This window comes from Paroedura picta, chromosome 4 (genome assembly GCF_049243985.1).
Source record: "Paroedura picta isolate Pp20150507F chromosome 4, Ppicta_v3.0, whole genome shotgun sequence".
Classification (NCBI taxonomy): domain Eukaryota; kingdom Metazoa; phylum Chordata; class Lepidosauria; order Squamata; family Gekkonidae; genus Paroedura; species Paroedura picta.
The window spans coordinates 123678376-123750464 of NC_135372.1; the positions used below are offsets into that span (position 1 = coordinate 123678376).

The following is a 72089-nucleotide window of genomic DNA, read 5'->3' on the forward strand; positions in this document are numbered from 1 at the left end:
ATTTTAATAGATTGCTGCCATTTTATTTTATGTTTTCGCATTTAGCTCTTCAGTTTTCCCGTAGACTGAGTTCTCATGACTTCTTTGGTATAGTGCCTGCAGCCCCTCTATGATATATCTCACAGACTTACTCACTGGGACTGCAGGCCAAAGAACAAGCTACTTTACTGCTGGGAAGAGATTTATGTATCCTGCCCATCTGTGGACAAAGAGGTGGGGGAACAAGGCAGAGCAACTTTTTAAAAAATGATTGCACAGATAATGGGAGACAAATCCTCCCTCCTACCTCATTGTGCCCTGTTATACTGCCTTCTCTATCCTAATTTCATCCCTATTTAGGAAAGAGCCATCGCTCAGTTGGTAGACCAGCAATTCTGCATGCGTGAGATCTCAGGTTCAGTCCTACTAAAAGGACCAGGATGTGGCTGATGTGTGCAGAGATCTGTCTGTGATCCTGAAGAGCCACTGCCTTTCAGAAACAGACAAAACAGGCCTCAGCGCAAGTGTGTGTTCACCTTGCCAATCTGAGATCCTTGCAGGATGTGATTTTTAATGAATCTTGGCCTGCAACATGGAGTCAACACAGGGGGACATACTAGGAGAGATGGTCTTGTAGCCAAGTGGACCCCAGGTAACTGATGAATTGAACCTGGAAACTAATAGCCGATGGCAAGTTTTGAGCTCAGGCATCCTGTGAGAATTATGCATTGCCTCAACAAGCAACATGCTGCTGCGTTTTGGATTTTTTTCAAGAGTAGTCCCATGGCATAGGATGTTCCCGGCCCTAGGGAAGCACGCCTAGCCTTGACCAGGGTCAGGGCCTTTTCGGTCCTGGCCCCCACCTGGTGGAATGAGCTCCCGGGAGAGCTGCGGGCCCTGCGGGACCTTTCAACGTTCCGCAGGGCCTGCAAGACGGAGCTCTTCCGCCAGGTCTATGGTTGAGGCTGGGGCTGCTGGGGTACATCGACTGCTCTCCCCCAGGGCTTCTTGAACACCGTTGACATCCTTCTCCTCCACCCACCCCCTTTTTTTAGGAAGGGGGGTAGGAAGGGGATTTTATTATTGTGCCGCCATGCTGTGATGTTTTTAAGTCTTTTAATGGGAGTTTAATGGGGTTTTAAGACACTGTAACCCGCCACGAGTCATTTGGGAGTGGCGGGAAATAAATTGAAATAATAATAATAATGTTAGGATGTCACCTTCCACATAAGGCAGTTAAACAGGATATACCGTAATGGGAATTTTCTGTTCTGCACAGGAAAATCCCACTGCAAAAGCACATTGAAAATGCATTATCCAACATGTGTGGAATGGACCCTGCAGAAGAACATGGCCGCTTTGGAAGACGGCTTCTATGGCATCATACCTGTCATGTCCCCATAGCCCTGGTACATGTCTACAGTCGAGGGGGCTTGCTTTCCCCAAGAGGGCTCTTCCAACCTCCCTTCCCCACTCTCTCGGTCCTTCTGCCATTAGAGGTTGTGCCTGTTATCTTGGTTGTGCCTGTTATGAGTGACCCTGTTTAGTGTCGAAAGGAATGCAAATGACCTTGCTTGGCTCTTCATATCTGGGGGCTTTGTCTGGGAGTCTCCACTTATTGTTGGCTTTTCACAGTATTCTGTTTATTTTTGAATAAAGTAATCTGTTTCTGAAGGGCACTGAAAGCAAATTACCCAACATGACGAACAGATCTGATCACTATTGCCTGGAGCCCAGATGTAATTTCAGGAGACCTCCAGCCTCCACCTGGAGGTTGGAAACCCTAGTGGAGTGACACTTTTCACACTTCTCACCCATGTGTCTTCCTGAATCTTAAATTTAATGTCAAGCCCCAATGTGACTTGCAAACTAGGTCATCAGTGAAGCAATGTAGCTGCCTCTGTAGTTTGGCCTTCAGCAGAAACTCAGGGGTAGTCAAACTGCGGCCCTCCAGATGTCCATGGACTACAATTCCCATGAGCCCCTGACAGCGAATGCTGGCAGGGGCTCATGGGAATTGTAGTCCATGGACATCTGGAGGGCCGCAGTTTGACTACCCCTGAACTAAATCTCAGAAAAGGCAAAGGATGGATGCACCCTCCAGCTCAGCAATTCATTTCCTAGCTGACACCAGCCAGTGAGAATGACGGAGGCTCCTTTCTCTGCACAACCTCATTCTGAGTTCAGCCCCCTTGGTTATGTTACAGAATGATGAAAGACTGAGGAACAGCTTTGCCATAGAACGGAAACAGTGAAAGGAAACATATTTTTTGTTTCCAAATGCTCACAAATAATGCCGAAAACTGACTTTACTTGGGACTTATTGCCTCGCCTGTTCAAATGTCAAGTCACAATTTCCCAGTTTTCTCCCTGCAGATCTAAAGAGAGGCCATTAGAGGGCATTTAAACTTAATTCTTGAGCCCTGCTAACTTTCAGAGGCCTGAAGAAAGCCTCTGACTCTCCCATTTTTCATCCTGCCCTGCCCTTCCTTCATCGAGCTCACACCTCTTCTTTTCCCTTTTTGTCCTAAGACAACCCTAACCCTGTCTTGGGAAATAAATGCAGACTTTGAGGAGCTCTCCTGGGAAGGCAGAATATGGAGGACGGGGTTCAGCAGGGCCTGCTTTGAGCAGCTGTGTAAAAAAGTGGATTCTGGTATTAGCCCATCTCTACAACTATTTTTCTGGTTCTCTCGTTTTGTGATCAAGCCATTAAAGGTTTAGGACTAGATATTAGGACACCTGATAATTAGGAAGATTACCAGCTGCATGTATCCATTTGTATTCCTAAGAATCACACAGAATGTCAGTAAAGAATGTAAAGATGCAGACAGGGGAAATGTTAATATTTCTATTGGGTAATTTGGGACTCAGAAAGGGATGCTTTTTCAAAGCCAGAAATGTTAAAGGCACTGGTGGGGGGAGGAACATCAACTTGTTTTTTTGAGGCAGTTTGAACACACGTTCTGTTTATTTTTGGTATCAGCTGGATATAGCAGATAATTGTTGTCTTATCCTCAGGGGCTGACACGAAAATAACTGTCTGTTCCATAGAAACAAAGACAATGAGGCCTGGAGTATGAGATCCCTTCCCCTGAGCATAAGAGCAAACTTGATCCTTTTAGTTTTTCAGAATTGATTTGCAATCTATAGCAGCAAGCCAGGATTGAGGAGCTAGTTGAAGAGATATCAAGAGATATCAAGAGACAGTGTTTGCGTTTGGACCCTGAGGTTCATTTGAGTCGTTTTAGGTTCTAGGGACATTTCTGGCTCGATTTGATCTAGAACACATGTTATTTGTCTCTTTGGTGGACCATGGTTTCCATAAAACTCTCTTCCAGCATCAAATTCTTCAACATTTCTAGATAAAGCTATGAGTCAAAAACTGGCCACCGGTTTCAGGATACTCACGGAAGCTGCGGTGCCAAAATGAATTGAATTAGAGCATCCTGGCCCAGATTATCTCCAGAACATCTCTGTGCAATTTGCAAAGGATGCAACAGTTGTCTGTTTCCATCAGAAAATAAAGGTAGGAGTTCTCAAACTGGCCACCAGCTTAAGGATGATCATGGTAATTAAATTAAAAGAATCAAGACATTGCGGTCTGGATTTTCTGCAGAACATCCCCCCTCCTGTACTATTTGCAAGAGAAGCAACAGTTTACTTGTAGAAGCTGGGAAGGTTAGAGCAACACAGACAGGAGAATAGATATTTCCTTTCCTGTAAAAGATGGTTTACTTATCAACTTCTGTAACGTATGCATCGAAAATGCATTCCTTTCTTTGTGACACTAGCCCTGTTCACAAGTTACCATAAATGTATGTACAATCCGTGTTTAGTGTTTAATTGATTTTTGTATGCATTCTCATGTTACTGTCAACATACATACAGTTGAATGCGCTAAACCTGTGGATATATCCAGGTCCTGGATCCTGGTTTTGTTGTATGAACTGAGAGACAAAACCCAGAAAATCCCCTGAACTACTAGAAAGATAACTTTGCTGGCTTATGGGCAATTTAGTTATAAAGAGATGCCTTGACCACTTTCTCTTTCCCCTTATTCTTTTTATATCATAGATAATAATGCCTTGGAACCTATCACGCTGTTCTGTCAGGGCAACAACTCCTCTAATAGAACGCACGTGTCAGTCAGTGGAAAAGAGGATGGATATTTTGATGATTGTTGTGGGGTTGGGGCAAAGAAGGCTACAGTGAGGGAGAAAGGCAGGGGAGTTATCTCCTTCTAGCCCAGGCTTTCTCAACCAGGGTTTTGTGAAACTCTGGGGTAGATTGACAGCTCTGGAAATGTTTTCCTAAGGGGTGGGAGTTATTTTTTTTATATTTGTTAAACATTTATTGGGTTATATGACAATATATGGTCAGGTTGACCCACCCTCCCTTGAGGTTTCTCAAATCCTGAAGAATGTTCCAGGGGTTTCTCAACTATTGAGAAAGGTTGCTCTAGCCCAGTGGTTCTCAACCTGGGGGTCGGTACCCCTTGTGGGGGTTGCTTGACACTTTCGTGGAGGTCACTGAGACCCCTACACCATCGACAACCTCCTTGCAAAGCCCATTTTTAATCATTATGCTTTAATTATGTTCAATTTGTAACGATGAAAATACATCCTGCATATCACATGATGATTCATAACAGTGGCGAAATTAGTTATGAAGTAGCAATGAAAATAATTTTATGGTTGGGGGTCCCCACAACATGAAGAACTGTATTAAGTGGTCGCGGCTTTAGGAAGGTTGAGAGTCACTATTCTAGCCCAAGGGTAGTCAACCTGTGGTCCTCCAGATGTTCATGGACTACAATTCCCATGAGCCCCTGCCAGCAAACGCTGGTAGGGTCTCATAGGAATTGTAGTCCATGAACATCTGGAGGACCACAGGTTGACTACCCCTGCTCTAGCCTGTCTATGTTCACACTGCTTAGGATCCAAGCCACTGTCTACTTCATTGGTCTGTAATTAATTTGCCAATTAATATTGCTATTCAGGTTAGTTCCCTTGGACAAAACTCTGGTCAACCAATCTTGAGGCAGTTTGTGATTGCATTTGTTTATTTATTTCTAAGAAAAAAACCAATGGTGGAAAAAACGGCAGCTCTTTTATCTTCTGGGTCACCAGAATTCTTCAGTGAAGAGATAACACAGAGAGACTAACAGGACATGTTTTCTTGAATTATGGCAGCTGCAAAGCATCATGTCTTGCTCTCCACCTTCCCAGTGGGTTGATTTATAATAATGTGGCCACAAGCTGGTAATAAACACATCAGCACTGTACAGTACAAAACCTATACCCTGGCTTTTCTCACTGAGCAACAACACTGTCTAGTGTAATGGGAGTGGAATCAAGGGGAGGAAGACACGTCAGCCATGATGAGAGGTTGATCTTTCATCTTCTTGCTCCTTTCCAGCTAAGACCAGTCATTTGTGCTTCTCTGTTCCTCAGCAATCATCCCATCACCACAGAGCAAGATCAACTTGGGCCTGCGCCGATTCGGCTGCTGGGATAAAGCCAGTATTTCAGCTTCTGAATGGAGTGGATTGGTCTACAACTGGTTTCCTCTTCCTCTCTACAGAGAAAGAGAGAGTGAGAGAAAGAGCATAAAGTTCAATGTAGTAGTTACAGAATCACAGTAAGAGTTGGGAGATCCACATTCAAGACCCCACTCTGCCATGAAGTTTGTTGAGTAGCTTTGAGCCAGTCACTTTTACTCATCCTAACCTGCCTCAGTATTTTTGTGAAAACAGGGGAAGCCACCCTGATCTCCTTGGAGAACGGGTGGCATAAACATGTATTGGGCAGCTGAATTATAGCCTTTCCCACATTTTCTGAGAACACACAATGAAATGAGAGATTTGGGACCACACTAGACATTAGACACATTTGGGACCACACTAGACATTAGACACATTTGTCAACAGTCTCCCAACCTCGTTTTAAATAATTGAAACACAGCCTTGGGGTGGAACAAAGGAAGAAAGTTAGAGGCTTTCTTTCTTTCATTTGTTCACTCACAATTGACCCTACCAAGTTTCTTTTCTCCAGAAAGAAAAAACAGACAGTATCTGGGCCCCATATATCTATGGCAAGAAAAGGTGTTTGGGGACAAATGGCAGGAAAATAAAGGATTACGTAAGTGGTTGATATTTGCCCACTAGTTCTACGGAAATATGAAACTGGACAGTAATTGATTTTCATTCCCCTTCTTGACCTTAATTCCCCCTCTCAATCACATATCAATCAATCAATCAATCAATACAAATTTAGTCTACAATTTATTATGGAGAATGTTGACAGTGCAATTTGGAAAGTGGAGGATAGCCACCTTTAAACAGACAATTCATTTGGTCAGTGTTGGTTTCCCTTTCATTTGGCAGGGCACAGGAAATGTCAAAGCCAATCTGTAAGCAGGAATTCTGAAAACTATCCATGGTCCAGGTTGATGTAGCGGTTAGGAGTGCGGACTTCCCCACGTGCAACCAGCTGGATGACCTTGGGCTCGCCACAGCACTGAGAAAACTGCTCTAACTGAGCAGGAATATCAGGGCTCTCTCAGCCTCACCCACCTCACAGGTTATCTGCATCTGTTGTGGGGACAGGAAAGGGAAGGAGATTGTAAGCCGCTTTGAGACTCCTTCGGGTAGAGAAAAGCGGCATATAAGAACCAACTCTTCTTCTTCTCTTCTTCTTGCTTCCTTTTACATCGCCACGGGGGTCCACTCAGCGTGTGTCTCTGCATTTCTTTTGCTTTAGGCTTCCTGTCATTTCCTTTCTATCCCAGTCAAGCAGTCTATTCAACCTGTTCATTTCCTGGATTCATTCGGTGGATAGAATTGTCATATGTTACTGTATTTGACATATTCTTGCCCCATTCACAGTAGTTACAGTTTTGACACTCCTGAAGCCTCACATAACGAGACTGCTCAGTGCCGGCAATCCTTCCAATATGTTCAGTTGCCATTTTGTTGAGAATGTCTTCATCTGGGAAGCTCTACAGGCAGAACTAAAATCTCCTCAGTCAGGCAGCAAAGAATCTGTCCTCAAAGCAGACACATTTAAATCCAGTCATTTTGTTCTAGCGGTGCTGATACGTCAAGCTATTGTATTTTTGGGTCATGGGTGGTCCAGTGCTATTCTGGGATTCAGCCACTTATAGATCTTGGCAGTTAAATTGCAAGTATTGATTTTGCTGGGACAATTTCTACCTGCCTTAAGGAAAATGTCTCTCTCCATTGCTGGCCTTCAGCACACAAATACAGTGGCACATAAAGAATGTAGGGAGAAAGGAAGCTGAAAATTGTCTCAAGGCTGGCATTTGGTGGGGGTGGGGAAATATTCCTCCTTCTTTTCTCTGGTCCTGGAAATCCTGAGGGCAGAATAACATTACAGAACCCATGGATACCTCTGAAAATGGCAGTAGGGTGTCAGATTTCTCCCTCTCCCTCTGTAATATCTACTTCAACTTGCCACTGGCTCAGGATCATCACAACATTCATTCCCTCAATCCTGCATATTCTCCATGCTCTGTATCAGGGGCAGCCTTTGAAAACCAGGACCAAACAGGTCAACAAGAATACTGCTGGGTGTGATAACGGAGAACGTATCTCACCAGTCTCAAAAGATCTACACTGACACCAGTTTGTGTCTGGGACCAATTCAGAACTCTGATTATTTCCTGTAAAGCCCTAAACCACTAGGCACCAGGGTGCCTGAAGGGCAGCCTGCCCTTGTATTAATCTGTATGTCAGGTAAGAGTCAAATCAGGAAGTCTGGCTCATAGTCCCTATCCTGACAGCTGTCTGCGTGAGCACCAGAAATGAGGGCTTGGATCTAACAACGCATTTCTGTAGAGAGAGCTGTCACTGTATGAAGAATGTAGCTTCCTCACCTTCTCCTCCCACAGTAGCTTGAAAGGACCCACAAAATGCTGTGGGGGGGGGTCCCCCAGTTAGGATTGCCAGCCTCGAGGTGGGGCCTAGGGATCTCACTGGCTTACAATTGATATTTAGGCAACAGAGGTCAGCTCCTCTAGAGAAAATGGCTGCACTGGAGGGTAGACTCTAAGGCAGTGGTCCCCAACCCCCGGTCCGGGGACCGGTTCCGGTCCGTAGATCAGTTGGTACCAGGCCGTGGCTCCTCCTCATCCTCCTTCCCAGCTGCTGCCTCGGGGGCTGCCCTGCCACTCTGCCACCAGCTCACCTTTGGTGCTCTCCAGCAGCTGCCATGGCTGCAGCTCCCCCTCGGCATGGCACTGCGCAGCTGCTGTTGGCAGTACCCCCCAGCGGGCAGCGGGAAGTCAGGGGTTCCCGGTGGGAAAGCAAGTGGAGCAGGGGCTCAGGCAGCGGGGGGCTATGTCCCTTGGCAAAACACCCCCCTCCTGGGCCTCAGTAAAATTGTCAAGCGTTGACCGGTCCCTGGTGATAAAAAGGTTGGGGACCACTGTTCTAAGGCATTCTATCCAGCTGTGGCCTCTCTCCTCCCTAAATCCCGCCTTCCCTGGGCCCCATCCTCAAATCTCAAGAAATTTTCCAACTTGGAACTGGCAACCCTGTCTCTGGGGGCCACATTGGGGGGCATTTTGAACTCTGTTTGTGAAAGTCTCATTGGATCCAAATCAGGGCCTTTTCTACTAGGATGCGTCAGCTGTGAGATGCTTCCCTCACAGTAACCCACCTGGAGTTGAACTTTCTGAGGCACCAAGCAGGAAACCATTTTGTGTTTCTAGACTTTGAATCAACCATTTTGTGATTTTGGTCTCTTTTCTTCGGAACGTTATGCCACTATCTACTTTTTTGTGAAAAGAAAAAGTTCTATTTTTTCACTGTTTTTTTTAATCACTGTTCTCATCTGGACTATGATTGTATTCTCCCCACCCCATGTGTTGATGTGATTTTTTTTTCATAATCTTTGACAGTTTTATGTTTTAAAAATATTTCAAAGCTGTCTAATGTGCTACGCTGGTGAGTGTGATATATAGATATTGCAAGTAAGTAAATAAAACTCCTCCAGGGACATCGGGTAATTCAAAATGGGAAAATGCAAATCATAGCTACACAGAATGAGCTGAAAGAAGATAGCACTGAGGAAGAGGGTGGGGATTGGGGCTACCATGCCAACCCACACACATACATATTTCTCACAGCTACCCCAAAAGACAGCCAGCTGGGACTGATGGCACCTATAAAGAGCCAGCTTAGTGTAGTGGTTAGGAGTGCGGACTTCTAATCTGGCGAGCCGGGTTTGATTCCCCACTCCCCCACATACAGCCAGCTGGGTGACCTTGGGCTCACCACAGCATTGAAAGAGCTGTTCTGACTGAGCAGTAATATCAGGGCTCCCTCAGCCCCACCTACCTCACAGGGTGTCTGTTGTGGGGAGAAGAAAGGGAAGGCGATTGTAAGCCGCTTTGAGACTCCTTCGGGTAGAGAAAAGTGGCATATAAGAACCAGCTCTTTTTCTACATGCAGACACCTCCATATAAGCTTTCAGTGGGCTTTGGTCTTCCAAGTATTCTGTCTATTCAATACCCATTCTTTATTTCAACTTGATTTCTCACCCCTGCCATGATCAACTGTTGCTCCTGCTCTAGAATAACCTGCCTGTTGCCTGGTGGGCTTTTACTGCCTTCGTCTTCACCACTACATGTGAAGAGTCTTGTCTCTGTTGATCTTGGGTTGTTGGGTAGCCAGCCTCCAGGTGGTGACTGGAGCTCTCCCACTATTACAATTTATCTCAGTTCACTAGGATAAAACAGCTGCTTTGGAGGGTGGTCATTATATCCTCCTAAGGCTCATCCCCTCCCCAAACTCTGCCCTCCTCAGGCTCCCCCCCCCCCAAAAAAAATAGCCAGGTATCTCCCATCTCACAGGTGGAAATAGTATTGGGCTACCGAGTGAGAAGCCGTGGCTCAGTGGAAGAGCATCTGACTGGGATGCAGAAGGTCCCAGGTTCAATCCCTGGCATCTCCAGTTGAAAAACCAAGGTAGGAGGTGATGTGAATGACCTCAGCCTGAGACCTTGGAGAGCTGCTGCCAGCCTGAGTAGACAATACTAAATGCTGATGGACCATGGGTTTGGTTCAGTATAGGGCAGCTTCAGGTGTGTGTTCAAGTGGCGAGCCAGCCGGCCTTCCCCTCGTCTGCCAATATCAACGGTTAGCTTTAAACCAAATCCCATCACTTACCAAGCTTGCAGTTCTCGCAAGACCTAAGCAAGGCCTGAGGAAGCACAAGCGTCTCTGAGTCTCAAGCCTGCAGTACACATTCTTGTTAGACACTCTTGTGGAAATCCCCACGTTGCACGTCGTAGAGCAGGCCGACCATGCTGTACTCCACTCTTCACATGGAAAGGGGAAAGCTCTCGAGGCCGTCCCAGGCAGCCTTTGTGCTGAGTAAGGAGAGAGGAAAGTGGCTAACTGGGGTGTTATTTACCGGGTGAGGAGATGTTATTTACCATGAAAAATGTCAACTGCTCATTTCCATATATAAAGGCTCTGTTTACAGGACAGGACAGATTCCTCCAAGCCAAATGGAAAGAGAAGAGCCCTTCACCCACATTTAGGCCTTGATTAAAACAGTTCAATTTCCTATTCCGCCTCATCCTATTCTGCACACATACCCAAACATAGCAGATTTGACGCTTCTGATGGAATAACCTGGGAGGTTTTTCTGGATTTTGGGAATGCTTGTAAAAAGTATTTATTTTGTTAAATAGAACAATTGTGAAAGTCTTTCTGAGTTCAAAAGGAAAATGCAACACTGGAACTTGCATTCTGGATTTCTGCCATATCCATGTGACATTTTGCCCAAGTCGTTAACTGTGGCTCACTGCAAAACTGACTGCAAAGCTGAGTTTTACCTGCCATGGCGTCCTGAAAGACCTGTCTGTCTTGCCTCTCACAAATCCACTCTGGACAACACTTCCCTGGGACTTCCACACGCCTTGGATGGGGGCAGTCTGAAGTGGGGAGTCGAACATCCTCGCTGCAAAGGGGGACACACGTCACACCTCCCTCTGAACAATAGCACTGATGCTTGCAGGTCGGCTGGAATGCTTCACCATCCCGATAGACTTTTCCGTTCACTTCGCAGCTGTCGTCAGCCTCCTCATCTGCAGTCAAGAACATTCAGACAAAGCAGAGATCATGGAACAACTCGGAGCGGGCATCAGATCTGTGGCAGAGCTGTCATTTCATATTAGTGGGGGAATCTGACACTTCCACCTTTGAACACTGCAATTTGTTCTGCCTATTGAGGGAAAGAACATTTTTTCCAGTGAATTCTTCCTTAGCAAAACAAACTGCCGGGATTGAAGTAAGGGCTGAAACTGAAAACAACAACAAAATGATAGATTCAAAAGGGTAGCCGTGTTGGTCTGAAGTAGCACAATAAAATCAGAGTCCAGTAGCACCTTTAGGACCAACAAAGATTTATTCAGGGCATGAGCTTTCAAGTGCAAGCACCCTTTGTCAAACTATGATCTCCTTAGAAAGCTCACGCCCTGAATAAATCTTTTTTTGTCTTAAAGGTGCTACTGGATTCTGATTTTATTGGACAACAAAATGAGAAACTCATAATACACCGGGGGTGGGGGGGGTACGAGTAACTCGTCCATCTTTTTTTGCAAAGGTCAAATGGTGTGTCTGCACAAGGGTGTGCAAAACATGCACCCCCACCCCAGGGGCAGAGACCAGTGGTGTGGGAGGAGGCAGTAATATCATCCTCACATGCTGCCTTTCAATCAAGCAATCAATCAATCAAACATTTTTATTTTTATATTCTGCCCTTCCCTAGGTAGCTCAGGGTACGTAACAACAGGTTTTTAAAACAGTGAATACAGATTTATATCAAAACAGTCAATACAAATTACATATAGAACATTCATTGAATGTAACTTAGGTTTTAAAAATGTTTTAAAAGCCATCTTCAATTAAAATTGTTTCTGATGGGAGTGTCGGATGGATTTTTTGTTTTGCTTGGGTGGATGGAGTGGGGGATGAGGGAGTGGGGTTGCCTGGTCCTGGAGATTTGGGGAGGGCAGGGGCCCCCGAGGGGTCTGAGGATAGCCAAAAGCAGGACTGTCCCACCAAAAGCGGAACATCTGGTCACCTTATATTAATGACATGACATAATCTCTGGGACAAACCTGGAAGCAATGCCATGCCGCTCTAAGGTTCATCAGAAAAATTATAGAGTTTCTGCTGAATCCTAGAGCAGCATAACATGGCTTCAGGGTTTTCCCGGGAAATAATGTTATACTACTGATGCAACAGCAATCACCTGCCCCCTCTTATCTCCCCCCTTCTGGTCTTCTGGGCAGTGGCAGGTGCTGAGGGGCTGCCAGTGGAACATCTTCTGCTACAGAAGGAATTCTAGCAACCCTACCTGAACAAATACATGTGGATCTCCTTCCCATCACAGTTCGGTCTTTACTTTCCTGAAATCTTGAAGGGTACTATTTTGAAAATTGTATGAGTATTCCTTTTTTCTGTATAGCAAAATAGCCTTCCTTGCTATTTTATTGGTTCACTGGATGGGCTAGTCCTTTACCCAGTTTAAGATTCCTGAGGTGGCAGTATTGTTAAGAAGGAAATATTCCCAGGATCTGATGACAGCTCTTTTGGACTTTCCTGAAAGCCTTCTGAGGAAAAAGTGGTTTAATCCTTATTTCAATCTTGTTATGTTGCATGGGGCTAATGTTTGCTTAGCTCACGTCCCTGTCAGCTGGCCTGAGCTTTCCAAGGAGGGCAGGCAATCATGTTTGCAGAGTTTTGTTTACATTCCTGCCATCTATCGTGAGAGCTCTAGAGAAGGGAATGGAGAAGACAGCGTAGTGACGTAAAAGGAAGCCCGTCGTATGTACCCAATTCCTGAACAGTCATTACCAAGTTAGATTGATGTGACTGCAAGAGCCTTATCCATTCCCAGTGAAGATGCCCACCAGATGGTGGGTATGTGTGAAATGTGCAGTCTGGCCCAACTTTCGAGTTGACGATCAGAATTTCCAAATTTGCAAAACCAGAAGGCCAAAGAAGAGGGCGGGTTTACTTACCGCTCTTTTGTGCAAAACAAAACAAAGACTGGCTTTATCTCATTTTAAGGACAACTTCCCCTTATGCTCTAGGAAAGAATGGCAGTTGACTCACAATTGCAGGTGCCTCCTCCTCCTCCTCCTCTCCCCGCAGGAGCTGTGCTGTAATCACAGACAAGACCCTGGCTCTGATCACACACGTGTAGGTAGCTGCAGGGCTCTCCCAGCCTGCGAGCACATATTGTGCAGCACCCGCATCCATCCAGAACCAAGGGGGAGCCTGGCGGGCAACGGGGAGGAAGCCAAGGGCAATAGCAGGGACTCTGGCAGAGCTGAGCACACAGCTGCATGAGAGGAAGAGAGACAAAGAAATACCTGGGATAAGGAAAAGTTCCGGCTGCATTCATGTCTTCTTAAATGCCCATTTAGGGCACACTCCGACATAGCATTCTGCAACACAAGCCCCGTGGAAACAGATAGCACAACTGCAACAATTAAGACTCAAATCCCCAACTTACTGTGGAAGCTCACTGAGTGGCCCATTGGGGAGAAAAGCACAGCATAATTATCTTAATACATTTTCAGAGGACTAAAATGTATTTGTAGTAACTATCCTTGAGGGACTGGCCCTTCTGCTTATTCTGCTGCTCTCATGAAGCGGCTTACAATAAAGTTCATATCAATAATGCAGTAGAATAAAAATTAAAAAAAACATTATTAAAACAATCAACAGGGAACAAAATGCAAGACATTGAGGGATGAAATACTATCCTAAAAGCTCAGCAAGGAGCATTTTTAAAAACGTACTCATCGATAAGCCAAGAACATTGCATTTGACACATCAGAACTGAAGCCTTGCTTTCCATGGGAACAACGAATTCGATTGGGATGCAGACCACAAGTTGCGGACAATGGGCATGTTTTATAAATGTCTGGCCGTTATGAAGTTTTGGAGGGACATAGAGAAATTAAATGAATGTTAGGAATAACTCTAGCAAAAGTCATAAATGTTGATTAATGGAATTTTGCCTAGACAGGAATTAGTAAATGCTTGGTGTCGTGGTTAGGAATGCAGAGGAGTTGGGACACATCACCTATCTAATTCGCTGGCGGTCCAATGAACAACCAATCAGGTAGGCTGTGCTGACACCGAGAGGTAAGCCAGCCCTCAAGCAAGCTGGGAGGGAGAGGTGGGGGGGCCTGGAACCATGGTGGGGGCAGCCAGTAGCTGGGAGGGAGGGGGAGAGGGCCTGGGACTGCAGGCCCAATGGGGTGAGGGGGAGGGAGGCCCCACCAACACTCCCCCTGCCCCAAGAAGCCCCGCTGCGACCTTGCTATGTCTCGGTAGGGCTGCCCGGGTCAGAGGGAGGGAGAGAGCCCCCCACCAGTGCTACCCTCTGCCCCAAGCAGCCCTGCTGCAAACTTATCAGGCCTCGGTAGGGCTGCCCAGGTCAGGGGGGGGGAGGCTAGTTCCTTTTGTAGCTTTCCTACAACAGGCTTTTCATCTAGTATTAGAAATTAAAAAATGGAAGCATGGTGAGAACTAATAGATATGGAATCTCATCCTCCCCCCAGAGGTGTCCCTGTCCACACTATTGCTATCTCAGTCTCCACTCCCCCTCACAGCCCTTACAGCTTCTCCCCTTTCCTTATGCCCTTCCTTCCCTCTCAGCTTTTCAGTTCTTATTTGTCACTTCCCCTCTAGTCCTTCCTTCTTTCCCTCCATCTCCCATTCCCCACCTCATTGGTCTTTCTTTCTCCATTCTTCCTTTGCTTCTTCCCTCCCATTTTCCCTGTTGATTTTCCTACCAGCCCATTCCTCTTTGCCTGTCCAACTCACCTCTACAGCATCTAAAGTGTATTACCAAGGCAACTGCAATTTCCACTGTTGCCTGGGCAACCAAAATGCCTTCTGAGATCTTGGGAGCTAATCTTGTGAAACCTCAACATTTAAAAACTTACTTTATTTTATCCCTTGGTTTCTTTTAAATTGAGCTTTCTCTGAAAGCCTGGGATTTCCCCAAGATTTATAGAAACATCTCCCTCTTCCATACCTAACCTCATTGTACAGATTTATAAAATCTGTATTCTGGGGCCAAGTTCAGAGTTAGATATTACAGACAAATTTCCCAATATCTTCCATGGAGGGGAAGGTTACATCAGTCTCCATATGGTCTCCCATCAAGACTGACCAAAGAAGATATTTTTATGTCTTAGCTCCAGCAAAGTAGCTCAATCATGTACCCATAGACTACACACTCCCTATGTTCCACAGCAGCTGTGGTGTATTAAAGAGGCAGTGTAGGCAGTCATAGTAGACTCATAGTAGGAGAGGGTCTGGCTCAATGGAAGAGCCTCTGCTTTACATCCACAAAGTCCAAGTTTCAATCCCTGGCATCTTCAGTTAAAGGGACCAAGTTGTAGGTCATCTGAAAGATCTCCTCCTGTGACACCCTGAAGAGCGACTGCCAGTCTGAGTAGACAAATACTGATCTTGGTGGTCTAATTCAATTTAAGGCAGCTTCATGTGTGTTCATGTATTAGTATTCATGTGCATGTACTTCTGTTCGTCTCTTGCCTTTAAAATCCTACATGGTCTCCAACCGTCATCTGCAACTTGACGGCACTTTATACACACACATGTAGAGTGAATGATGAGATGATGTCATAAAAGACATTGAAAGGAGAGCTGGTATGGTACTTAGACTGTCAGACGAGGGTTCAGGAGAGTCAGGTTTGCTCCCTCTGTCAGCTATGGAACCTTGATGATGATATTGGGCTATTCATGCTCTCTCAAGGTCAAACTATATGTCACATTTGCCACTTGGATGCCACAGGAACTTGCACACAGGCTGCAATTTGCTCATAAGAGGTCTATTTAGAAGCATTGTTGGGGCCCGTTTCTGGTGGAAACGGGCCCCAGCAACATTGGATCTGGAAAATGGTGCAGGAAGGAAGGTAGGGGTCCCTCCTTCCCACCCACACAACCATTCCAAGCAAAATGCTGCCCCTGCTTCTAAAAAGAGATCCCATGAACTGATGGATGGCTGCAAGAGCCCACGGTGACCATATGAAAAATGTAACATACAGTCTGTCACTTCACCTTACCTACTTCAGAATAGCATTCACTATTGCGAGGATAAGCTAGAGGAAGGGAGTCAGCTGTGCTAAACAGCTGAAGTTGAATATAAACATCTAAATATCCTCCTCATATGGCTGTTGTGAGAATAAAATGAGGAATGGAACACTAGGAATGGACACAAACTAGGAAAATATGGTTCATTTCATGGTTTGTTGCCTGCCTCATGAACCATCACAAACCTTTTGAAGCCAAACAAACTGGTTTGTGAGTTTCATGGTATAGCAGAATGCTCCATCCAGTGTGCTGGAGATCCCAAACTCACAGGGGATCTCTGGCTGACTCTTCTCTGGATGACTTTTCTCTACCTGCCCTCCAAGTTTGGTGAGGATTGGATTAATGGGGTCCATGTTATGCACCCCAGAAGGTACCCCCATCCTCTTTTGTTTCCGGTGGAAGGGAATCTAGCAAAAAAAGCAAATAAGTTCAGCAGAACAGATGTCCCAGAGAATGTACCCGGCAAAACTAGTGACACTAAGACAGTGCATTAATTTATTTATCATACGGCATGTGGGTATTGTAACCAAGAGATCCTAGGACTGTCTGGCAGCCTGGCAAGAAATGTTCAGAGATTGTTTGCCATTGTCTGCCTCCACGTTATGGCTCTAGTGTTCCTTGGAGGTCTCCCATCCAAATAATAGCCAAGGCCAAGCCTGCTTAGCTTTCAAGATCTGACATGATTGACAGTGCAAAGGCTAAACAAGAGAATCTCTGCAGTAGAAACTGAATGGAAGGCATTTTTGCAAGCCCAGCAGAACCAGTGCAATGTACTAGTGCCCAGTAGAACCCAGTGCCAATGTGGCAGTTCCAGATCAACAGGACTGATGTCAAGCAAGAGGAGGTTGCAAGCCCAGCAGTACCAGTGTCCAGCAGAATCTAGTGCCAATGAGGCAATGCCAGCTCAACCACAAACTAAGCAAGGCATCTTCACAAGTCTTTGCAAATCTAGAACATCTAGAGATGGCCGTAGCCAAAGGATAGTGTCTGGGTGGCAGGTTAACATGGATAGAGAGGTTGTCGAGAGGCATTTAGCTGCACTGGATGAGTTCAAATCCCCTGGTCCGGATGAAATGCACCCGAGAGTACTCAAAGAACTTTCCAGAGAACTTGCACAGCCCTTGTCCATCATCTTCGGAACCTCTTTAAGGACTGGAGATGTCCCGGAGGACTGGAAAAGAGCAAACGTTATTCCGATCTTCAAAAAAGGGAGGAAGGATGACCCGGGAAACTACAGACCAGTGAGTCTGACCTCTGTTGTGGGGAAGATAATGGAGCAGATATTAAAGGGAGCGATCTGCAAACATCTGGAGGACAATTTGGTGATCCAAGGAAGTCAGTATGGATTTGTCTCCAACAGGTCCTGCCAGACCAACCTAGTTTCCTTTTTTGACCAAGTAACAGGTTTGCTGGAACGGGGAAATTCGGTTGATGTCATTTACTTGGATTTTAGTAATGCTTTTGACAAGGTTCCCCATGATGTTCTGATGGATAAGTTGAAGGACTGCAATCTGGATTTTCAGATAGTTAGGTGGATAGGGAATTGGTTAGAGAGCCGCACTCAAAGAGTTGTTGTCAATGGTGTTTCATCAGACTGGAGAGAGGTGAGTAGCGGGGTACCTCAGAGCTCGGTGCTTGGCCCGGTAATTTTTAACATATTTATTAATGATCTAGATGAGGGGGTGGAGGGACTTGTCATCAAGTTTGCAGATGACACCAAATTGGGAGGACTGGCAAATACTCCGGAAGATAGAGACAGAGTTCAACGAGATCTGAACACAATAGAAAAATGGGCAAATGAGAACAAGATGCAATTTAATAAAGATAAGTGTAAAGTTCTGCATCTGGGTCAGAAAAATGAAAAGCATGCCTACTGGATGGGGGATATGCTTCTAGGTAGCACTGTGTGTGAACGAGACATGATAGCCCTCTTTAAGTATTTGAAAGGTTGTCACTTGGAGGAGGGCAGGATGCTGTTTCTGCTGGCTGCAGAGGAGAGGACACGCAGTAATGGGTTTAAACTTCAAGTACAACGATATAGGCTAGATATCAGGAAAAAGTTTTTCACAGTCAGAGTAGTTCAGCAGTGGAATAGACTGCCTAAGGAGGTGGTGAGCTCCCCCTCACTGGCAGTCTTCAAGCAAAGGTTGGATACACACTTTTCTTGGATGCTTTAGGATGCTTAGGGCTGATCCTGCGTTGAGCAGGGGGTTGGACTAGATGGCCTGTATGGCCCCTTCCAACTCTATGATTCTATGATTCTAGAAGATATTGTACAGAGTGCCCAGCAGTACTAGTGCAATCACAGAGTACCCAGGAGAACCCAGTGCCACTGGCATTGCAAATTTTAAAAGATTGGTGTTAAATCACAGAATCACAAATCCAAACAAAGAGGGTGGAATTTCACAAACTGTGTGCAAGAAAATGGGAAGTGAAAACAAAGAGACACGGTCAAAAGCAGGGGGGGGGTCTCTTGAACCTGACACGACTACTTTGAAATTGACAACACTGTTCCCAAGGCTAGAGAATTTCAGCACCCCTCTGTTGTTTTGAAGTTTGGTAAGCACTTTGTCTGAATGTAGATTGCCTGAAAATGTATTCATTCATAAATGGCACAGGCTGCTTGAAAATTCATTGAAAGCCAGCTGATGTACCACGAACTTCAGTATGTGAACCACAAACTGGCCAAAATTCATCATGAACAAGTTCATGAGCTGGTTCATGGCCATCCCTCTGGAACACCATGTATGCTGTTCATTGGGGAAGAAAGGATTAAAATGTCCTAGATGAAAAAGAAGACATTGCAAAATATTACAATAGGAAAAGACATTGTGGTCATATTCCAGCAGCTTTCTCATCCGGCCTATTTTCCAGTCTATTGCATTGTGCAAAACACAGTATCTTTAGAACTATTAGTATAAATATTTATAAATATTATTTATAGCAACGCTAGCAGTGGCAGCTGGGGCTGGTTGAATAATGCATTGTGAAGAATCTCAGGTGTGCTCTTGGGGGAGGGGGGTTGCAGCCACTTCTATTTTTGTCAAGATGAAATGATTTAAGTCATTGTCATAAGATCAAACACAACATTTCAGACTGCTGAGGGAGATGTTAATGGTAGCAATTGCCAAACTATGTTTACAAATACTTTCACAAGGGACACTGGCCATTCTTTTATTAGGTTTGTTTCTACTAGTTCTCCTGCTCACTCATTGCTATGATAGAGAGAGTGCCCAACATATTGTCAATTACCCTTTGTTAAAAAGTACTTTGATTATCATTTTTGGTTGGTAAAGATGGTGCTAGTATAGGCGGATCATGAAAAATTGTACTTTCCTGACCACACGGATTTCCCATCCCACAATGGTGTTCAGGATAATAACTGCTTCTCAATAGCATCCATTATGGGGCATACAAGCTGTGTCCTTCTACTTCTAAGCCTTATTCAAGCCCTTATTCAAGCCCTGTGTTCAAGCTCGTGGAAGCAGCTCCCACACTTCATCTGGGGATGGACAACTGCATATTGGTGACTTGATACAATCCAGATCCTATTAGCCTCATGTGGCTCCCATCTGTAGATAGCTAAATCCACAGATTGGGGCCACACAAGACTAAACAGATTTTTCAGCAAACTTAGGGGACTCTCTAAGTTTGCAGGAAAACATTGACAATTTTTTTAAAAAATACACGTTTGAGTATGCGTTAAGTCCCCTGAAAAGTAAAACAGCGTTCTGTCCAGCCAGCACTAGTGTTTTATTTCTTCTCTTTTGACTTCAGAGCCAACAGCAGCCTCTCAGAGAATGAGAGAAATATCTGCTGAGAGAAGTGTGGGCTTCTGGAGCGCAGTCACTTTAAAACAGGGAGGGAAGCCTTGCAACCAGGAACCAGAAAGTCTTTGAACTGATGCCCTGGCCAATCAGGGAATACTGTTTTGGCATACAAAGTTAATTTGCAAAAAGTAGAAATCAACACACTTACTGATGGTGGTTTTTTAAATATCACATCTTATATCCACTCCTGGATATCTCAGAGGAAAGGTAGAGTCATTGTGGATCAATTATGCATGTTGCAGAGGGAAAATTTAAAGCACCCAAAATCAAAATGAAAATCGAATTTGGCGTAGACGGGAGGGATTTATTTGGGCTGGGAGTGCATTAAAAAAACCATGCAGACTCAACCCAGGTCTAAGTCTAGTTATCAGAATAGAATTATCATAAAAGATTAGATTTATTTTACTACATTCTCTTCTTACAATCATATACAAATATGCTGAAGACTGGTATGATTTGAATGGCATTGCCAACCACCAGGTGGTGCCTGGCAATCTTCCGCTATTATATTTGATTTCCGGACAACCCAGCTCGGTATCCCTGGAGGAAATCACAGCATTGAAGGAGGGACTCTATGACATTATGCACTGCTGAGATCCCTCCCACCCCACATACTGCTGTCCCTGGGCTCCAAAATCTCCAGCTATTTCCCAAACTCAAGCTGGCAACCTTAGTTGCGATTCATTTTGTCTTCCTCTCATTGATTCCAGATTGCTGTATCCTGAGGTAACACTGCCTCTCTGGTCTCATTCATGCAAGCATGCAATAACAATGATCTCAGCAATTCCCGTGCGTACAAAATTTGGAATTTCAGAAGCAGTCCAAAAACTGTAGGAAAATTCAAGCGTTCAAATTGTTTGTGGGATGTGTGTGTGTGTGTGTGTGCGCGCGTGCAAGTGTGTGTCTGTTTTAAATGACCAGCGTTGTTCGTCCAGCAGAGGCCTGCAGGAGGCATCCGCTGTCCATGTGCTTCTCAGGACTTCTGGAGGGAAAGTTGGACAACGCTTGAGCAATCTCAAAAAAATAATGCCAGCTGCTTGGCCGCCTGCCTTTGGAGGTTGTAACCCAGAGAACTAAGTGTGCAGAAGAAACTATTTAATTGATTGTTATGCAGGATCCTCGGCGAACAAAAGCACATGCAGGAGAACCAGATAAAAGAGGTTGCCAAAATCGTGGACCACTGGTGCTACAGGACAGTGTATTTTGGGGCAATGGCTTTTAAAAGCCGTCCTTTTGCACATTTGCTCTCAAACCACCCATTCTCCATGACATGTGATACTAGGCTAAGCAGCCATGCACGACAGAACGCTAGCGTTCAAGAGACCCTTAAAATATCATCCTTGCCCAACTGGCCTTGCTTGATTCTAAATTGCTTTGCAAGTGGAAGAAGGGAGGGGGAGAGCCTGCCAGTCAAAGCAAACGCTTCCCAGCTTCCTTACCTTGGAAAGGAGACAGAGGAAGGAGATCAAGAGAAGCTGGAGTTTCATTCTGACACTTCAGCACATCCCTCCCCAGGCAGTTTGGAGACAGCAGCGTGTCTGCAGTTTTTAAAGTCTGCGAGTAAAGTCCTGCAAGTGTTTATACTCTTCCCTGCTCTGATGTCACTCCCAGGCTCCAGTATAAACACGAGTAGGTTTGGACAAGCATCAAGTTGTTTCTCTTTTCCTTTCCCCCCCTCTCCCCCCCCCCCCACATTCCAGTTAACATTTCCATTCATCTCAAGGTGAGAACGTACAACCCAATTGACAGAGCACAGAAGGGAGGCTTTGCTTTGTGCAATGCACAGAAGCAGAACCCAGAAGAAGCTAGTAAAGACATCAGACTGATCAGGTGCATCTTTTCAAGATCACAGAGGCATCATTGTCTGCCTTCAAAAGACACTGGGCTCTGAGGCAGGGAGAGGTTTTAGGGCAGTGGTTCTCAGGACTCCTTTGGGGGGTCACGGCAGGGCAAGCAGCTTGGCTGGGAGGGGCTCCATCTACACAGCAGCCTTGTGGGGTAGATCATAGAATCACAGAATCATAGAATCATAGAGTTGGAAGGGGCCACACAGGCCATCTAGTCCAACCCCCTGCTCTATCCAGGATCAGCCCAAAGCATCCTAAAGCATCCAAGAAAAGTGTGTATCCAACCTTTGCTTGAAGACTGCCAGTGAGGGGGAGCTCACCACCTCCTTAGGCAGCCTATTCCACTGCTGAACTACTCTGACTGTGAATTTTTTTCCCCTGATACCTTGCCTATATTGTTGTACTTGTGGTTTAAACTTGTAGTTTATCGTTGTACTCGTCTGTCTGGAGCAGCGGAAAAGAGCGAGATCGGCATGGTGGGACAAGAGGCAGAACTGAACTGAGAAATCCCAGGAAAAAACCAATTTATATACAATCATGAACAATGGATCTTCACGCCATTGGTCAGTTTGGGTTTGATTTCTGTGAAAGAACACTTGCATAATTGTATGGTTGGGGGTCACCACAACATGAGGAACTGTATTAAAGGGTCACGGGATTAGGAAGGTTGAGAACCACTGTTTTAGGGGTACCATGACGCTCGGAGCTGATGCATACCCAGTGCTGCTTATGGAGTGGGGGAATGGAAGGAAGCCGGGGGAGGAGGGGTTCACCACACCTGGTGGAAGACCGTCACTTGCCAGCATAAGAGATGGAGGCTACTGAAGCTGCACAGGTGCACAGTTGTCAAACGGCCGGCCGTGCTCAGCAAGGACAGGAGCCACAAAACAGCATCAGCTGGCGCTAGCTGCTGATAACCATGTGTCAGGCACACACTTGTCCCCGCTGCTAAAATTGCACAGTCTCCCTCCTGCTGTCACTTGCTGCATGGCAACAGCTGCTCACAGCTGCCTGCCCTGGCTTACACAGGTTTACACAGCGCTGCTTGGTACTCAGAACAATGGTTCTCTGCAAAGACCCTGCGCTGAGGTTGCTGGAAAGCATGGAACCCGCTCCAAGATTTGGGATGGCCCCTTCACACGTGCAAGCCACCACTTGCTGCTGCAGGCATCCTGTGACAATGTGTCTTCCCTGGCGGTCTTCCAGTTTCAGCTGGATGAAAAACTGCCAGGGATGCTTGAGGCTGGTCCTGCGTTGAGCAGGGGGTTGGACTAGATGGCTTGCATAGCTCCTTCCAGCTCTATGAATCTATGATCCAGCTGGTCTGTGACCTAACTTGCTTCATACCTATTAGTTCCAAACTTAGAGTTTGTATGAGGTCCCATAGATTTCAATGCAACTGTATATAACCCATTTCACCAGGATGTTCTCTCCAAGTCTCAGGCCACCCCATGAGAAAGTTGGGAGAGAACCGAGGGGTTGTTTAATTTTTTTCATTGCAGAACAGATGCCACCAAAACGGAGAGTTCTCACAAGAGAAACAGATGATTGTTTGGAAATTGGCTTGGCTGGTTGTCTCCAGTAAATATCACAAGATCTTGCAAAGACTGGATTATGTGTGTGTGTGTTTGTGATCTGGCACAGACGTTGGAAGGAAAAAAAGGAAAACAATCCCTGCTGCATCCTAAAATGTGCCACAGCCATTCGGCTTCCTGATTATTTGCATAAAGATTCATTTATTTTGTTAAGGTGAAGGCTGACAATATTTTAAGAAAGGTAACAGGATGCTCTTCACACAGCGTTTGATCCTGGTTCATGAACAAACAGAACTCTTGATATAACCATCAGTCTCTCTAACTCTCAGATCTCACATAAACCAGTGGTTGCCAAACTTTTTTGGACTGTCACCTCCTTGGCTACCAGGCCATATCCCTGGTGCCCATTCCCCCATATAAATACACCTCTTTCCTAGGCCTACTACGAATTCAAAACACACTGTATTGCCTACACTTCTTTCTTGGCTGCTGTGCAGCAGCCATATTTTAGCCTGGAAAAAAATGTATAAGTTATTTCTAAAAATCATTTGTAAAAGCCACTTCGGGGTCTCATGGGTGGTGGGAGAGTCAATCAATGGAAGATCCCGTGGCCAGGAGCAAGCAAGAGAAGGCTTTTCCAGCCTCCCCAAAGATGAAAACTTTGTGGGAAGGGTTGCCAACCCTGGGTGAAGAAATTCCTGGAGATCTGGGGTGGAGCCTGGAAAGGAAAGAGTCTGAGGAGCGGAAGGAGCTCAGCACCCCTTCCTCCTTCCACTTCTCTCTGAGGCTTGGAGGCTGCAGATTCCTGCTGTGTGAGAGCTGCCCCTGTTCTTTAGAAGGCCACATCCTGAAGATGAAACTCAAATGCTTTGGCCACCTCATGAGAAGGAAGGACTCCCTGGAGAAGAGTCTGATGCTGGGAGCGATCGAGGGCAAAAGAAGAAGGGGACGACAGAGAATGAGGTGGCTGGATGGAGTCACTGAAGCAGTCGGTGTGAACTTAAATGGACTGTGGGGAATGGTAGAGGACAGGAAGGCCTGGAGGATCATTGTCCATGGGGTCGCGATGGGTCAGACATGACTTCGCACCTAACAACAACAACAAGCCATGTCTCTTCCTTGTAGCCTGAGGCTATGTTTGCTCCTATATTTTCAAAGGTCAGTCTTTCCAATAACACCCTAAACAGAGATATACCTTTGTAGGCCCACAAAAGGGTGTAACTCTGCCTAAGATTGCATAGTCAATCCTGTATCACACTCACATTTCAGAAGCCAGCTGCTATTGTCTTTGCTTTCACACTGGAAGAAACGGAGAGATAGCCCCCTATTCCTGTCCGATAAATAAGTGAGAGATTTCCTTGGAAAATAACACTGTGCCCAATTAATTTTGCCTAAGAGGACAGAAGATGTTAAAGGCAGCTCTAGAATGTTGGTACCGTTTCGTTGCTCTTTCCTGAATCTACTATGGATGTTGCAGCCATGATTTAATAATGGGTTGTGCACCACTGCTTAAATGTAATGATGCTGCCAATGTTCCTAATTACCTTGTTCAGAAGATGAATTTCTCCCGCTCATAATCTTCTGATGTATTATGAATCAAGCGTCATTTTCTTAAGAGGTCCCTTATGCTTGATAAAACTCTCGCTGAATCGCTTGATTGCCATGAATCTGTCTGAATTATAAAACATGGTAGGCTCATGTGCAGAAATGATGCAAATTTAACCTCTATCTCTCAATTAAACTCTCACTGACCACTGGGGAATTACAAAAACAGCTCATTTCACCGAGCAGTTCTTTGCTCCCTGTCTCCTCTGTCTGAATCAGTCCTCATGTTTCTCCTCTGCCAGAATCTAACTTCTGCTTTTGGTCCCCAGAGCGTTGGTGTTGATGGTGAGTGGGTGGCTTGAATTTCCAAGTCGCTCTCCTCTGTGGATGGTGTTAGGAACTACGGTTCCCAGGGGGCAAAAACACAGGCACATGAATTCCATACAGGCACCCAATATTATGAGCCATCTCTTGGGCAACAGACAAACTTATTCCCAACTTATTCCAAGAAAGCTCAGTAAACCAATTCCACATCAAGCTATGGGCAGGTCACCTTCCCTAGACAAAATATGGACTGTGGTAAAGAACACCCATTGGCCCTTCTGGCACCAGTGCTCCATAATTCCTAGTATTGCTGTGGCAAGTACAAAGAAGTCACATTGTCCAAAGATGTCCAGGGATCTTTGCTGTGTATCACGTGACTCTGTACTACTGCCCAACTGTCATAAAGGTAAAGGTAAAGGTATCCCCTGTGCAAGCACCGAGTCATGTCTGACCCTTGGGGGTGACTCCCTCTAGCGTTTTCATGGCAGACTCAATACGGGGTGGTTTGCCAGTGCCTTCCCCAGTCATTACCGTTTACCCCCCAGCAAGCTGGGTACTCATTTTACCGACCTCGGAAGGATGGAAGGCTGAGTCAACCTTGAGCCGGCTGCTGGGATTGAACTCCCAGCCTCATGGGCAAAGCTTTCAGACGGCTGCCTTACCACTCTGCGCCACAAGAGGCTCTACCCAACTGTCATAGGGTTGGCTATTTTGTTAGCAAGAAACAAAGGATCCATCTCTCCCTGAATCAACCCATATGCCTACTACATTCCTCTAATATGCTGTTGGTTACTGATTCTCTCCCCCACCCCTTGAGTATATGGTTCTCCACTGCCTGACCCCAGGCCTGTTATGGAATAGTCTGCCAAACGACCTAAGGATGGTGCCTTCATTCAGAAACTGTTTCTCCTAGTAGCACATGTAGGGCCCCTGCAGTGCTATTAGAGGGTCTTCATACTTATGCGGCAAGAACAAAAAAAGGGTGACATGCATGCTGTATTAATACCTGAGCATGCTCATTGAGCATACCACAAGCTGCACAAGTGTAAAAGTCCGCTTCAGATATTGGAGCATTGTGCTTGTGCATCCCACTAAGATTTGAGAAATGTTTTCAGCTAAGTGAAGATGTCAATTGCTTTCAAAGTTCCAACTATTCCTGAGAGGAGGGGAGGCAGCCCATTAATGCTAATTTACTGCTAAGGCAGCCCACAGTCACTGCTCTGCTAAGGCCCCTCAGATTGTTAAACTGGCTCTGGTGCTATGAGCCCCATGAATCCTTAAACCTGGCCTGCCTTCACTGCCAACCCTGTCAAAGAAATGCAAACTGTTACTGATAGGGCTTTTCAGAGAGATTGGAAACGGTACCTGGAGAACTGGAGTCTGTGATGTAGCATAGATGGTTCAAATGGAATTTTTCTGGAGTGCATTAAATGGAACATTACTCTTATCAGGAAGGCACAATGGAATCTAAGGGTTTTGAAAGTACAGGGTTTAATGTTTTTTAATCTGTTTTATTCTATAGCTTGTTGATGGGAGGATGCTTTCGCTTTCCCCCCTTTTGAGGGAGACCCCTCCCCCCATGGTAGACGTGGAGCAAGGTTGACATAGCTTTCAGTAAATACCAAAAAGCCAAGTCTGAAATCAGTATAAATTCCACAGCAGTTAGTGCCACTGAGCTCCCTGCCGAGCTCAGGAAGTGAAAGGAAACTGCTGCAATTTTGTGAAAAATAGCGAGAGAGGAGGGAAGCCAAAACCACAACCGAGAGAACAGCCAATGGCCCATACCTAAGATTTTATCAGGCCTGTTCACTCACTAAAGTGTCCCCTCGAGGGATTGGCTCCAGCCTCCTTAGATTTCATTGTAGCTCCAGGGAAAGTGGCCTGGGAACCAGGCAGTGTCTCTGCTGAAGATTCCTCTCTCTGGGCAGGACCAGAGCTGCTGGATTAGCACATTTTGCTGGAGCCAAATATGAGGACTAGCCAAATTGATTCCATGGATGAACTGCAGATCAATAAACTGGGGTCAGCATAACACATTCCCATGATCAACATCCATGAAGACCCATAACAGCCGGGTCTGAGGTGGCATCTGTCCTCATCTCCCTTCATTTTAAAATTATCTTTCAATTTTATTTTTATTTGCACATGCACAAAAAATGCTAACAACATAACCAAACAATATCAATGCCTTATTTTCACCATGAAATACAGGGAGAGCAAAAACTACGTCAACACCACCTGTCTGGTAGGGATGAGCACGAATCAGCTTATGAACAAAGTTCATGATGAATTTTGGGCTGTCAGTGGTTCGCATGAAGAATGATTCACAAACTTTCACAAATTTTAAGGCAGTTCATGGTGATTCATGTCAGTTAAACCTCTGCTCTTCACACACACACACACACAAAACAGCTGAGTGTAGAGGAGCAGAAATCAAACCCCTGCTTTCTGTTCCTCATGAAAAGTGGTGAGGAGCAGAAATCTGAGGTGTAAATGGCTCTGAGCCATTTAATCCCCTGCTCCCTGAAAAAAGTGGCAAGGAACAGAAAGCAGGAGTCATGAACCCATACAACCCAGGTTTTGTTTGCAAACAGCCCTCTGGTTCATATCAGTTCATGATTCAGCCCATCTCTACTGTCTGGCCCACGTCTTCGAGAAAACATCTATCAAACATGACTATGCCAAACTTGTCAGGAGCTGCTGGAACTGGGTCTAAGTCCAAAGCCATCTTACTCCCTAGGGTTGCTTTTAGTTGGACAAGTGCCCCAGAATAGAATGAATGGAGGGGGTTTCTTTTCACCCAGTTTCCCCACAGTGCTCTACCAGGTACTTATCCCTACCTGCTAGGTAATGACTGTACCTCCTCCTCCTGGGCTCACCTTTTAAATGCTTCCCCAAAGCGGGCCAAACCTGGGCTGAGCCAATTATCTCTCCCCAACCTGGATTGTGACAGGCCCTGGCCTGGGCCAATAAATAGATACTTGCTTGGAATTGGTGATCTCACTGGCCCTTCCCCCTGAACTTCATTAAAGAGCCGACTGCTCCTCCCAACTTCCTATAAAAAGGTCAGTAGTGTTTGCTGTCCCTGGCCCCCTGACCGAGCTGTCCTGGGTTTTAGTGCCTGGGTCCACTGCGGTGGATACTTGGCCAGACGGGTTTCTATTGCTGAGCATACTGAGGAGAGCCCTGCTGCAACCTGGAAGACTAATTCTCCAGTGCTGATGCAGCATGCCTTTGGTGGGCTTTCAGTTCTCTAGGGGTAAGTGTGGGGTCAGATGTGCCAACTCCAAACAAAAACTCTTGGCAGAACTCAGCCATCATTAAACAAAGGTGCAGCTACATAGGTGTCACCTCCTTCCTCATTTGTTTATTGATTAACTAGAACAATTATATATATACAAGTTTGCAGCCCTACAACCGTTTCCAACAGTACCCAAGCAAGAAACAAAATCAAGACCTTAAAACCAAAAACAGAGCAAATTTTATGACATCTGTACTGACAACTGCCTTCTCCAAGAATGTCTATCAAAATCAGATTCAGGGCCTTCTGGGGCAGAGTTGCCAATTGTGATTTGGGGAATTTCTGGGGATTTTCAAGGATAATCTAAGAGTTTGGGAGTGGGAAGGAGCTCATCAGAAACGTGACAGCATGCAGTCTGGTATCTAAAGATGCCATTTCTTCCATAAGAACTGATCTCTGTCATCTGGAGATCAGATCCCTACAGGCAGCTATTAGGGACTAGGGGGATGGGCTTACCAAGAGAAAGAGAGGTTCAGGCCTTGTCAGTAGCACCGCACAAGAAAGGTCACCACATCAGTGATGTCCAGGTGATGCTCTGGTATTTGGGCAAAAACTCCATGGTAAAACAGGCTTCTACCTTAGAGTTTTTCCCAAATAGTAGAGTGTTTCCTGGATATCACTGGCCTGATGATGTCACTTCCTGTGCAGCACTGGCAACAGGGCCTGGGCCTTTCTCTTTCTTCAGACAAGTTCCCTGCCACCCAGATGATCGATGGCTGGAGAGCAGGACCTGTTTGCAGGGGACCCCTGTCTCCACCAGGGGTTCTGGTAACCCTACCTCACCTGGTTCACCTTCTCAGCAGCTGAGGCCCATAGACACTGTTGCTATTTAAAATGCCACAAGAACCTGATTGTATCCACCATGCAGAGACTCTCTTGCCCCCTCCCCCCACCACTGAGTGTTGAAACAGCAGCAAGGAAGGGAGCCATGGCCCTTTTGGACCTTTGGGTGCCATCCCATCTAGTTTGACCCTGATGGACAGAGACTAGCGGCCTAGAGAAGCTCACCCTGTCCCTACAGCCAATCCCTGCTGTTTTTCCTTATATAGAGGGAAGGGGAGGAGTGAAGACAGCCCTAAACTTGACTGGAAATGGAATACTTTAAATATAGGGGGGAAAGACAAGAATTGTATGTCATTTGGCTCTGGCCTGAAGCAGGAATGCATGACCTGGAACTACCCCTAAAGAGCTACATGGTACTGTGAGTGCTCAGGCCTTAAAGCCTTTTTCCATAACAAACAGGTTGTGAAACGTCAGGCCCAGCAACTGGCAGGCACACGAATTGGCCAGGCCTTATATACATGTGAGAAGTCTAGCCTTGTGCGTTTGCAGGTCAAGACAGCAGTACCTTCTGCTTTCTGTCCTTCCCCTTCCAGGTTCTCAAGCTCAACCAAATGGCCCCGAGGTGAAGATCACACCTTTCGTGTCTGGATTAAAGTACGGCTTGGCTTGGCCCCAACACTGTCCATATCCACTGTCCAAAGTCTCTGTAGTGCTAAACCTAGGTGTTAAGAACAATAGCTTTCTTGTTTTGGTTATGGTGTCTGAGCCAACAACCTTGATAGGGTAACATCATATTTTTGAAAGTCTAACAGAATAATATTTGTCTTGTCTGTGGGGAATAGATGTTCTGAAGTCAGGTTTCCCAATTATTTGGAAGGACATGGCAGTTACACAGTTGTTTCTTGTACTGTTTCCATAATGTGAAGCAACTCTGCTCTCTTAATATAAAGCAATTGTATTGATTTTCAGTGTGGGGAAAAATTGGTATATTGTCTATCATAGCTGAGATGTAATTAGCGTCACGCCCAGAGGCAGGGTCTTGACAGACTGGCTACAAAATCCAATTAAGTTGTCTTGATTTCTCAATTTCTATAGAAACGCAGACCAACCTGCCAATTCCAAATGCAAAGGAATTTCATTCCAGTCTATGTGTCAATTATTCTCTTACACAACTGGCCACAGGAAGAAAGTCCAACAGTTGAATACCATGGAAAATGCAACATCAGGATTTAATTAAGGGGGGGGATTGGAATTGTACACAAGATATAGAACACATTTGAGGCATATTCTTTAAGGAAAGGGAAACCATACAAGCTTCTGAAATAAAACACTATTGTATAAGGCCCTGGATCTTCAGAGAGGACAATGGGTAAAAAAAGAAATCCTACCACTTTTCTTGCTCTGACTTTCAGAGATTGTGAGATTTGTTTCTCCTTATTTCCCTTAATGTACTCCCTGCAGAAGAAGAAATGACTACCTATCTAGTATATTTTTATTCCACCCTTCATCCAAGGAGCTGAGGGCAGCATATATGGCCTCCCTTCCCCATTTTATTTTTACAATAACTGTGAAGTGGTGATACTGGGTGAGCTTCACTACAGAATAGAAACTTGAACTCAGGACTTCAAGAAGATGATGATGGTTAGGAACTGTCACAGTCAGATTAGGAATGTTTGTAGGAGGGGCCTCATGAGTCTGGGGGGTCGGAGGGAGAAGGAGTAAAGGCTGCCCACCAGCCCCATGGGACTGAGTGTGGCCTCTGCTCTCCTTCCCTCCCACCTATCTTCTCCAGAAGAACTGGTGCCTGGAGATCAGTTGTTATTCCTGAAGATCTCCAAGTCCCCACCTAGAGGTTGGCAACCCGGCTGACTGCACATGGAAGAGGAGTGGAGGATCAATCTGGGCTCCTGTGATTAGAGTCTCCTACTATTTAATCACTTCCAACACACTGGATCTCAAGATACAACAGGGAATGGGGGGATGGGGAGGGTCAGCACCCAGGAAAGCAACAGGGCAGGCATGTGTGTGCCCGGTGTATTCCTGGGTACAAGGGGCTTTGCCCCTAGTCTGTAACCGCTCTGCAGTATAAATAAAGCCCTAAGGGTAAGTTGGGAGGAGAAATGGGCAGGCGCCGTCCGTGATAAAAACTCGGAGGGGCAAATCAGGAGCCGCAAAGCGGCTCCTGATTCCCCCCTCTGAGTGTCACTCAGGGGCCAAGTCGCCAATGGGAACTTGGCCCACCCTCCCCATTGGCTACTCAGACGAGCGCTCCGGTGAGGCACATGTCCTCGCCTCTGCGCTCCCGCCCCATCGAAGCCTTCGCCGGCAGGAAAGGAGCTTCTTTCCTCCTGCCCAGCCGCCTGACTTGCCCGAAGTGCGGGGGAGGCTTCCCGAGCCTCCCACGACGTAAGCCTGGCCCTCACCACTGTTACCACGCCTGGCCGCCCCAGGTAAGCGCCTGCCCACCAAGAGCCCCCCAAACCCACCCCCCCACCCACACCACTCTTCCGACCCCCTGACCCTTACCACACGGACCCCCCCACACGCCGCCACTCCGCCACTCTTTCCCCCCACCCTACCCTCCAACCGCCCGCAAAGCCTACCACCCACTGCACACTTCTACCCACCCACCCCCAACTGTCGCCAAGCCCCCACCCCCTCCGCGGCCCCACCGTTCCAGTCCCCACCGTCATCCGGCCCCCACCCCCCACAGAACTTCGCTGCGTGCTGCCGCTGCCCCGGGAATATGCCTACCTTGGCCGCCCAGCCCTGGGTGGCCGCCTTGCAAAACACCGCCTCCCGCCTCCCGCGTCCGGTGCTCCGTCAGGGCCCATAGCCAGAAGTGCCACAATCATGCAGAATATGGTTGGGAAGCATAGCTGTGGACATGGCCAATGGGGCTCCTCCCCTTTCCCCCCCCCTCCAGGCCCATCATTGGCCATTTGCAGGAGGGGGGTCATATATGGCCATATCACCCAATAAATGTTTAACAAATTTAATATATTTATATATAATTAATTTCCACCCATTAGGGAAAACCTTCCAGAGCTGTCAGATGCCAGGGTTTTGACATAATCTTGGCTGATAAAGCCTGCCTTAAGGAAAGACTTATTGTGTACTTCCTGCCATATGATCTATATGCTAATCTCATGGCATGTAAATGCAGTCAGGTGGAATGGAGCCATAGTATCCCGACTCTGCCCCGGAGCTAACTGGTTGACTTGGGCTGGTTTAACGCTCTCAACCATACCTACCTTACAAACATCAGGATGACAGAGCCTTGTTCCCAACTCCAAAAAGGAAAGACACGATTTAAAAAAGACAAACAAACACGCATGACAGATAGAATACATTTGCTATAATAATGCACTGGTTTCTTTGTTTATGGACAGCCAGAAAGGAATGAGGGGTTTAAAAAGAGAGAGAAGAATAAATTCCATGTTGCTAGCAAGGAAGCCAACAATAAATAATAAGCCAGCCAAAGGCAGGAAAGAATTCATAATCCAAGCCCAGAGGAATGATTATTGTGGTATCAGTATATCCATCTGCTCATCATTCATCGTGAAGCGTGCTTTTTAACAGCTTGCTCAGATCCTGGGTAGCAATTGGCCTATCAGATTTTGCTACACTACATAGTCATCCAAAGCCCAGAATATAATGATCCTTGGCATCCGATAAACATCATTCTAGCACAACTAGGGGGCAGGAGGGGGGGCTGTTCTGCAAAACATTAAATGCATGCTGCCCCTCGGGTATAAACGTTTTGTCTTTTTCTCATAATTCCAGAGACCAAACAATACGGATTGTTGTGATCCCACAGGGTTTTGAGGAACTGCAGAATTGTGGAGTGTGCGCTAATCATAGCGTGGTTCTGTCTGCCCGGAAAAGCTTGTTTTCGGAACAATGATTCAATCTGGTTCCTCTTGCAAATTATTTATGGCAAGGCTGTATCATGAATGCTGGCTGTAGTTAAAACTCCTGTGCTCATCACAGCCAAGGAAACGTTTTTCAAGTGCTCGGTTTATGAAGAAGTTTTGGACGAACTGGATCATCAAAGAATTTGGGTCTATAGTGGAAGTTAAGAAAAGCCCCTACTGTTCCCTTGGGTCCAGAAACCCCCACACCACCTCCAATAGTGGCCATCCAAATGCCTTGGAAAACACAGAGTCTCTACCTACTGTGGCCCAGAGACCGCTTCTTCCTATATATCTCCCAAAGGGCATTGAGTTCATAGAATCATAGAGCTGGAAGGGACCTCATGGGTCATCTAGTCCAACCCCCTGTACAATGCTGGACACTCACAACCCTATCGCTCATCCACTGAAACCTGCCACCCCCTTGAACCTTCACAGATTCAGCCTCTCCGTCAGATGCCTATCCAGCCTCTGTTTAAAAATTTCCAAAGATGGAGAACCACCTCCCAAGGAAGCCTGTTTCACTGAGAAACCACTCTGTCACGAACTTCTTCGTGATGTTTAGGTGGAATTTCTTTTGAATTCATTTCATCCCATTGGTTCGGATCCATCCCTCCGGGGCAAGAGAGAACAACTCTGCTCCATCTTCTGTTCAGTGATCCCCAAACTTTTTATCACCGGGGACTGGTCAATGCTTGACAATTTTACTGAGGCCCGGGGGGGGGGGGAGTAGTCTACTAGAGGACCCGTCATTGGATGGCGCTGGAGGGGCGGGTCTTTGCTGGCAGCTGCTACGGCTCCTCTGATTGGGCAAACGGACAAGAACGATGGGGGAGCAAGCTGGCCTCTGTATCTTTTGCCATGGTCGCTGAAGGCAGTGGGCAGGAACCTTGTTGCCGCGGAGTTGTGTGGGCTGAGATGAGGGAGTCCTAGTCAGAGCAGGAATGGAGAAGGGGAGCTTTGTGACCTGGACTTCTGCAAAGTTGGGTCGAGGTTGGTGGGCTGAAGCACCTAACTTCTTAGACAGAGCTGTGGCCCGGAACCGACTGATCCACGGCCCAGTACTGGTCCCCGGACCAGGGGTGGGGATCACTGCTCTACATGGCACCCTTTTAAATACTTGAAGATGGTCATCAGATCCCCTCTCAGTCATCTCCTCTCCAGGCTAAACAGACCAGGCTCCCCCAACCTTTCTTCATACCTTTCCTCACCATCTTTGTTGCCCTCCTCTGAACATGCTCCAGTTTGTCTACATCCCTCTTCAACTGAGGTGCCCAAAACTAAACACAGTACTCCAAGTGAGGCCGAACCAGAGCAGAATAAAATAATGAAGGGAGCTAAAAAGCATCAACTATAGCCATTTGGAATGAAGAATGCTGCCACGCAAAGAAGAACTGTAAACTTTTTCAATATGAGAATTTGTCTTCTTATGGTTCTTTATTGAATTGCTTGATTTGATCTGAAGGAGGTTTATCTTCCCGGAAAGGTTTGTCACTATATTCTATAAGCAATTTCAACTTGAAAAAAAAAACTTCATTGACACAGAAAAATACTTAGTCAACCATTATTTGTCTTGCTTTTTATTATACTTTACACAGCACCTGGGGGCTAGCAACCCTACTCAAAACACCTGCTTATTTTAGCAGAAAGGTAAAATTGAAAAGATGTGTGTGCAATGCACTGTCAAGTCGTAGACAATTTTTGGCAACTCCTCCTGGGATTTTCAAAGTAAGACATGAACAGCGGTGCCTGCCTCTGCATAACAATCCCAGATTTCCATGGTGGTCTCCCATCCAAAACTAACTAGGGCTGATCCTGCTTAGCTTCCAAGATCTGATGAGACTGGGTTAGCCTGGTCTTCAAAGTCAAGGCAAAAAATAAAACTGTTGTTGTTGTTAACCATTCAGTCGTGTCTGATTCCTGGCGATCCCATGGTACCGGGGTCGCCATGATCTTTGATCCTGCACCACCTCCCTCAGCCATGCAATGTTCTGGCCGGTATCCATCCTGATCGCATCCAACCACCATGGTCTTTCCACTGACCAACCCTAGCACAAATACATAACTTAATTAAAAAAAAAAACAGCTACACCTTTTTAACCCCAAGTAGCAAACTCATGGCTGTACAAGGTTTGGACTGAGACTGCATGATCCTTCTCTGTATGTCACACAACTGTTGTACTGTGGCAGCGATCTGCAACTGGACATTCATTCATTCATTCATTCATTCATTCATTCATTCATTCATTCATTCATTCATTCATTCGTATGCTGCCCTCCCCGAAGGCTGTGCAGACAAGATAATCCAGTTCTTAATGAACAAATTTAGAGTCCAGTGGCACTTTTAAGACCAATTAAGTTTTATTCAAGGTATGAGTTTTGGAGTGCATGCGCATTTCTTCAGACGCAATGTCATGGAATGGAAATAAACAGTTCAAACACAGAGGTGGGTGATAAGAGTACAGATCTGTTCTTAAGGGCTGCTATAGCATCAGGTTCTGTGATATAGACCAAAAAGATCCTGATTCACAGCATACTGCATTAGCCCCCATTCATGTTCTTTGGACTAACTGTAGAGGATGTTTTAGCTCTTAAATCCACCAACTCTAATGAATCAGAAAGATATCAGATACAAAGGCATTCTTTATATTTAAAATGTATTATTCTAGTTCCCGGCATAGTCTGCCATCTAGTGGAAATATTATTAATATTATTAAAATGTTAACAAACAAACAAAACCCCAAATGGTATTTGTTCAGGAGGAATTCTGTACAAGCAGCTTTTTGCGTCACTGAAAAGGGTGATGGCAGGAAAAATGGTAGGGAATGTAAAATATTAAAAGGCAATAAGTACCCATTCTATTACTTCAGAAAATACTGTTAAGCATCACATCTACCAATGACAGAACACATTTAATTTATTTTATTTCATTGATACTCAATTGTTATCCTCTTCAGAGACCTAGAGTGGCTTACAACAGTCTCCCCTTCTCTGTTTTGTTCTCAAATCAACCCTGTGAGGTAGGTTTAGGCTGAGAGGCTGTGACTGCCCAAGGTCACTCAGCAAGCTTCCATGGCAGACCTGGCTATCTTGAACCCTACTCCAGTTTTCTGACCCCTGCCCCCATACTGGCTTCCATGTGGGAGGGGATGATGGATTCTCTGGATTCGCAGCGGCCTGCTCTTTATACCACAACTTGTATTGATTTCTTGCTCTGTACAAAATTGAATGTCTAAAAGCAAGGCTTTAAACTGGGTCTCAAACTGGCTTACATATAAATCCTCAGAATCCTTGCTGCTCTCATGAGCTGTAGAAGCTGTTGTATAATTGCCAAGAAATTGAGAAACAGGAGGCAAAATGACTAGGAAATGGTTTCCCCCCCATACCTCTGTGGTCTTCACCGCAGAGATTAGGAAAGTCTTCTGAGGCATGATGCCATACCCTCTACAAACTCTACCCTTCCCAGGTACCATCTGCAAAAGCTCCCAATCTTTGTTGAAGCTCTGCTGGCCCCTGAGAACCCTACCTACCTGCCTGCAGTTGCTGGGGGTACCATAATGGGATATATACAAGCGGGATGTTAAGGTAACAGATATCAAAGTTGCCTGAGGACACTCCTTATATCTTGGTGTAAATAAGCAATTCTTCCTAACCTCTCCATGGAAACTCCCTGTGCTTTGGCCATTCCAAAAGGACAAACAGGGGAACTTGGGTTTTCCTGCTGGAGATGCTGCGGTTATCACATCGTTCCACTGCCTTCCACCTTGAAGATGTCAGGAGGCCTCTCATCCATACACAATTTATATAAATCAGTCTAATAAGGGGCTCCTTTGCTGAGCATCCAGAGCCAAACAAACAACGATGCAGCTGCAAACCTGCCTGAGAAAGTGTGTATGTGTGTATGTGTGTGTGTGCATATGTATGTGTGTGCATGCACGCACGCCTCTGTGTGATGTGTTTGTATGATTCAGCAGAGAAAAAATAAACTTTGGATTTGCTCTGGTTTATGCAAGCAACGATGTCGTCTGGAAACTATGTAAGGCCAAAGGAACATCCTGTATTCGGGCGCGGGGGGGGGGGGGACTGTATGGGAACAGGAGGATGGCTGCTTAGATAGGGATTTGACCTCAGTGGGAATCATTTGTGATAATGCACAATTACAGCGGCTCCAGCCGGCTAAGATGCCTGCAAAGCGGCTGAGAATGCGAAGTATGCTGAGTAATTTGTAAAAGGTGTTTGGCTGAGATGGGAAGGCTGTTGTTGTGTTTGCCATGTAAGGCGGGATGACCCGGCTTCTAGTCACGAGGACAATTCCTCTGCTCCGAACTAGGGCCCTCTGGCTCATCAAAACACACACAAGGGACTCTAAGCTGTGTTGTATCTACACTGAGATCCATACTGCATCCAGACTGGTATATAGAGGTAGTGAGGCAGAGTGGCTTCAGTCCTGGCTCTGATTTGAGAGGGCGGTGACTCAAAACTCCTCTCAGAGGCAAGACTGTCTTAGGGTGCCTTAAGAAAGCCGCCCCCAGGCTCATTCACGCATATGATGACCATATTGGGCCTGGCCTACTATTAGATCTATGGGTTCAGTCACATACCCTTCAGCTCCAACGTGAAGAGAACAGGCTTTATATACATAATCCAACTGCTTCAGGCCACGCCCCCGTGACACCTTGTAGGTTGCTGATGCACGCTTACGATGGGTTACTAAACACATTTCGCTGATTGGCTGCTTGAAACGTTCTAGCGAATCGCAGTTGAGGGCCAAAGAACAGGTCCGTGTCAGGAGCTCCTCAAGAGAGTGTGGATTGTGGGATGAGCATAGAAAACCTGACATGGACTGCAGCCCCAGTAGCTGCTCCCACCCAGATGATGAGGAGAGAGAATCAGGAGGCATAATAATCTCTGAGGGAGTCAGCTGAGTCACCTTGCCCTGGGAGAGGGACGGGGATTTCCCCATTAGTAAGGGCTCCCTTCAAGGGAGCGTCCCACTTTCCTTTGAGCCCTTGCTGCCATGAGTCTACTGGCCCTGGGCTGATGTGATTACAGGGTGGAGTTTTTAAAAGGGAGCTGAGGGAGGGGGGGGGGGAGTGTGTGGCTGGATGTTATGAGTCGGCTAAAAGATGCCAGCCAGTGCTCTGCTCCAGGGGAGCAGAGATCTGGAGGGCATGGTGGAACCATGTGGGGCCCCCCACTCATATTTGCCCTGTGCTTTTATGCAGATTTGTATCCTCCTAATCCCAGCACGGGCCGAGTTACAATTTCCTGACAGTAAATAAATCAAAACATGTGCAGCTCTGGTACTGGTGGTTGTTGAGAACATCTCATGAACAGGTTTTTAAAAGGGCAACTAGGTTCTCCGTGCAATGAGCAGGCCGTGTTTGCATTACAGAGGAACACCTAGGGATGCCAGCCTCCAGGTGGGACCTTAAGATCCCCTGGAATTAAAAAATGAACTCCGGGCCACAGAGATTAGTTCCTCTAAAAAAAAAAAAGCTGCTTTGGAGGGTGGAATCCCAACCTGCCCCATGCTCCCTCGGGCTCCAGCCTCAAATCTCTAGGAATTTGCCAGTCTGGAGCTGGCAGCCCTAGGAACGCCCAGTCCTATGAAGTCTGAACCCTGAGGCTGCATAACTGTAGTATTTTTACACATTTTGTAAGCCACCCTGAGCCTCCGGGGAAGGATGGGATATAAATGTAAAAATAAATAAAATAGCCACTGTAAATAAAACCCATGTATGAAATCATCAAAACAAAGCCCATCTCTCCAAATTATGCAAAGGAGTCTTATTTGCATACATTCTTCCAACTCGATATAGGGGATGTGGGGATAGGGTTGACAGTTCTATGTCGAGAAATTCCTGAAGATTTGGGGGTACAGTGTGGGGAGCACAAGGGCCTCAGTGGCGTAAAGTGCCATAGAGTGTGCCTTCCAAAGCATCGATTTTCTCCATGGAAACTGATCTCTGTTGCCTGGAAAGGAGGTGTAATTCCAGGGGATCCCCAGGTCCCACCTGAAGGATGGCATGCCTAACTACATAATTAATAGGAACCTGGAATTGGTCCCAAACTCTTCCCCCTCCTTGACAGTATAATATTCAAGTACGGAATTCTCTTTCAGTTCTCTCTTCCTCTGGTAGCTAGGCTTCCAGATGGTAGAAATACAACGTGAAATAGTCAAAGGAGGGCCTTAGGGACACTGTGGAATTGGAGGAATTTCCGAATGGGATGGGGCAGCTGAAGTTTCCACTACATGGATCTCCAAATAGGAGGTGGCAAGAAAGCTCAACACCAAGCAAACATCAATACTGTGGAAAGCAAAAAGTATGAATGCCCGTAGGATTCAGCAGGCCTGAAAACGCAGATGCGGGGACCCGGAAGGAGGGGGGTCAATGGGAACTGAGCAAGGAGGCCAAAACAAATGTGGAGGCCTGTAAATGTCCTGTCTGTGTGGTCATGAGGCTTAGATTTAATTTTGGGGCTCAGGTGAAGTAGCAAGAGAGGGAGCTGACCCGGGATTTGCTCAGACTCTGATCTGTACAGTACATGCAGCGTATCACATCACACTAAGGATGCCAGCTTGGTGTAGTGGTTATGAGCATGGACTTCTAATCTGGAGAGCCGGGTTTGATTCCCTGCTCCCCCATATGCATTCAGCAGAGTGACCTTAGGCTCGCCACAGCACTGATAAAGCTGTTCTGATTGAGCAGTAATATCAGGGCTCTCTCAGCCTCACCCACCTCACAGGGTGTCTGTTGTGAGGAGAGGAAAGGGAAGGCGAATGTCAGCCGCTTTGAGACTCCTTCGGGTAGAGAAAAGCAGAAAAAGAACCAACTCTTCCTCTTCCTCTTCCTCTGATACTAGCCTCCAGGTGTCAGCTAGGGATCCCCCCAGGAATACAGCTCCTCTGCAAACTACAGAGATCAGTTTCCCTGGAGGACATGGAAGGTGGATTCTAATGGCATTGTGTCCCACTGAAATCCCTGACTCCCCAGGCTGCATTCCCAGATCTCCAGGAATTTCCAGTCTGGATCTGGAAACCCTCCCATCCCCATCCCCTGCCAGTGGCCAGACAATACCTGGCAACCCCACATCACATATGCATGCCTTCTGGTTCTGTTACGCCACATCTCTTTAGGTACTTGCTATGGTTTATATCTCAATCCTCTTCCAACATCTTAGAGTAGTATGCATGAGGAGAGCCTGCAGCAGGGTGGGGAGGTCTGAATACAAATTTCGCAGTCGGCCTGGAAAATTTTGCAAGGCATCTGATGTTTTGAGCCTCCAACAGCCACAGTGATTAGTTAGGCCTTCCAGCTGTGTTGTTGTGAGCAAAGCTGGCAGAATGCATGCCAAGCCACACACAAACCTGAATGGCTTTTGCCATTCCATCACAATTGCTCAGAAAGCTGCATGTTCTACCTTGCCAGGTTTTTTTTACCAGTCCCCCCCTCCACCAATCACTTCAATGCACAAACAGTGAAGATCCCCTCCGAATTATAGTTCATCTCCAGACATCAGAGAGATTTCCAGAGATCAGTTCCCCTGGAGAAATGGCTGTTTGAGAAGTTGCATTCCATAGCATTATACAACACGGAAGTCCCTCCCTGCCCCAAATCCTGCCCACTTCCAGCTCCACTCCCACAGTCTCCAGGTATTCCCCAACCCAGAGCTGTCAACCCTAGAACAGAATCAGAGAGGAAATCTTCTCGGACAATGTAGAATTGAGCTCTTTCTAGCCTGATAAGAAGATCTTGCTGGATCAGGCTAGTGGCCCACTTGTTCCAACATACCCTTTCACTCTTGAGCCAACATGTTGTCCTGAAGGGCCAGCAAAAACAGGATGCAGAGGCCAAGGCCTTCCACAGGTGCTGCCTCCTGGTACTAGTATTCCAAGGCTGGCTGACTCTGCATAGGGAAGTTCCCTCAAGTCACCACGGCTAGTAGCCACTGAAGGATCTGTCCTCCTTAAATATGTCCATTTCCCCATTTAAAGCTATCTATGGACATGGTAATCATGACATCCACAGGTGGTGCATGCCATAATTTAATCACTTGTTAAGGTATCATTTTGTCAGAAACTACTGCCTGTCAACTTCTCTGGTTGCCCGAAGTTCTAATATTAGGGGAGAGGGAGAGTAAGCTCTTTCTAGCCACTTTCTCTACCCCATGTCTAATCTTATAAACCTGTATCATGACCCCCCTCAGCTCTCTTTGCCCCCAATACTCTTCAGCCTTTCCTCATAGGACGCTGCTCTAATGCCTTAATTATTTCAGTTGCCCTCTTCTGTACCTTTTCCAGCTCTCCAATATCTTTTTTTGAGACCCGATACCTTGCTCTTTCTTGGAATGAGAGAAGTGTGGACTAGACTTTCAGACCTAAAGCATGGACAAATACAAATAGCGCCTGATTCAGACCTTGCATGCACTCTTCCAGTTCTTGAATTTCACATGCCAGGACTTGACATACGGATCTCCTGTCCCATGGACAGTAAGCTGACCCACTAAATTGTATTGGCTTCTACAGTCTGCAAAAATGACTTCCTTCTGTTAGTGTAATGGGGGAAGGAGGTGGGCAAGAAGCTACCTGCAGCCTTAGAGCTAACAAGTTTTTATTTTTTAAGGTAGAGTTGCCAGGTCCTCCCAGGCCAATGGAGGGGGATAGGGGGGTAGGGTTGCCAGATTGTTGGGAAACTCCAGGAGTTTTGGGGGTGGAGCTTGGGGAGGACATGGAGTCTACCCTCCAAAGCCTCTTTATTCTGATATCTGTACCATTAATAAAGCTGGTAAGGGGTGGTAGGAGGAGTTTGGCCTCACCGTCTAACCACTAATCTGGTTGCCTGTCCCAGCTGTCTTATTTCTGATTGGCCATCTGTCCAATGCACGGCCAATCAGGAAGGAACTCCTGTCTCTGGTTGTGTCCCCCTCCAACTTCTTCCATGCCTGCTGCCCCGAGCAGCTCCAGCCGTGGCCTGGCCAGGCCTTGGTGGTGTTGCTGGGTCAACAAGGGGAGGACCGGACTGCCTGCCGGCACTTCCCTCTATCCCAAAAGCCACACCACATCCTGCATTGCCCTTAGTGGACCTTTTGAGGGTGGCGGGGGGGGGAACAGACTGCCTACCCACAGTTTCCCCCCTACCCAAATAACCCTGCTGTGGCCTGTGCGGCCTTCATACTTCAAGGTTGCCCCTGGAAAGCTGCCACTACTTCAGAGAGAAACTACGGCTAAACGGGACATAACGGTGATTTGTTTTTCTTCGGCTGGTTGTCTTTTGGAAATATCCTGGAGTTGTTTCAACTAATGTTAATCAACAAATGGCAACAGAGAGGCATTGGGTGGAAGGCCGCAGAGTGCCAATTGTCAAACAGGTCCCGTGACTTTGAGGCTTCAATTTAATCACAAAGAGGGAGGAGAAATTCATGGAGATTCCCTCCACCCTAACTCTCCGGTCCAGGATAACATAAGCTCTTGGGAATTTCAGCAAGACTATTTCCCACCCCTGCTGGCTGGCCTGTGTGTGGACCAGCACCTTTTGTATTCCTGGATACAACGGGCTTTGCCCCTAATTGAGAACATAGTACTCTTAGAATTTGAGTATCTTAAAAAGTTCATTTACTTACAAGTAATGGTGTTAGAATTTGTTAGCTCATTTTTTGAGTTTTATGGTATGAAGAGAAGTTGATATAAATTATTATTTTTGTTTTGTAAAAAATGAATGTACTTAGTATTTATTGATTCATACTAAGTCTTCTTTATTATCGTGAATGCTTTATACACTGTAATTTTTATATTAGAATTGTTATTTATAAGCCTTTTGTTACTGGTTAAATATTGTCATTTTTTTTTTTGCTCAGACCACAACTGATGAAAGCTGTTTAGCAAAAACGATCATTTTATGTTCAAATGGGTAGCCGTGTTGGTCTGAAGTAGCACAATAAAATCAGAGTCCAGAAGCACCTTTAAGACCAACAAAGATTTATTCAAGGCGTGAGCTTTTGAGTGCAAGCACCCTTCGTCAGACTTCGTTTTATGTGTCACTACAAGCAAAACAAAATTAAGAACAAGACGGCAAGCAAGCTTGTTCGTTGCATCTTAAAATTGTCCTGTTTCACAGGGCACAGTTTTTTTCTTTGCTGTTGCTCATTCCTAAAACTGGGCCTTCTGTCTTTTCCTTCCCTGCAGTTTGATCTGCTGCAATTATCAGGTGAGATTATGACATGAAAGGCATCATCAACTGTATATAAAGTGACAAGGTATATTTTCTGGTCAGCTGGCAATCTTATGTTGCCTCCAGATATCTCTGCACTCACTTCTGATGCACTTCTGGTGAAGAATGGCCTGGAGTGTGGCAAACATCTGCTCCAGCATGGCCTTCTCACTCACCTGAATGACAGGACTAGGGCTGGGCATCGATTGCCAAGGGAGTGCATTCCTTTGCCCATTTGCCCAGCTTGTTCCTTCCAAGCATTCGACCATAAAAACACATGCCGGGAAATAGCTGGAGAAAGTGCTGAAAGGAAAAGCAGGAAGCCTTTAGTTTTCTTTTCTAAATTTAGTCCAAGTGAAGTTGTGCGGAGCCTTTAAAAATAGACACGAAGAGAACCTGCCTAGTTCCTGTTTGCTTCCACCTTCCATATTTTTTCTTACCAATCTTTGCACTCCTTGCAGCTATAAGAAATAAACTTCAGCACGCAAGGCAAACACAACCAGACCTGAACCATAATCCAAGCCACTGGGCAGGAGAATGTCTGATCCGGTGTCTCCCTGTGCTCAAGGCAAAGTATATTCTATGCTTCAAAAGATTCGTGACAGGTGGCTTAAATTTTGAGCCAGCAACCACAGTCAGTTCCTCTTCATATTAGCCCTTTTAGCAAATCAGCGGTAGTGCTGACAAACTGTTAGGGACAAGAAGTGAGATGCTGGAGTTAACCCGGACCTCTATAGCACTTCCTGCTAAAAAGGTGATTCGTGCAACCTTCAATTGTGTGGAAGATTATACATGTATAGTTGGATGAGCACCATCAGTGGTGTATCTAGCCTATTTGGCATCCAGGATAGGTGGGTAGGTGGGTGAGTAGGTAGACAGAGATAGAATCATAGAATCATAGAGTTGGAAGGGGCCACACAGGCCATCTAGTCCAACCCAGGATCAGCCCAAAGCATCCTAAAGCATCCAAGAAAAGTGTGTATCCAACCTTTGCTTGAAGACTGCCAGTGAGGGGGAGCTCACCACCTCCTTAGGTAGCCTATTCCACTGCTAAACTACTCTGACTGTGAAAAACTTTTTCCTGATATCTAGCCTATATCGTTGTACTTGTAGTTTAAACCCATTACTGCATGTCCTCTCTCCTCTGCAGCCAACAGAAACAGCATCCTGCCCTCCTCCAAGTGACAACCTTTCAAATACTTAAAGAGGGCTATCATGTCCCCTCTCAACCTCCTTTTCTCCAGGCTGAACATTCCCAAGTCCCTCAACCTATCTTCATAGGGCTTGGTCCCTTGCCCCCAGATCATCCTCGTCGCTCTCCTCTGTACCCTTTCAATTTTATCTACGTCCTTCTCGAAGTGAGGCCTCCAGAACTGCACACAGTACTCCAGGTGTGGTCTGACCAGTGCCATATACAATTGGACTATGACATCTTGTGATTTTGATGTGATACTATGCCATCTTGTGATTTTGATGTGAAGATGCCAACTTCAAGGTGAGTTCCCTACCTAAAGTTAGCAATCCCTCATTCCTTACTGGTAGCCCATAAGGGCACCAGGCAACTCTTCCAGTCACTCAGTCACACAGCCCCAACAAGTTCACCCAGGTGGCAGCAGTGGCCTCCAGTTTTCTGACAAGCAAATTGATGGACATGTCTCTGTCTACCTCAGGAGTGGCCTAGACTTGCCTGGTTGTTCCTCATACATACACAGTTGTTGTGTTCCAAGCCCCAACCCCAAGTTCTTGCTGGCCTTCCCACAGCCTGGACTAACCTTCTGCAGACCTTTGGAGAGCGGGGAGCTGGGCCAGTTCCACGCCCAGAAAGTCAGCCATGGCTACCCTGAACAGGGTGGGTGCTAGTGCCCCAGCCCCTACAGCTTGAAGCCTCTGAAAGCAACAGCACCTCCCATTCATCAGTGGGGCAGATGAGGAGGCTCACTGGAGGACTGCGTGGTGACCCTCCATCAAGTGGCACCTAGGGCATGCACTCTGGTCGCCATACCTTAGTCACACCACTGAACATCACTATCCAGAATAATAAGAGGTTTAGTTATTGATGGTATGTTTCCAGCCCAAGGACTGGTTTATGGATATTAAGTTGTTGGATGCTTATTTAATTGCTTGTTCCATTATTGATCATTATTACATTGTTGTTTTTATGAATTTATTGTCTCGTTTTTACTTCGTGAGCTGCCTTGAACAGGTCTCTGGGAAGGCAGCACATATATTTCCAAAATACATAATAAACTAAAAGCTATAAAGAGTACAATCAACTAATTATCTGCTTCCCATGTTTCATAATCAAGGGGCACAAGGTGGCCCAATGCCCGTGGTTATAGCACCCCCCCCCCCATCATCTCTTGGTTACCTGATACACTGAATCCTCGGAGTGCCTGTTTCACGTAAAATGTGACAAAAATGTAAGAAGAGGAGAGAGAAAGATATGTTCCAACCCACTTTTCATGTCTGGTCTTGTTTACTTTTTAAAGGTGTGGCTGTTCATCTCCATAATATACTGTGGACCCAACTGTAAATACATAAATCAAGCATAAAGCAACACATTATCTATCCTTGTCCAAACAGTCCTATATGAAGTAATTAATTCTCTGTCTGGAGTGTTTACATGGTCAAATACCACAGAGATCATTAGTGGGCTGTAATAAGTACCAAACCCAAACTTTGAATTGAGTCATGGCACTGCGTGTTAAAGCTTGACCATGTTTAAGTCTCTTTGTGGTTTGCGACTTTGGCTGCTCTGCAGTCTAGGAATTATCCCTCTTAGAGGGAGGAGGAGGAGAACTGTTTTATACCCCTCTTTTCACTACTCAAAGGAATCTCAGGGCCATTTCGCACGGCTTCAAAGTAGCACAATGGTTGCTATTTGGAAACGCTACTAATTTGCCATAACCCACGACGTCGTAGACAATCTGCAACAATCCTGAAACCAATCAGCAAAAAGCGCTTCGTTGTGGCGCTTTCAGGGGAATCCAGAAAAGTGGATTCACCCTCCGGATAGCGATACACTCCTGCAACCAATCTGCAACAGTAGCGCTAAAGACCTGTGCGTTACCATTGTTGCTGGTTCTTCAAAGTCCCTCCCCCTGGCTCTCTCCTCCAAACTTCCGGCGAAGCGATCGCCATTTTTTTTTCTCCGAGCGAGCGGGGATAAACGCACCGGCGAGCCTCTTTCTGTTTAGAGGCTTCCCTGGCTTCAGTCCTTCACCTTTAGTCACTAAGCACAAACCACTGAAAAGCCCGTTTGCTGAAATAAAGTCCCTTTATTTTTTACAAATAAATTCAGCCAAAAATCGGGCCCGTGAGAGGGGGGGGGGATTTTTTTTTTATCACTCGAGGCAGCGTGCAAACGATCATACAATCAAGCGACAGCTCACATTAGGCAGCTGGATGGGTCTCTCCGTAGCAACAAATCTACCTAGATTCGTTGCTATGGGTCGTTTTTTTTTTTTTTAACCTTTCTTAAAGGGAAAGGGGCTGTTTGGGAGCATGCTAACGGCTGCCCATTGGCTGCTTGACGGCCAGGGGCGGGACGAGCTTGGCAATAGCGCTTCCTTTCTAGCAATTTCTGCCGAGACCGGAAGCCTGTGGGAAATGCTAAAAAACGCAACTGATTCCACTACAAAGGCAGGTATGCATAACGACGAATTCCACTATTTTAAATGGCGATTTTTCATTCCGCAAACAATTTGCAACAAAGATCCCTGTGCGAAAAGGCCCTCAAAGTAGCTTACAAACACCTTTCTCCTCTTTCCACAACAGACATCCTGTGAGGTTGGTGTGGTTGAGAAAGCTCTAAGAGAACTGCTCTGCAAGAACAGCTCTGTTTCTTCCTCTAAGCACAGAATCACAGAATCATAGAGTTGGAAGGGGCCACACAGGCCATCTAGTCCAACCCCCTGCTCAACGCAGGATCAGCCCAAAGCATCCTAAAGCATCCAAGAAAAGTGTGTATCCAACCTTTGCTTGAAGACTGCCAGTGAGGGGGAGCTCACCACCTCCTTAGCATGAAATGAGACTGTGATCATCCAGAAAAGTCTGTAATTTTTGGATGGGTGTCTTCTTTGAGTCACAGTATATTTTTCCATTGAACTAAAAAAAACCCTCCCCAGAAGCCCAAAGCCCTACTATGGTTTGACTCTACATAACATGTGATTTGAAGACCAAAGGATAGCTTTAAGGCACTTAGGCTGGAATGCAATGTGGTTGCCAACCTCAAGGTGGGGTCTGGAAATCTCCTGGAATTATGAGGTTGATCTCCAGCCTACAGGGATCTCTTTCCCTAAAGAAAATTGCTACTTCACAGGATTATATCCAAATAACATCTTTTCCCCTCTTCCCCATGCTCCATCCCCCAAATATCCCAGAATTTCCCAGCATGGACAGGGCAACTCTGGTGAATGTGTATGTGTGCACGCTCTTCCTTTGCAGCTGAACACCTTTAAGATCAACAAGGTTTTATTCAAGGTATAAGCTTCTGTGTGTGTGTACACTTCCAAAGATACGATATCATGAAATAGAAGTAAGCAGTTCGTATTTATGGGCAAAGAGTGAGACTGAATTAACATACAGCACAATGATTGACAGATTCCAGAGACAGGAAAAAGCAGCCATTTGGATTTGGTTGTATTCACTTGAGATTGAATTGCATGGCAAACAATAAATATGTCTACATTAAGAGAATAATGAGCCAACTAGATAACCAAGTGGTAACAGAAGCGGGTGAGAGCTTGCCCTTACTGCTGACAGCAATTGATTATCTAGTCCAGGGATTCCCAGCCAGGGGTATGTGGACCCCTGGGGGTTTGCGGGACCTCCGGAGGGGGTCCGTGGCCTTTCCCCTCCTGCCTTAATGGACTTGGCCACAAGCTAAGGAACCAGCCACTTCCATTACCCCCCCTCCCAAGCATGAGTGAGTTCTCTCGTGGTTTCTGTGCTTGGGAAGGGGCACAGCCTGCATGCTTACTCCCAGCATGTGCACCCAGGAGCCCACTCTGGAAAGGCAGGATGCAAAGGCAGCAAATGCCAAAATAAAACCCCCAAAACAAAGCTTCTATATTATGTGCTGCTGATGAGGGGAACTGACAGCTGGCACCAGCCAATTCAGGCACAAAAAGGATGGCGTTTGTTCGGTAAGCAAACTGCAAACGGAAAGCCATTGGTAGAAACTACAAGGAGTGCCTCCCCACCACAGCTCTCATTGGTTGGCAATTGACTGAGTAAGCCTGTTTTGAACCACTGCAGCCAGCTGGTTTTCTAAAGAGACTGCTATGTCAAGAGTACTCCTGAACTGTGAATCTGGCTTTCTGCTAGCAAGTACTCTGCTACCTAATAGACAGCTTTGAGCCTCAACCTATGCCCCACTTGTATATCATTCATTCATTCATTCATTCATTCATACATACCCTGCCGCTCACGACAATGTCGCCTCGTGGCAGCTTACAATATAAAACACGATCACAAGTCCCCATAAAGCCCATTAAAACATTAAAATCCCTAAAAATACAATATCAGTACCAAAATTCAGTGATGTGCGCAATATCCCGATAGCAGTGTAACTTTAACGGCCCAACTCAGCTGTTCCAGCCTGGCTTCATGGTGTACCACCAATATAAACCCACTGGTTTGATGTAGGGCAGCATAAGGAGGCACCCACTCATCTTAATCCCCGTCATTTCCCACCCCTTCCGGCCTCAACCGTATGCCTGGTGGAAGTGCTCCATCTTACAGGCCCTGCAGAACCTGGATAGTTCCAAAGTAAATATTTCCAAAATGCCTTGTCTCCAGAGCTTTCTTAGACAAAAGAAACTAAATTTAAATGATGCTTTAAAATATTGTTTGTTTGTTTGTTTGTTTGTTTATCGCCCTGAAATTTCTCACTGCTCAGAATGATGGGAATAATGGTGTCAGGCTATGTTTCCTTTAGAGTTGGCCTGACAAAAAACAGGTAGCTAACGTTTATTATGGCATGGCATCACCAGGGAAACAATATCCTATCACCTCTTTGTTAAAGAAACAGAAAATCCCACCCACCCCCCTCCAAGCAGCAGGGATACTGAACTGACATGACTGAACCAGTAACAGCAGACACGAAAGGAACTATTGCAGTGCTATTCTAAACAGAGTTCGGAAGACTGACAATACAGTCCTGAGAAAAGTTGCACTATTTGAAATCAAGTGACTTCAATGGGCTTGGAATGGTATAACTCTGCTTGGTAGAACTGTGCTGTTCGCCTTCCAATATTCTTTCATCCCCCCCTGCCCTGAGCCGCTTCTGGGGTTCCCCTTCATGTGAGGAACCAGGGCACGTGTCACACATTCTCAGGGTTTTGTCTGTGCATGTAAGAAGACCATGTACAATTATGGCGGGGGAGGCCCATCTTTGCAAACACAAGCATGTCACAGGTATGGTTGCTGAAGAATAGCTGCAGTTGGCCACAGCCACAAAGACAGGCAGGCCGCCACATAAAAGTTGTGAAGCAGCCCTGAGACATGAGCGCTCCCGACAGCTTTGTGTGGGTTTGGAAAAAGTCGCTCTGATCCTAGCAATGTTCTTCCCCTGGCAGCCAAATCCCACTTTCAGCTCCAGAAGGACTGGTTTGAAATGCAAATTTAAAGTTGTCTTTCCACATGTTAAAGTTCCCTTAACTCTTGATGCCTTTGCCAGTGAAAACGATGCGTTGTTCTCGAAGGGCAAACACGATCCCAGTGGATCCATTTCCAAAGGCAAAAGGAACACTGGCGCTGGTGAGGAGCTATTCTCGGGCTTCTTACCTTTTCTTCGAATCCAGGCTTTCTCACTGCCTCTTGAGAACAACTTATTTTAGCCTAGACTTGCATCATAAGTGAGGAATGGTTGGAAGGGGAGCCAACTTCACAAGAGACAAGTCGTCTGCAGGCCGAAGCCCTTTACTCCCCGTTGTCTGTTTCCACTTTCTTTATAATTTGCCCCTGCCAAAATCCACACAGAACAAAACTGTTTTGAGTTTCTGCACAGAACACTCCAAAACTCAAGGCGGGAGGGTCTCTTGAAATCCCCAGTTGTAACAACCTGATATTGTGCCTTTCAAAGCAGAAAGGCATTAGCTGTTTTGAGCTGGTTGCAGGGAGAGCTGGGAGGCAAGGGATTATTGGTCCAATTTTACCTTGAGAATTACCCTGGGTGTCAATATTCTCCCAGCATTAGCAATCCCACTTTCTGTGATGCTGGCTGGAGAATAGAGCACTGGCTTTGCATACAAATGGTCCTAGTTAAAGAGAGGTAACAAGAGTTGGAAAAGATCTCTTACTGACTGCTCCCCACTAGCTGGACCAATAGTCTAACTTGCTGGAAGGTCACTTAGTATGTTTAGAATAATGTGAGCTAACCTTAAAGGGAAAGGAGGCAGCAGGGTACAGCTCAAGCTTATGAGATCTCGGAAGCCAGGCACGGTCTGTTCTTGGATAGACCACCAAGGAAGACTCTGAAGAAGAATCTGAGAATTGGAAGGGGCCATACAGACCATTTAGTCCAACCCCCAGCTCAATGCAAGATCACCCTAAGGCAGCCTAAAGTATCTCCCCTACCGCTGCTTAAAGGCCACCAGTGAGGGGGAGCTCGCCACCTCCTTAAGCAGCAGAACTACTGTGATTTTTTCCCCTCTTGATATCTAGCTGAAGAAGACAATGTCAGACCATCTCTGCTCACCTGCTTTGAAAGCCCTTTGCTAGTGTTGTCATATATCAGCTGCAATTTGATGGCGTTCTATGCATAACTTTACAGGGATTTTGCAAGGTGAATTATATGAAGTTCTTTGAAACATGTCATTTATGTGCTGTGTTGTTTTCCCTTCTTAAAAGACCTCCGGAGTTCCGTGAAAACATCTTAAGAGCCGACCAGGGATACGAGCCATGCAGACTTGGAGGCCCTTTCCAGTGAGCTCCACTTAGACTGAACTGGCTTCAGGCATGGAGAACTGTTTTACTGGGCAACGTTTAGTCACAAGCCTCCAAGCATAGCAATTGCTACAGCTACTACTAATACTGCCCATGTTAAGCCAGCCAAAGTAAGTTCCTGCAGCATGTCTAGTAAAAAAAAAATAGCATTTTATTTTTTTCCCTATAATACATCAAGGCAGCCAGCAGCCCGCTCCTAATCCCAGAGCTGCAATGGCAGACAGGAGAAATATCTGAAACACGTTGTGAAAATGATGGTTGTTATGATGATGGAGTTATGCACAGGTTTACATGTACTTGCTGATTAAAAAATTAAAGATAAGCTCTGGAACCAACCAAGCAATCCAAATTCTGCACCAAGGAAAGCTGGATTCTGCAATCTGTATACATTATCAAATTGAGCACACCTGCATTCTGTGTTGCATAACGCATGCAGAGCTTCTACCTCTGCATAATTTTTTTCTATCATGGAGAGAAACACCAAGAACAGGGCACTCAAACCCCCACCCCCAGTCAGCAGAAGCCTAAGGGAAATCTACCTACCATTGTGGGAATTCTGTACAGAAAACATCTTGAAATCTTAATTTTCCTATGGCCATGGGCCTGATTCCAAGTGGGCCCCCGGTTCAAGTTGGGTTTCCAACTCTGGCCTGAGAAATTTCTGGAGATTTGGAGGTAGAGCCTGGGAGGAGTTTGGAGAGGGGTAGGACTTCAGCTGTGTAGAATACCATACTGTCCACCTTCTACAGCTGCCTGGCCCGCCAGGGAAACTGATCTCTGTAGTCTGGAGAACAGTTGTAATCCTGAGAGATCTCAAGGCTCCACTTGCAAGTTGACAACCCTAGATGCAAAGGATGCTAAACCTCTCCCCCACCCCTGGGTATACAAGGAAGGGCCACTAGAGACAATCACTGGCACATCCCTTCCTGCCCACTCATTCACAATCTGCCTAAGTTCATAAAATCAGCATTTCTGTCTGATGACTATCTAAAAAAGGTAAACGTATCCCCTGTGCAAGCACTGGGTCATGTCTGACCCTTGGAGTGATGCCCTCTAGTGTTTTCATGGCAGACTCAGTATGGGGTGGTTTGCCAGTGCCTTCCCCAATCATTACCATTTACCCCCCAAGCCAACCTCAGAAGGATGGAAGGCTGAGTCAACCTTGAGCCGGCTGCTGGGATCGAACTCCCAGCCTCGTGGGCAGAGCTTTCAGACTGCATGTCTGCTGCCTTACCACTCTGCGCCACAAGAGGCTCTGATGACTATCTAGCCTCTGCTTAAAAACTTCCAAAGAAGGAGAACCCACCACCTCCGAGGAAGTCTATTCCACTAGGGATAGGTGGGAGTTAATTATTTTCTATATATTAAAAAATATTGTTAAACATTTATTGGGTGATGTGACCACATTTGGTCATGTCAACCCACCCACTCCTCTCAAAATGGCCAGTGATGGGTCTGGAGGGGGTGGGAAGGGAAGGGTCCTGGGTGGGCGCATACACAGCTATGCTTCCCAAGCATATTCTGCATGATCACACCACTTCTGGGGTTTCTCAAAGTCTGAAGAATGTTTCAGGGATTTCTCAGGGGCCGTTCCGCATTCGTCCAAAATAGCACAATGGTTACTAATCGAAATCGCTACAGTTGTGCCATTATGCACAACGTCGTTGACAATCTGCAACACTCCTGAAACCGATCCGTAAAAAGCGCTTTGTTGTAGCGCTTCCAGGGAAATCCCAAAAAGTGGATTCACCCTCCGGAAAGCGCTACACTCCTGCAACCAATCTGCAACACTAGCGGGAAAGTTCTGTGCGTTACCATTGTTGAGGTTTCTGCAAAGTCCCTCCCCCTGGCTCTCTCCTCTGATCTTCCGGTGAAGCGATCGCCTTTTTTTTTCTCCGAGCGAGCGGAGATTAACACACCGGCAAGCCTTTGTTTACCCAGTGAGGCTTCCCCGGCTGCAGTCCCTCTGTTTAAAGTCACCAAGCACAAGCATCATAGAGGCCCATTTGCTGGTTTAATTTCACTTTATTTTTCACACTGTTTTCGGCTGAAAATCGTGCCCGTGAGGGGGGGGGGTTCACTCGGGGGGAGCGTGGCAACGATGAAACGGCACCTCAAACACCACCTGCTAGCTGGATGGGTCTCTCCATTGCAACGAATCAACGCAGATTCATTGCAACGGGTGTTTTTTTTTTTTTAAACCTTCCTTAAAGGGAAAGGGGCTGTTTGGGAGCATGCTAACGGCCACCCATTGGCTGCTTGATGGCCAGGGGCGGGACACAGCTCAGCAATAGCGCTTCCTTTCTAGCGATTTTTGCCGAGATCGGAAGCCTGTGGGAAACGATAGAAACACAACTGGATTCCACTACAAAGGCAGGTATGCATAACGATGAATTCCACTATTTAAAATGGCGATTTTTCGTTCAGCAAACAATTTCCTACATGGATCCCGGTGCGGAATGGCCCTCAATTGTAAAATAGCTGAGAAAGGCTGGTCTGAACTGTATGACTCACTCAGATGCAGCCACCCTACAAAATCTAGAGGTTTAGAACAGGATCTGGGAAGACCCAGGTTTGAATCCCCACTCTGTTATAGATATAGATGATCAATGTACCAATTGTACCAATTGCTTTCTCTCTCTCAGCCTCACCTACCTCACAGGGTTGTTGTGATGATAAAATGGAGGGAGATATAAATAAAACAATAAATCTTGTTGATGGGCTGCAGATGAAAGGTATGTTGGTTGTTGAGTGGAAAGAAGAGAAGGAGGAAACAGAAAAGATCAGGATATGGAGGTAGCCAAGAGGAGGGAAAGAAGAAATATTGTGTGGGAGGGGCTCTATAGACAATTAGGTGCCTCCTGCAAGTCCTTGTGGGTTCCACACTGTGCAACTGAGCCTGATCCAACAGCCAGCACCACACAACTGGGCCACAATTTTCCACAGGTTGCAAGGAAAAAGCAGAGGCCTAGCAACTGATAGGAGGGGTGAAGGTGGGGACATTGCGGGGAGCATGTGACACTGGCAATGCCACTAAGTCACTTCTGGTGAAAACACAGAAGTCATGTAAAGAAGCCAGTGACATCACTTTCCCCCCCCCCCTCCACACACACACACAGCAGTGGGGAAAGAGAACAGGAAACTTCACCCCATAACAGTAGGCCTGGGGGAGGATAGGAAATCTGAAGACCAGGAGTTAGATAAGGATAGGCTGGCAGGTAAGTGGGAAGGGGAGAAGGAATCCAGTAAAGGAAGAGGCAGGCAGGGGCTTCAGGAAAGGTAAAGAGGAAATAGTTGTGCAGGAGAACCCCACACACACACACACACACAGACACACACCACCTCTCCATCGTAACACTGTCAAGTGCTCCCAGGTCACCTGGAAGCACCTTCACTCAGGACCAATGAAGTTGGGAGCCTGGTAGTTTTTATTTAGTTTGTTGGATGTTACTATTTTAATGTTAATTGTGTTTTATTGTTATTTGTATTGTGTTGTATTTTTAACAATAGATTCCAATGAGTAGCAGTGTTGGTCTGAAGTGGCACAATAAAATCAGAGTCCAGTAGCACCTTTAAGACCAACAAAGATGTATTCAAGGCGTGAGCTTTCGAGTGCAAGCACTCTTCGTCAGACTAAGAACCGACTATTATATTCCTACTGTTATGATGGTCAGTTCTTAGTCTGAGGAAGAGTGCTTGCACTCGAAAGCTCACGCCTTGAATAAATCTTTGTTGGTCTTAAAGGTGCTACTGGACTCTGATTTTATTTTTAACAATGTTGTTAGTCTCCCCGAGATGCAAATAAAGGGGGGGGGGGAATATAAATAAATGAGTAAGTAAGAAAGTAAATAGTAAGTAAGCAAACAAGCAAGCAAGCAAATAAATAGAGCACCCCACCACCCCGACCAGTCCTTGTGGGTCTCCTGCTTGTCATTCTCTAAGGCCGCAGATTGTGTTACATTTAAATCTTCAAGTTACAGATTATGAGGTTGTAAAACCTTGTCTTTTAAAAAAAGCATTCCATTCAGTCTGAAAGAGAAAGTATTTCATAACAATCCCCCCCCCCCCAGTGCTCACAAAATGTTCTAATTTTCCAATTGGAAAACGATTGGGGAAATAAGTCGTTTCACATCTGTAGGCATGTTTCCTGCACGGCTAAGGGCATTAAGTGAAGAGAAACCCACAGAGCCACACACAACATGTTACAATTACAGTGTTGCTGCAGAAGCCACTGATGCGCCTGTGGGCTTGCGCCACTAACAGTTCAGTGAGTGCACAGCGCCCTCTAAAGGCCATTCTGAACACAGTCACTAACCGGAGTGACTCCCTTAGAGACTGTTACTAGCACTGACTGATCTAAAACCAGTATAATGTTAGAAACAAAGTAAAAACTATACAGATTTAACTGCACATGAACAGACCAAATGCGTTTTGACCCTCATGGGTCTTCCTCAGTGGTCAATATTATTATTAAATGCACTCCTATCTAGAACCAATTCTGAAGTTTAGCTGGGTGGTCAAGGGAAATCTGTTTAGTGTCGCCCCAACAAATACTTCTATGGTGTTTCTTTTTTGAACCCACCTTCTAAGATATATAATGTTGAGGACCACCACTCTCAGCTATTGTCTTATTCTGCATAGAGAGTGCATTACATCTGTGTCAGGAAAAAAGCTGAATAGAGGTTTCTGTCCTTTTTCCTTGCTGAGATTTAAAGCAACTCTGGGGTGCTATTTCTAACTAGGGCAGTGATGACAGAACAAAATTAACCCTTCTTCCTTACCATCGTATCGCCAATTGAGATGCCTTCACTGCTGTTTTCTAAGGCCAATGAATTAATCCCAGAACTTTAGTGTCAAATGTACACTATTTGGAATTTGGCCCAAAGAGGGAGGGGCTACTTCCTGTCTAGCTCTCTGACGTGGTGACCATTTATAGCAAATGGACCCAACTATGTGCATGTCCACGTATCTGGGACTGAGTTCAATGGAAATATGTGAGCATAGACTTGCAGCCATAATCTGACAAGATAAATGAGAAAACCACAGAACCTTCCAAGGTCAAATTGTCCATTTCTTTTCTCTTCAGGGGGTAAGGACAAGATGTCATCTAAATATTAACTCTCAGTCATCACTTGTGAAAGGAGAACAAACAGGCAGCCCAGTACTAACCGCAAGGTAGTCTTCCCGGTCTCCCACTACAAGCTGACAAATCCTGCCACTGCTCGATAAACCAGCAGGAGCAAAAAAAAAAATTTTTTTTAAATTAAATTGTTGTTGCAGCAATATCATGAAATTCTTTCCAGGTTGAATTCGGTTCTGACATCGTGCTTCTCTAGGCTTCAGAAGTAACTATAATTTTACCAGAGAGCTTGCACTGAATCCTAGAATGGCTTGATGTGACTACCAGGTTCAGCCTGTAAATGACATCACAATTCCTCTGTGACAGTCCCCCCATTTCCCTGTTAGCACTCAGACCCCTGCCCTCATTGAGGGGTAGTTTACAGACAGCAAACCATGAACACCCTTCATATCATATCACTACATTGCCTGGCCAAATATGACACTACAATAGATGTCTATGGCAGGGGTAGTCAATCTGTGCTTCTCCAGATGTACATGGACTACAATTCCCATGAGCCCCTGCCAGTAAACAGCAAATTAAACTGGCTTCTGATCCACTCCTGAGCCCAATTCAAGGGGTATGTTTTGACCCTGAAAGCCCTACATGATTTGGGACTGGGGTATCTAAAGGCCCATGATCTCCCATATATTGCTGCCCAGGATTTAAGATTCTAGGCCCTCCTGAGTGTCCCATCTATCAATGATGCTTGTTTGATGAGTGTGTGACAAAGGGTCTTTTCAGTGGCAGCCCCATGATTATGAAAAACCTTCCCAGGGTGGTGTACCTTGCTCTCTCGCTTTTGATATTTAGGAGACAGTTTGTGACAGTTTTATTTAGTTAGGTCAGGCTTTCTCAACCAGGTTGTCGTGAAACCCTGAGGTTTCTTGATGGCCCAGGGAGGGTTTCCAGAATGGGGTGCAGTTAATTATTTTTTATATATTTTTTTAATTTGTTAAACATTTATGGGGTGATATGACCATATTGTCATGTTGATCTGCTCTCCCTTCCCAAAATGGCCAATGACAGGCCTGGGGGGGGGGTAGGGGTCTCAGGTGGGCGTATACACAGCTATGCTTCCCAACCATATTCTGCATGATCACGCCACTTCTGGGGTTTCTTGTAGGCTGAAGAATGTTCCAGGGATTTCTAAATGGTAAAAAAAAGTTGAGAAAGGTTGGGTTAAGTTATTAGTAATCCTGAATTCTGATTTTAAATTGTTGTTTGATGTTTTTAATATATTTTATTTTGTGTTGTCTGTGTTATATGCAACCTTGAGCTCTGTAAGGATAAAAGGTAGCTAATAAATAATAAATAATGCAACTGTATATAAGATATATGTTTTATTTATTTATATACCACTTCCCCGAAGTCTCAGGACAGTTCACATCAAACAGAAACAATATAAATAAATCTGTTTATAATAATACAATAATAACAATAAACAACATTATGGAATGATAACACTGGGGAGGACAATAAGTCAATGTGTACTGATGGCCCAGTGGGATGGGTGAGTCTGCAGAGATCTCAGGCAAATATTTAATGAGATCCTTGAGCATAATGACTACCAGCCATGGCTGTAAAGATTTGTTTGAGTTCTGTTGGCTGTGTTCTACTTTTGTAACAGCCTGAAAGGGTGAAAAAGTGGAGATTTTATCTTCAGGATGTAGTGAGTAGTTTAAAACAGCTCTCTGCCATGGGGTGGCAAAAATCATTGCCAGTGGGGAAAGCTGGCTTACTAAAATTTTGAATATATATAATTTGTCCCCAAAAACCCTGAGTGCCCCTCAGATTTGCAGATGACCCCAAGAGTAAGAATAGCTGGACTTAGTGACTAAAAGTAGTGGTTTTGCTGGTCCAAAGAAACCCAAACAAAAGTCATGCAACACCTTTTCGTAATGACCAACCAAAATATCACAAAATAGCAAAATTTCAAGTCCTGTTGGACTTTTAATCAGGATGTTCAGTACCAAAAAAAAAAGGGCATCCAATTACCTCTGCAACAAATATCTTTATTCCATTTTAAGACTCTGCAGCTGCAGGCAAGGAGCTTCTTCCTCATGCCCTGAAACATATTTTATTTTTGCAAAAGGCTGTTGTTTTCCCGATATTCTAACTGTAATTATTCTGATATGCAGATATCCTCCTTAACCATTCTGTATACAGTGTATCTGTATACAGTGTTTTGAATGCTCTTTGTCAACCTGTGTTGACAGTTGCTTCTGTCTTTGATAATAAAGACAGGATTCAAACGAGGAAGCCCTTTGCTTAAGAAAATGGGAAGCCATAGCAACGTGTGATTAAGCAAAGATAAAAATAGATTCACTGGATCAAGGTCAGGCTAATTAAGATCACCCCGACCCTATCTGCAAAGCTCTGCACAGAGGGATTGTGTGGGCTATAAACAATTGCACCCATGTTTACATTCCTTGGGAAAGACATGCTGTGTGGGCTCAGCAGAAATAAATTTTAAACTTCATGCTCCAATGCCTTGGTTCAGTTATGATTGCCAACAGACTGAAGAAAAGAAAATGCCCTACAGGAGAGGCTTAACAGGATGTTATTATTTACCTCTATGCTGTTAAAAGCTTCAGCTGCTCATTTCCATGCATTAAGCCTCTATTAAATAGCCCCAGGCCTCCTGGTAACTCTAAATACATATAGAATTGAAATGACGTATTGGAGTGAGCCACTTGGCATGCTCAGACTCAGTACTCACTATCACACTTTTTGACTGGGCAAAATTCTGCCATATTAACCAAATATTTCAATAGTAAGTGCTCCGTCATCCTGTGCAGATGTTCTCTCTTTGAATAGGAGACCTGCCTTTGTCTTCAACTGGGAGTTGTCTTCTGACCCATCCTCTCTTCCTTTGTCCTCTCACTCTCCTTACATGGCCTTCCATGGAGACACGTATCTCTACAGGTCTTCCCTGTAGATACAATGCATCATACTCCCGGATACAAGATGGCGGACAAGCTAGCCATTTGTGAGCAGAGAACTACTCTTTAGATGAGGCTTCTTGCTTGCCTTTTGACTTCAACCGGAATGTGGACTGGAATAAATGTTAGCTTCTACCTTTTGCAATGTACTTCTTCAGAGACTTATTTACTGCACTCAGTATCAGGGCAAAATTCTGCAATATTAACCAAATATCCTAATAGTAAGCCTGCTTGGGTCCCCATTGGAGAGTAAAGCAAGTATGAACAAATTTCAATAAATAAGCCATAGTAATTCTGAGTAACAGCAGGATTCTTAACCTGTAATCCAACCCTACTCATCAATTCAGCTGTATTTGCTTACCTATGCTCAGCTTTTGTCATGCTTCTCCTGATTAAAATATTGCCTACACACAGGCATATACACATCTATCCAAACAGAAAACCAAAGTTATGCTTAAGGCCTTCCACTTAAATTTCCATTTCTCCCAACAACATCTGCTGTAGCTCACCTTCTTTCTGTTATCCAGTGTCATCATTTTAATATATTGATGCATCTTCAAATGATGTTGTGCTTTATGCATGCATGAATGGGGACTTTTCCACTCAAGGAAGATAGTACAAAATATAGGGAGATTTATTTCATAGACAGTTTGGGACCAAGACAGCCAGATTCCTAGCATGAACTTTGATTGCTACAGAACATGTATGAATCAGCAAGATTTTTTCCCTAGGGGAAACCTTCATTTGCTGTTTATTCTCAGTTACGCAGATGTTAAAAGAACACAAATTTTTCCAGATGGGAAAATAGTTAGCAGCTTTTATTATTATTGCTATTGTTAGCAATAGCAAACTATTGCTAACTTGGCTGTAGTCTGCACGGGACTTTTTACCCACTGCCAGCTTGAATAAATCTCTGCCATGTACACTGAATTTGATTTCCACTTTGATTTTGGGCGCTTTAAATTTTCCCTGTGCAACATGATTGATCTGAAGTGACCCTGCCTTTCCCCTGCAATACCCAGAAGTGGATATAAGCCACATTATTTCAAAAAAAAGCATCTGTAAATGTGAATTCCTGCCTCCTGCCTCCAATGCTGTAGCAAAGCAATCTTCCCTGACTGGCCAGGATATCAGTTCAAAGACTTCCTGGTTCCCGGTTGCAAGGCTTACCTTAAAGTGACTGTGCTCCAGAAACCCTAACTTCTCTCAGTAGGGATTTGCCTCTTGGATTTATACCCCCCCCCCGCTATCTCCAATCTGCTCCCCCACCACCACCACCATTCAAGAAAGGAAAGAGACTCCTGCTGCACTTGGCTCCCCTCCCCGCTCTGAGCTCCCCTGATCGAGTGCAGAACACTTTCTGTTACAATTGGGGGGTGGGGTCAGAGGAAGACCTGAGCTCAAATCGATCTGAATTCATCAGGATCCACAACGGAATAAACAAAGTAAGCGCAGACTCAACCCTGATCTCATCAGAAATCAGAAACTAAACAGGGTCAGCCCTGGCTAGTATTTTGATGGTAGACCACCGAGGAATATGTGGGTTGCGCTGCAGATACAGGTAATGGCAAACCAGCTCTGAACATCTCCTGAACTGAAAATTCTAGAGGTCAACTCACCACTTGACACCACAAAATAAAAATAAACATTGTATTGCACTTGTTACTATTGCCTGCAGTCTCAAAGGATACAGCCCAGATAGGACTTTACCGTTTCAGTATAGAGCAACCTTTCTCAACTTTTTTACTTTTGAGAAACTCCTGAAACATTGGTTGATAATCTTAGAAAATCTTTAGCTGCCTTTTATTCTTGCATTTGTTACCCCCACCCTCCTACATTTTAGTGTTTAGCACTGCTCCCCCCTCCCCCACACACACACACATATCATGTACATGAAACTCAGATTAAGGCAATGCAAAACTTCTGGCAGTAGAAGATAAAAGGCAGGAAGTGCAGAGGAAAACAGGGCAGCACCTAACTCAACTACATTGGCTGGGACTGGATAGGCATTCCTCAGAAGAACTTGGAAAGTGACATGGGCAGAATACATAGAATCATAGATCTGGAAGGGGTGTCCAGGATCATCAAGTCCAACCCCCCTGCAGAATGCAGGGAATTCATAACTACCTGCCCACCCACAGTGACCCCAATTCCAAATTCAGATGATGCCCACCGCCCAAAAAAAAACAGAATCCCTGGCCAGTCTGGCCTAGAGGAAGTTTGCCTCCCTACCCCAAAGTGGCAGTAGGCATTTCCTCGGGCATGCAAGAAAGGGCCACAAGAGCCAAGCACTGACACAATTCCTTCTACCCACCCATTTACAATCCGCCTAAGTTCACAGAATCAGCCTCTCCATCAGATGGCTATCTAGCCACTGTTTAAAAACTTCCCAAGATGGAGAACCCAACACCTCCTGAGGAAGCCTGTTCCACTGAGAAACCGCTCCAACTGCTCTAACTGTCAGGAACTTCTTCTGGATGTTAAGCCAAAACTACTTTTGAGTTAATTTCACCCCATTGGTTCTGGTTTGACCCTCAGCAAAAAGACTCGCATTTAGAATTCGAGGAACCTCCTGTAATTTCAGAAGAGTTTCGTTTAGATTCTATCATCTTGGGTCTTTTCACACAGACATTTTCCAATGGCATCCAGCAGTTTTTCTGTGCCTCCTTTCAACTTGGCATTTGATGTGCTGCCGTATTGTCTTTGTTTTTAGCTGAGCTTTTCAAATCAAATCAAAGATGGTTTGAGAAATAACAAGGAAACCACAGGAGAAATTATATCATGAGGAGATTCCGAGAAAAACGTGTGGGGGAAACTCTCAAACCACAGAAAATCCTGAATTGTGAAAGATCTCTCTGTCTGTACATATGTTGGGCAAAATCTATCGGATCATCGTTGGCATGCCCTTTTGTGCCCTGCCCAATTGTGAAATCTTTACAATATGATGTGGAAAGATCTTTCTCATTTGATGCAGTAGACAGTTGGCTTCCTAACTGGCACAATGTTACACCATCAAAATCCACAGCATAATAATCTGTAGGTGCTCATACAACAAAAAGGCGTAATCCCATCCACAATGTTATGGCTACTGCTAGTCACACCCTTTCTTAGCGGTCGCCGAACTCCCTTCCCTGCACTCAGTCACTCCCCTGCCCAACCTGTACTGCATAAACCTGAGCCAGGAAGCCCCGTAACTCAGGTGATATGGAGGGTTGCACACAGCACTCCACTATGAGGAATTGCAAACAGAGCGGGCATTCAGCGCCACAGAGGAGCACTTAGCAATTCCACTCAAGGGGGAGAACAAATTCCTCAGTTCTGTGACTGACATATATCAGTTCAGAACCTATACAGGTCCCCCAGTTCCGGAGACACACACCAAAGCATCTAGCATGCATGGGCAGGTGAGGAGGGGTGGGGATCCAGGCGGCTCCTCCTGGGGGTCCACCCCTTTCTCCCCCATCCCCCTTGCACTTGAACAGTTCTGCAGGCCCAGCAAAAGGGAGCTCCTCCACCAGGCATTGGTTTAAGGTTGACCTGAACCACCACTTCCCACAGGCCCTCCCCCTGAGCCTCCCTCCTATGGCACCCACTACTATTCAGTATGCGTTAATTCAATGCTCTCCAAATTTTCTATTGTTCTATGTTGCTTGTTCTTCTTCTTCTTATTATTATTATTATTTAATTCTTAGACCGCCCTTCTCCAAATAGGTCTCAGGGCGGTTTACAACATAAACAGTTAAAACACAATAAAATCCCCATAAAAACCCCAATTGACATCAACAACAAGTTACCTATAACATATAAGCGGCGGTGGTCACAACTCTGATCTTAGTTACCCGACTTCCCCCCAAGTTCAGTCTGGTGGGGAGAATAATATTCAGAAGAGGGTGGCACCAATACAATAGATCATTTTCTTATCATTAAACTAAGTTATCTGTATCATTTCTGTTTCATGTTAACCGCCCTGAGCCATCAGGGAGGGAAGTATATATAATAGATAGATAGATAGATAGATAGATAGATAGATAGATAGATAGATAGATAGATAGATAGATAGATAGATAGATAGATAGATAGATAGATAGATAGATAGATAGATAGATAGATAGATAGATAGATAGATAGATAGATAGATAGATAGATAGATAGATAGATAGATAGATTCACCCTGGGTGCTGTCTTGATGGTGCAGGCTATTAGAGCCAAGGTTAGCAATGTAGATGTATAGGTGCAACCAGACACAGCTGCACCCAGCAGTATGCCCCGTGTCATGCAATGGCATATACTCCCAGAAGCACCTACCTAAGAGTGCTGGCTATGATGCTGGGATGGGGGCTGAGGCAGGGATGTCTGGGGTTTTAATTGGGATTTTATGGGGGGGGCGTTATTCAGACATTCAGATGGCCATGAACCATCTGGGAGTGGCAGGTAATAAATTTAATAATAATAATAATAATAATAATAATAATAATAATAATAATAATAATAATATCCCTCGAGAGGAGGACTATATAGAAAAATTGAAATATCTGTGTGTTGAAGAGAAACATCTGGTGAGCAAGAAGGAGTCTTTAATGATTATGGACATGGCAAAAATTCTGCTGATTATTTTAAGGAGAAACCTCTCTCTACTGTTAGACCGGTTGTCTTATAAGGCACTTTCATTGCTTTTCATATGTCTCTGACTGGAAATTTTACCTTTTGTTGTCTATGCACATGGAATTTTAGGCCAATAAAGGTTTTCTGAATCTGAGTCTGCTTCAAGTGGAGGGACCCTGACAAATGCAGCCTCTTCCATGGAAGTAGGGAACCACCAGCCCTACTGAGTGCCCTACGGGCAAGGCTGTAGCCGTCTCGACCACCGCATGGTTCATCATCATTACATATGTCTGCTTGTTGGTCCGTGCAGATGCTGATTCAACAAGTAGGGAGGATGACATTTCTGGTGCAATCTGGGCTGCCTGCAGTCTCTACCCCAACTCCTCCATACCCCTGTAGGGCCTCCCAGAATGATCTCCCTTTCACACATTCAAGGGGGCATAGATTCAGGAGCAGTCAGGCTGGGATCATTTCTGGATGGATCTGTCAGGCCTAATTCAGGTATAGACATGTACTTAAGAAACCTTGGGTGCCTACTTAGCTTTCTTAAACCAGATCATAGCCAACAATACACCTCAGTAACACTATAATTTATTCTGGGTTATAGTATGCAAGTAAATACTATATAGCTTGTTTCATTAACACAAACCAAATCAACACTACACCATCCATCCATCCATCCATCCATATCCATCCATCATTATTACATAGGTAATTAAACAAGAACAACTACATGACAAGGGATGGACCTAAATATTCCAGTTCATGGCAGCCCCAAACTAATGTTCACTCTAATCCCCTCCCTCACTGAGCAGAGAAATTCACATCCTGACCAGAACATAACTGCTGTAATCTTAAAATGAGCCATGGCCAGTGCAAGACCCTGCACAGTTTAAACAGCTGGCCATTTCACCCATCCATTTGGCTTCCTCCAGCTTGGAGAGGGAGGGCAAAGGGACATGCTTAATGGCTGGCAGCCATTTTGGTCTAACAGCAGGGTGGATACACGCATTAACCATTAGGCCAGAATGGTTGTGAGCCATTTCACCAGTTGGTTTCACATCCCCCTGCTTGGAAGCAGAAGGAAGTGAAACCAATGGGTGAAATAGCTTGCAGCCAATTTTAAATCTCACCATGGGCTGGGTTCTGGTCAAGTCCAACAACTGTTTCCCTATATTTCAGGCCATATCCATGACACAATATAGTTGGTTTTCAGAGTATTACTGGACCTGTGTTTTCTATAGCTGAGAAATAAAACACCGGTCATCCGGCCCCTTACGGACTGATCACAAGGTCACTATGTGCTTCCATGCACTGCAGCTCATCCCTTTGAATATATTGCAGACTGCTGCAACAGACTGACCTGGACACCCCTCTGCTGTCCCCATCCCCTTCCCACTCATGCACACTGCTAGCCACTGTGCATAGATCATGTCGGGAGGAGACGGGGGGGGGGGTAGTCTGAGAGGAGGTGCACCTGCTCCAGTGGGGAGGATCTCTGGGTGTTAAGCCCAAAAAGAAATGCTCTCTCTCTCTATATATATACTCCATTCTGCAAATGGGCAAAATCAACAATTGCCTGCACACGCGGCACTCAGTTGTTGCTCTCATGGAATAGCCTGCCTGATAAAGTGAGGAGAAGGCTCTCATCCTCCTGGCTTTCTTTCCATAAACTATGCAACACTGAATTAGTCAGAAGTACTTTTGTACACAAGTAATAGGTGACTACTGTGATCAAATGGTTTAGAAAGATGCTTTGAATAGGAACTCCCAGTGTACTATGTGTTGTTGTAAGTATTTTCCCATGATACATTTTTCAAATTTCTGAAGTCCATATCTGCATTATTAGATGTCCCAGCCCTAATGATCATTTCTACACTGCGTTAATCCATCTTGACGCTCAATGAGAAAGGCAAACATAATATTTAAAGAAATTCAGCGTTTGTGTTGGATTATCTGTTTGAAGCTATTAAGAGAACAGTAACCTTTAGATACACAACATAATGTCCTTGAAGATTTAAATATTTTGGATTCTTCAGTGTTTGATATGATAATTGTGTCCTTTAATTTTGGGGGTCGGTGGAGGAGGGGGACCCGACAAAGGGAGAATCCTATGTGAAAGTGCTGGACTAGGATTCATGTCCAAGTTCAGGCAGAGGAATGTGGGGCTGGTTCTGTAAATTGCATCTTACTTTCATACCAGTATTGAGATAGCGCCGTATTTCTCCTAAGCATGGTGCCTGATGGTGCTGTATTAGGGACCACAACATACTTTCTTAAATTGTGAGACAAACTCCAGTGCTGGCTCTGCAGGTAAGAATTTTAACTGCCAATTTTAAGACTAACACAGGGATGTTTGCTTTTCTTGGTCTGAAGTTGGTAAGCAGTATCCCAAGGATGACAAATACAATCCTTGGATGTAGAGAGGGGAGGGAGTTAAAGCAGGGGTAGTCAACCTGTGGTCCTCCAGATGTCCATGGACTACAATTCCCATGAGCACTTGCTAGCATTTGTGGCAGGGGCTCATGGCAATTGTAGTCCATGGACATCTGGAGGACCACAGGTTGACTACCCCTGAGTTAAAGCACCGAAATGCAGTGAATCATTATTAAAATTTTAATACAACAGAATTAAATCCTTTAAAACAATTCAGTGACCTGTTTTGTTTTTGTTTTTGTTTTTAGTACTGAATATCCTGAGGGCCATTCTGCACAAGTTTAAAGTAGCAGGAGTGTGGCAAATTGTAATTGCTACTAATTTGCAGTTAAAAGTGCTACACTCTTGCAAGCAATCCAAAACAGTTCCGAAAAAGACCTGTGTGTTCCCATTGTTGCGGTTTCAGCAAAGTCCCTCCCCCTGGCTCTCTCCCCTGAACTTCCGGCGAAGCGATTGCCATTTTTTTATTCGGAGCGAGCGGAGAGCAACGAACCGGCGAGCCTTCTTCACCCAGCGAGGCTTCTCCGGCTGCAGTCCCTACACAGAGCTGCTTTAAAGCTCGCCTCAAGTCACCAAGCACAACACAAGCCCCATTTGCTAGTTCCCTTTATCTTCGGCAGAAAATTGTACCTGTGCACGGGGGGGGGGTTCTTTTTGACTCGGGGGAGCGTGGCAGCTCATACACCACCTGCCAGCTAGATGGATCTCTCCATTGCAACGAATCAATGCAGATTCGTTGCAACATGTTTTTTTTTTAAAACCTGTTCTTAAAGGCAAAGGGGCTTTTTCGGAGCATGGTAACAACCGCCCATTGGCTGCTTGTTTGATTGACGGCCAGGGGCAGGACAAAGCACGGCAAATATTGCTTCCTTCCTAGCGATTTTTGCTGAGACTGGAAACCTGTGGGAAATTATAGAAACGCGACTGGATTCCACTACAAAGGCAGGTATGCATAACGACGAATTCCACTATTTAAAATTGCGTTTTTTCTTCCCGAAACCAATTTGCCACATTGATCCTGGTGCGGAATGGCCCTGAGAATGACAAACTTAGAGCAAAAAAGAAGAGTAATTTTTCCTATTGAGAGGTGTAGAATAAAGGAGATATAAAATTGCATGCAATGACAACGTATTATTTAATGTTTGTATCCAGGGTTGGGTTTGGACTAAATTGGCAATTGCCAGGGATTCCCTAGTTTGCTGCATGACACACACACGCACACACACACAATCATTCCTCAGTCTCTGTTTCCGTCTCCCAGGAGTAGCATTTTGTGGAGGTCAGTGGGTTCCCATGGGAGGGGAAGGAAAATTCCATTTTGCTGATGAAAAATCATCTGGATCCAAAAGAGCATGCCCCAATAGTATAGCCAGAACAGACCAAAAAATATACTTATGAATTCTTTGACCTGATAATGTTGAAGATCTTGAAAACTTCCTTATGGCGCTTTTAGTGCTAATTTAGGATTTCTCAGAAAAGATAGTTGAAAACATTGTTCTCTATGACTCCCTGCTGTCTTATTTCCATGCCAAGTCATTAGGGATTTCTGGACTGTGAATTACTTGCATAAACATTTTTCTCCTCATACTCATCAGAATTAGGATTGGCAACCCAAAGCAGTATACAAGGCCAAACTACACCATTTGCAAATTCAGCATTATGATTTTATGTTAAAGCAACCATTGGTGTGTGGGGGGGTCTCTGAGTATATTTGCTTAGAAAATTAGTCATGGGAAAGCAGAATCACAGAATCATAGAGTTGGAAGGGGCCATACAGGCCATCTAGTCCAACCCCCTGCTCAACGCAGGATCAGCCCAAAGCATCCTAAAGCATCCAAGAAAAGTGTGTATCCAACCTTTGAAGACTGCCAGTGAGGGGGAGCTCACCACCTCCTTAGGCAGCCTATTCCACTGCTGAACTACTCTGACTGTGAAAAAAACAGGGTGTTTCACCTTTGCATTGTCTTGATCTGAATCATCCCCACCTCTAGTGCTGCAAGAGCTATCAGACAAGAGCTAGGTGAACTGAATTCTCCCTGGAAGACCTTCTCTGGTCTTCCCTCCCCTCCCAACCCCTTGGAAGACCTTCTCTGACCTCTGCACCCTCCCCACCCATAGTCCCAAATAGATTTGGGAAGAAGGTAGCTCCGAATGTACTGCTTTGAGGTATTTCACTGTGACTGATTTTAAAAGAGCATCATAGTTGTCATGTTCTGTTCTTCTTGGGTTAGTAACCCAGTCCATGGATCTCTGTATGCAGCATAAAGGCTGTTAATGTTCAAGCACACACCTGGCTTCCGCATAATGTGCAAAACCGACCTATGCTTATTTTAGTTCAAGAAAATAGCCTAGAGACATAAATTAGGGCTATTTATATTATATTGTGTAGACACCAAGACAGTAGAGTTTTCTTCTGTAGCTGTACTACCTTAGATTTCACATGTGTATAAATTTCCTCCAAGTGTTGTATCTAACATGTCCATGGCAGAAGAGTAATCTCTTTGGTGCAAAAATGTGTAGCATTATGTTTCATGTACTTTTCAAGTAGATAAACTTTGAAAAATGCAATGCCAAGATATACTTCAGTGAAATTTGAGATGGCACAGTTATACGAGGCATATAGCAGCTCTCATTTGCCTGTATCCAGGCAGAGTGAAATGAGATCCGTTGTCCAAGATGCCATGTTTCTGCCTACTGTATTTATTACAAAGGGAACTAAAACTCACCTTTAAAAAATCAGGCACTAATTTCTCATAATTTTCTCTTACCCACCCTTTGTTGTTTCTTTGGGTTGGGTTTTTTTTCCTTATGCTTTGGCCAGCTGTGTTAATGTCATGTAATGTCATGATTCGCTGTTGAAGTAACTGGAATATTTTTAGCTTAGTAATGTGTCTACTTGGTAGCCAAAAAAGCTATTGTGCATTCAGTGACGCTTAGTGACCCCAGATCTGAAACAGGAGATACTAGAATACAAAACAAAAAGAGTGGTGAGAACTGCAGTCAACACTGTACCAAAGACAATTGTGAAATTGCTGAAACAGAAATATGCATCCATTATTGCCCTCTCAGTAGAAGAATCAGAATCAGAATTAGAATACCTTTATTGGCATAAAATTGCAAAGCATAAAACGAAAATTTTCAAACAGTTTCAGATGTAAAATCTATCGTAAAAGATTTTCATTTAAAATTGCCAGTAAAAACTTTGCTACTTTTATAATAGTTGCTCTGTCCCTCACATTTAATATAATTTTAATACAGTGTTTCTCATTGCCCTCTCAGTACATCCAATGCATTTTAAAACACATGCATGCTGCCTCAGTCATTGCAATGACTTATATCTGAACTAGTAAAGCTAATCATCAAATCATTTTGCTTCAAATATGGTCGCACTATGAAATATGCAATCTCTGCAGGTGACCATAAAGATCCATGCCCAGATAACTAGATGCATAATTTTCCCACCAAAAAAGTAGCCAGCACAGAGCCACTGAGAAGAAGAAGAGTTGGTTCTTATATGCCACTTTTCTCTACCCGAAGGAGTCTCAAAGAGGCTTACAGTTGCCTTCCCTTTCCTTTCCCCACAACAGACACCCTGTGAGAGAAGTGAGGCTGAGAGAGCCCTGATATTCCTGCTCGGTCAGAACAGTTTTATCAGCACAGTGGTGAGCCCAATGTCACCCAGCTGGCTGCATGTGGGGGAGTGCAGAATCGAACCAGGCTCGCCAGATTAGAAGTCCACACTCCTAACCACTACACCAAAGTGAAAGATGGTGGCATTGAAGGAAGATGGTGGCATTGGAGGAAGAGGTTTTTCTTCCTCCACCCACATTGTTTTTCTTATTGAAACTTATTCTGCACTATTTTTATTAGGCCTAATAAGAAAGAAAAAGACAGCTATGTCAATACTGTGCCTGTCTTTCCCCTCTTTATTTGGATTAAAAGATGCCCAGGGAAACAGGTTCAGTTGGGAAAGTAATATGTATGAGGGAGAATAGTTAAACCTTGTATCCTACTGTTACCCAAGGTAGGCAGTCTTTGCCTATTTTGTGAGAACTAGCGTGGAGACGAAGTGAGAGGCAGGTAACTGAGATCTCCACCTATGTGCACTCTTAAAAATTACAAGGCTGTTATTTATGGGAAAGGTGGTTTTTACTGGAACAAAATGAAAACAGAATAAACAAGGATGTATACAGCAAACACAAGAGCGAACTAGGAAGGAAAAGGGGAGAATGTTGTAAGGATGGGTGATAATTGCCTGTCTTGAAGAGGTCTGTGGAAGCAACAAGTCAGAGGAAAACGGCCAGTGCTTCCAGAAGCGAGAGGAGACTCACACACAAGTGGGGGTGTGAGAGGGATCCAAGAACACATACACACACTGCTGGGGTAGCAGTGCGAGGTATTTAGGACAAAACATATCCTAAGGCAGCTTGACTCACTGCCAGGGGACAATTAGCTGATGGTCTTACCTGATGTAGACAAAGAGTTAGGAGAGGTTTGATGGCACTACAAACATCAGGCAGGAAGTGTAATTGGGTGGGTGAATAGACTTAAAACATTGATAAATGACTGCTTAATCAAGTGTAATGGGCGAAAGGGAAGTCAGGGTGCTGAAGGGATTGTTCTGAGTGAATCAATAGGTCCTAGGTGATCCAGTCATGCTTCTCTAGCCGCTCTGACTCATGTCTTGAAGCTGCTTTTCCAGGTCTCAGCCTGCCTGGCATCCATCTTGGAGAAAGAACAAATAAAAGGAGTCATGGAAAAAGAACACTGCAGTCAGTTAAGCAAAAGAACGATCAGCCAGTTAACCACAATAATAAAGAATTCCAAAAAGCCTGCAATTGTTGATTGATGTGGCAGAGACAGGTAGACGGGTTTCTGGTTAAGCTAAGTTTTGTTTACACTTGATCGGCACTAAATATGAAATAGTCAAGAGACACTCAGTGAATAGATCAAAATTCAATCAATGTTAAAGATTAAGAGATGACATACAGCAGGCTTTTTGGAATGCTTTATTGTTGTGGTTAATGGACTGGTTGTTCTTTTGACTGCAGTAGCATCCATCTTGGTTCTTTTTGGCCCAAGAAGTGTCCTGCACTTAGGGCGCTGAGGTGATGTATATAAGGGTGTGTCTGCTTCTTTAGGCTACAAACTGCCCCTCAGAAGGAGCAGGGGTCTGACTGCTGATAAAAATTTATTTATCATACAAAATGCCGTGGTTTGACCCACACTGCTTTCTTGAGGCTATATTGCATATTGGGGTAGCATTTCATGGATCTCCAGTTTCAAGAGTAGGTTGGCCCTCAACTTATATATGGGAACCCACCACAGTGGAAGCAGTATGTTCCCAAAGTGATTAGCTTCCCATATGAACTGAATCTTCCCCAGAAACTCACCCCATCCCGGTAAAGTTTATGATATGATGAGAGAGTGAGGGCTGATGGAGTAATGGAGCCAAAATGTTTCTAGTTGGGCAGGAACACCTTTCAGTTGTATTGCTCTAGCATGGAAGCTAAAATATGCCATTCCTAAATGCAAAAATGTTTAATGTGAAATCTTATTGTGTACCTGTGCCACAAACTCCAAACTGAAAAT

General features: G+C 45.2%; 1 protein-coding gene and 1 non-coding gene across 2 annotated transcripts; one reads left to right on the top strand and one right to left on the bottom strand.

The window, feature by feature from the left end:
• Nucleotides 1–5026: 5026 nt before the first annotated feature.
• On the bottom strand, nt 5027–21558 carry CCN5 (cellular communication network factor 5). Its single transcript, XM_077336347.1, has 5 exons — nt 21425–21558; nt 13135–13363; nt 10848–11099; nt 10174–10376; nt 5027–5559 (listed from the first exon to the last, which is right to left on the bottom strand). Exons 1-5 carry the CDS (start codon nt 21470–21472, stop codon nt 5536–5538), a joined length of 756 nt encoding a protein of 251 aa, XP_077192462.1. The 5' UTR covers nt 21473–21558; the 3' UTR covers nt 5027–5535.
• Nucleotides 9890–9958, top strand: TRNAP-GGG (transfer RNA proline (anticodon GGG)). The gene has a single exon. It is a non-coding gene; the product is annotated as a tRNA-Pro (tRNA).
• Nucleotides 21559–72089: the final 50531 nt, after the last annotated feature.

Coding starts and splice junctions, on each gene's coding strand:
- CCN5 (XM_077336347.1), bottom strand. CDS start 21,472: ATGAAACTCCAGCTTCTCTTGATCTCCTTCCTCTGTCTCCTTTCCAAG. Junction 13,364..21,424: donor TCCTCTGTCTCCTTTCCAAG/GTAAGGAAGCTG, acceptor CCTCTCATGCAG/CTGTGTGCTCAGCTCTGCCA. Junction 11,100..13,134: donor AGGAGGAGGCACCTGCAATT/GTGAGTCAACTG, acceptor TCTTGACTGCAG/ATGAGGAGGCTGACGACAGC.